Source organism: Ascaphus truei, chromosome 13 (genome assembly GCF_040206685.1).
Source record: "Ascaphus truei isolate aAscTru1 chromosome 13, aAscTru1.hap1, whole genome shotgun sequence".
Classification (NCBI taxonomy): Eukaryota; Metazoa; Chordata; class Amphibia; order Anura; family Ascaphidae; genus Ascaphus; species Ascaphus truei.
Window position 1 is genome coordinate 48368985 of NC_134495.1, and position 72089 is coordinate 48441073.

A 72089-nucleotide genomic window follows, 5' to 3' on the forward strand; every position below is an offset into this window, starting at 1 on the left:
AGTAATTACTAGTATAATTATAATACTCATACAGCAGGGAGTATTGTGAGCAGAGTATTATTCTGTTATTGTGCAGAACCTGATCTGTGGCCAAACAGAATACTTCAAATCCCTTTAACTACAAATATAACAGTGAATACAGAACTTTGTACCACTGTGTCCCCATCACTGGGGTATCTGTAAAGGTGTGTGTTGTTGTGTGAATACTGGAAGTGTCAACAAACTCATCTTTGGAAGAGGAACAAAATTGACAGTTCAGCCAAGTAAGTCATTTAATGTAACAAATACCAGATTAAAATTATATAATTATCAGCAATATTTACTGTATAGTGCTGAGACAATTTACATTTATCTTACTGTATAGATGACACATCCTAGATAAGAAGAAAGGTGGAATCTTGTTTTGAGTTTTAAAATATTAACAACTGAACAAAAGTTATTAAAATACAGTTGATTTTAGCTAAGCTTTTGTATTGTTAACATTGTAGGTAATCCAAGAAAACTGACCCCGAAATCTTCAGAGTTGCCCTGTAACTTGCATTACATCATTGGTTACCAATCTAAGGGGTAGATCCTCAGAAGGCCGTTGATGTTTTATCGTTCTGTTAATGCCAAATTACCGTATCGATATCCGTAGCGCATATTGCCAAAGCGCTCAGCGCAATGATGTCCTGGCATTGTGCTTACAAATAACTGGTCGATAAATTTGAACGGCCGTTAGGATTACTGTGCGCAAATCACATGGCAATGAGCAGTTTACCTCACACGGAGACCCTCAGACCTTCCTTCATGTTAGCGCATAATAATAACGCTATGATAATTAACACCTTCCAAAAGCCCCTTACTCACACCCAGGCCCTGATTATCAGGGCGTTATTTATTGGAATAGCCTCAAAGCAAAGTAATGAGTAGCGCGTAACCCTTTCATTAGAAAAAGTTACATGTATCATGCAGAGATACATATATTAGGATCATATAAATGTCTGAAACACAAAATATATTATGTTTTTTAGTGATTAAAGGGATATGTTTGTGTGAACTAATATGGTATATAATGTAATAATGACTGTATAAGGTGTAGGTGTACAATACTGTATATCCATACATACCTCAATAATATAAATTCATATTTCATTTTTATTAATGTACAATTTAAATATATTTTAATTGTACAGTAATAAAAAAAATGGAGTAATATTGTTGTGGTATGTATGGATGTACATTATTGTACAGCCACACTTTATACAGTCATTATTACATTATACAGTATACCATATATTAAAGTGAAAAAGTTAATAAGTACATTTAGGCGCTGCCTTAATAACGAGCCTTAAAGTTTCACCATGTGCCTGTGTAATGGAGAATGCGTCTGTGAGACATGAAAATCACAGTTATCATTTGTAAGTAATAATTACCAGACTTACAGTGTTATGTAAAACATGAATTCAGATTGTGTGTCAGTGCTTAACTCACTGTGCGAATTCAGGAGGTGACAGGAGGCTGCATTTTGGGAAAGGGACCAAGCTTTTTGTCAAACCTGGTAATTATTCAAATTAAGCATTTATTTAAAATGTAGAAATCAGGGTGATATCTGCCATTATTATTTATTCTAATCTATTCTAAAAATACAAAATGATCCTCAAAAATATTAGAAGGGTTGTTGTCAATGAGGAATTTTATGGGAAGATTTACACTACTTTTTAAATAGATTATAATGTGGCTTAAAATTTAAGATGCAGTTATGATTTATTTAAATATCCATGTACTGTAGATAAATTGTGACATGTATAGTCTAAGACTGACATGACGCTCAGAGGTGGACAGTCACATTTTTGATGCAGGGATGTAGCAGTTTGTGAATATTGGAGTTAGAAATCTCTAATGGGGAGATTAAGACACAATGGGGTTTATTTATCACAATCTCCTGACTGCATATTTTTTATATAACCCCCAATCCTTCATATTGTGCACGTGATTACTGTAATTGGCCTAGAATACATGTGGCACCAAAAGGTATTGGGTGAGAATTCATTGATTTATTCATTTGATTGGTTTACCAAGGAATCCACTTGATATATACATCTGGTTCCCTGTGTGTCCCTGTGAATGTATGTATGGGATGTAGCACCAGGCATGCTGAGCACAACTTCACAAGACTTAATGCAGGGAAGTGAAATATCCAATGTGCATTAGTCCTTATCATGTAAAAGTCAATATTGGGAGAGAGAATTTGGAGCAAGATTGTAAAAATATAAGTATCCTGTATAAATGTTTGAGGCTGTTGTCTTTGATAAATCTTGTGTCCTTAATTGACCAATAAGCAGCCAGGAAACACAAATATAAATGATACCACTTATTGCTTATCTAACCAACATGCTAGGGAATATGTGACAATAATTATTAAGGTATTCAATGTGTGGAGGATATTTGGGAGATAGTGAGGACATTTCTCCTTTACCTAAAACGGATGCAATCCTTTATTTAGGATGATGGGATTAGCAGCTGTTGAATATTTAGAATATAACAGGAACAGTCACTAATTTGTTTCCTATGAGGAGTATTATCAGTCCCCGGGGTGGTGCTGAACACTCAAACAGTTCTACCTTCTTATATCTGGGCCCCTTAGGAAGTTAGAGGAGATCATGTTTTTGTCATCAGACTTATCATTGTGCAAACACTGGGGCTGATAAACTTACATTTGGAAGGGGAACCAGACTAAGTGTTTTACCAAGTAAGTACAAACCAGAAAGTAATATTACTCTGCTGTATCTGTGATTATACATCCAAAATATAAATGTATATTTCCCACGAAATCCAGACAGAAAACGTTGTAATGTATGTTATATGTAAGGTAGAAAAGCAGCAATTAATATTAAATGTTCTACATTAAGGGAGCTTTGGGATAATTATATTTCGATTTGTCGAGTTCAATTTAGCCATGTAATGTGATGAAAGTAAATTTAAATGTAAATGAAAGAATGGTTGGTTGGTTTTGGGGAAGAATAAAACGCAGGTTAAAAAAGAACAAAAGTACAAATAAAGCCAAGCCTGAGATTTATTGGATATTGGATATGATGATGGGATAGGAGTGAGCAGGTGTTGGCTTTTTGTTATGATATATATTACTGTGCCAATAATAACGTCAAACTCACTTTTGGGAGTGGGACAAAGCTGAAGGTTTTACCAAGTAAGTGTTACTATGTCTAAAAGCCCCCAATGTGTATGCACCTGTCCATCACTGTCCCTGTGTATATCCCTGTATATATCCCTGTATATATTCCCAGTAACTGAAAGGATGTGGGACTCACGGTGAGATTATGGGGAGATACATTACAAGCCCTTGTTCCTCTGAGAACTTTTCTGAAATGGTCACTACAGCCTATTAATGAGGTTTTACTTGTTATAAGGACCGCAGGTTCCATCTGTCACCTGTCACCTTTCTGTAATGTGCAGTGTTAATGTGTGACACGGAATAAGCTTCAGTTTGGGCAAGGAACAAAACTCAACATAAAGCCAAGTAGGTGTAATAATAACTAGTGTGTAAAATAATAAAACCCTTAGATATTCTATTAGGGATAATAATGTTCCTTTTAGAAACTGTTTTTCACTTAATTATTTTTGTGTCAAACGGTGTTACATTGAAATTAATTAATTGTGTTTGGTTAATAAGTGGTATCGTGCTCCAATATAAACGTGTTATATAAACTTGTGTAATGTAAAGTCAGGGTGAGACTTCACCCAATATAATGTTAAAGACCAATATCAAAACACCAGCAGGGGAATTGAAGCAATTGGCAGCTAAATATGCTCTGAAAATGTATCTGCAGTGAGTATATTCACTTTCCTGGCTCCTTGTGACCTCAGTACATATGATATTTATTACTCGCCATATAATTATAATATGTAATTATTATAAAAGGTATAACGTGTGTGATGTAAAGTCAGGTGAGACAGGCTGGGTCTGAGCTGCACATTATTTGGGAGCAGCCTGTGTGATCTGCTGCTCTGTGCAGGTTTAGGGAAAGGCTGAGTCTGTGCTAATACTGGCTACAGTAAGATCACTTTTGGAGAAGGGACGAAGCTGAATGTAAAACCCAGTATGTATTTCCCCCTGTGCTCTGTACAGTATGTGTCACTGAATGCCTCAGTGCTATGAAAAGATTGTACTATTTAGAATATCATATGACTGGGGGTTATTAATGTAAGGAGATTCAAATATATTTATATTAGATTTATACTTTTTTAACGAATACCTGATAAGTTATGTTCTCCAACTGAAACCCCCAAACCTGCAAACCCCCAGATTATGAATTCCCAAATGTAACATTATTTCCATTCTCACTAAGGATATTCTCTCAAAAAAAGTATAAGATGTCGTGAGATCCATATGTAATGCCACTTATTTGTTCAGATTGCTAGGAATGACTATTACATTAAAACAAACTTTAGTCATGTTATTTTAAAACCTAAAGGATGTATATATTGTATTTGTAAAGCAGCGAATAACACTGATATATGTATAATTATCAGGTTTCTATGTGTATGGACAGAAAGCAGTTTTTGGGGAGTGGGGGAGTGATGAAACTGTTGCAGTAAATGTAAAGCCCCTTACGAAGTTACTGTTGCCCTGTACTTTCTCAGGGTCGGCAGATACACCCAGGCATGTTGTGTAAGGTTTCTGATACACAATATCCAGAGCAGTTTAACAAAAAGGCTATAGTCTCATTTTGTAACATGGGACAAGTGATTTTCTAGAGATGACACCGAGCAGGGGTTAAATTGGCATTTCTGAGCATTTCTGTCCATCCTCCATAAGTGAATAACTATTGTAGTGTTGTTGATACATTGCTAAAACCAAGTCCTCGTCAAATCTTTGCTTCAAAACAGGCTACACTTGTGTAATCCCAGCATTCCCCATTCTCAGCAATAGTGCAGGTTTGCAAGAGTACCATATTAATACAGTATTGAGACACCCCAACCTTACAAAAGAGGAGTATTAATACATTAACAGCTGCTTGTTTTCTGAAATGAGTTAGGTGTTTCTGGAACATTATACCCATGTAACTGGTGAATATCTGTATAAAGATGCTCAGTTCTTCCTCTTTTTGCTATGGGATTACACACTGTGTGAATACAAATGCCAACAGACTCACCTTTGGCCTGGGGACACAATTAGTAGTGAAACCAAGTAAGTGCTCAGTGTTTAAGGATTGTGTGTTATTGTCTAATATACGTTTTAGAGGCTTTTTACATTATAACCATAACCAAGAAATCTACACTTTGGCCTTAATGCAATACCCATCGGTCAATGTTACGCAGAAGTTGGGATGTCAGTTAAATCTAAAGATATAGAGTGAGGGTTATCCATAAGGTATGTGCTGAAAGGGAACTATATGTAATGAAGAATGACACAGCCTCCCAGAATAGCTAGTGTGACAATGCACTAAAACAACCCCCAAAGTCTTCAGGACAGGGAGGAATAAATAATAAATGTCCACGAAGAAGGAAGATTCATGATTTGAAGACTAAGTATAGAGTAATTATATATAGAGGGTCAGCAACTGTTATTAGTTTCTGTGTCGCCATGAAAATGTCCCTACAATACTGTAGATCTCTCTTGTTAAATAAAAGAAGACGATTAGGTTGTAAATAAATAAACATAACATGTAATTCCTGCTTCTTTCACCAGAGGCTTCAACATATAGAAGTGTGTCTGTATTTCTATGTGAGGAAATGAGGGGAAAGGGGAGAATGCTCAGAAATAGTTCTAGGGGCTGCCACGTATATAATATATTATACATCACCCATCCCCCCCAAACTGAAACTGCCTTCCTTACAGTTTCCTAATAAGGTGAAGGCAAAGTTTTGTGAGTTAGTGTAAAGCTGTGAGTCAGTGTGTGAATTCTGGGACAAAGATGATTTTTGGAGATGGGACAAAGCTAACAGTTAATCCAAGTAAGAAATATACTTTTTCTAAACCCACTGATCTGTTCTGCTTCCTATTAATGTAATGCCCCTGGGATTCTTGGAGATGTCACTTCAGTTCTACAAATATTTTAGTTATAAAAAAATGCACACTTATTTAAAAAAAAATTGCTGAAAAGATGTAGCACACACAACTGACAAACTGTGTCACTAAGACATGTGCACGGGTGTGCAAATAGCAAATGCTAAGGTAACTTTATCCCTAACATTTCAGTTCTGTGTTCGTGAATCAGACAGAATGTGCTAGATACAGTAAGGCAAAATGAAAATGCCCCAAATATCCTCCCTTTGGGGTTTGTGTAAATGCTGTCCCCTTTATAGATGTCTCACTGCATAATAGTAACACTGATAATTGTGTGAGAATGTCCTACATTTTGGATTTGCTGCTCATTATAGTTTCTCTCCTTCAAAGTTTAAATATCCCCCATTATCTCCCCCTGTCTCCATATTATACTATTATGGACATAACTTTGCTAATGGTGTAAATGAGACGTTCCTGAGGCAGCTTTTCTGTGAGAGCCCCGGGTGCTGCCCCTGTGTGCAGGTCCCAGCTTATTGTAGGGACACTGAGCACTGTGCTACTTCTGGCAGCAATAAGCTTATATTTGGGAAAGGGACCAAGCTGAATGTGAAACCGAGTAAGTCTGTATTTCTTTATCCTTATAAACGTTATCTTATGTAATTAGTGAGGGCCAATCTCATTACAAAATACCACATCTCGTGGGTCCTCTTCTCTTGACTGTGGAGCATATCTGTCTATCTATCTATCTGTCTATCTATCTATCTATCTATCTATCTATCTATCTATCTCTCTCTCCCCCTCTCTCATATTGACAAACAGATCGGTGGATAAAAGATGATTGCATTTGAGTTAATGTCTGTATCTGTGCTAACCCACCCAAGCTGCAGGAGTGTTTTACAGTCCCATCCTGCACCAAATCAGTCAAGTGGAATAGGAATTTACCCAAGAAGTTCACTTGGAAATAAAACTTTGCTTTCTTCAAATTCCCCTCCTTAGTTGTTATGATCACCACAGCACAAGTGTAAAGTATTGCTTTCTAAGAAATATTCACATGTCGGGTTTTTATCCTCATCCTCCTTAACATGCTCATGGTTAATTAAGACTAGACTGGTGTTCCCGGCCATGGAAGAATTATAATGGCTCTTTATGGTCATTTTTACTTTCCAAATTCAGATTTAGCTTTTTTTCCTCCAATAAAACGTACAAAAATAATTGGAGAAGTAGTGTTGATAGCGTTTGTGTCTACATGATTTTGTAATGCCAAAACTTTTATATGACTGGGTGTCAGGTCTCTTTTGCACTATTTTGTCCTAGCTCAGCACATTAGTACATGAAGCATGAATTGAAGCCACGCCAGCTTGTTCTTGTAGAGCTGTGTGTTACTGTGCATAATGCTGGATACAAATACACATTCGGTTCTGGGACACAGATAACTGTAATTCCAAGTGAGTATCCCAAACCTGTTCTTCCTCTAATAACTATTTATCCTAATAACACTGAGAGATGGCAGCAGTCCCTCGGATATTGCATAGTGGGGCTGTATGACACTAGGGACACATTGTATTGTACACACATACAACAATATAGCTGGTTTTATTAGTGATCTGTTCAGCCCACATAATAATCTAATCATTAAGAAAACTGCAATGTGCTGCATGCTGGTTACACACTATTCCCAGCCTTTAATCTGCATCAAATGTAACAAACTGTTTATACAGCATGATACATGTAACCTCCAGCAAAGGTTAAACCGAGGTCAGACCCGGCAGATAAATTAAAGCAGCAATAATACTTTCCAAATGTTTCTTTCTTTTTTAAATTAGTTGTATATATAAAACATGTAACAATGTATAATTCTACATTCTTACATAAACTGGCAATCGTTTGGCGCTCCTGTTATAAATCTGTCAAAATTCTGATTGTGTGCCTCACATAATGGCGGATTCAGTTACTGTAACTCAGCAGCTACAATGTATCCCTATGTTACTAAGGTGACATTATCTATTGTTACAGTGTACAGCTCAAACTGCTTGGAACATTTGCAACAAAGTATCCCAAACAGGAAAGTGTTGCAAAGATCTTGCAACTTGGGTGGTTGGTTACAACCTGCTTTAGAAATCAAAGGATGCTTTCAAAATCATTAAAATGGCATTAAGAGTTGAATAAAAAAAAGTCACTATTATCTAATATTACAGAACTGATTTATTAGAAAACAACATGTAAGATGTTACATGTTTTGCTGCTTTAACACTTAAGAACTAGAGACATTTTTAATATAATGCTGTTTTCACACAAAGTATTTATGCCTTATACATCCTTTATAATGTTTGAAACTAAGGAACAATTATACAGGATTGTTATATATTTACATTCACATATTTTAATATATTTTGATTTAACCTGTAACATGAAGAGATACATGCAGGGTTTGTGTATGGCGTTATATTACTGTGTCTATGGAGGAAATGCCAACAAATTAGTCTTCGGCTCTGGTACAAAGCTGGAGGTTAAAGTCAGTAAGTATCACTCTATGAATTATTAAATACATACAAGAACATTGACTCTGACTGAACCTGGTTCAACCCTCAGTGTCAGCTCGTTGTGACCTTGGCAAGAACCTGTTTCTCCCTGTGCCTTAGGCACCAAAAATACATACATTGTAATCTCATCTGGACAAAGACTGTGTCTGTAACAATTCATATGTATAATGCTGCTTACCATGCACTATTCCGGCAGTCCTCGGCTATCCAACTGAAGCGTCCTGGAAGTAGCGTTGGATAGTGAGCCCCATGTTTATCAGTGGCGGTGAGCGTTGGATAGTGAGTCCCATGGATATCAGTGGCGGTGAGAGTTGGATAGTGAGTCCCATGTATATCAGTGGCGGTGAGCGTTGGATAGTGAGTCCCATGTATATCAGTGGCGGTGAGCGTTGGATAGTGAGTCCCATGTATATCAGTGGCGGTGAGCGTTGGATAGTGAGTCCCATGTATATCAGTGGCGGTGAGCGTTGGATAGTGAGTCCCATGTATATCAGTGGCGGTGAGAGTTGGATAGTGAGTCCCATGTATATCAGTGGCGGTGAGCGTTGGATAACGCATTTTGGGGTCCAAAACCGGCCCGTAGGATTGCATTGTAAATAGTTGGATATGCCATTCATTGTAAAGTGAAACGTTGGATAACAATTTAAGTTATTATAACATCACTTTATTCCTACTAGTATTGTGAGACAAGATTTTGAATACAAAACCAACCAGAAAAACACACACACTAAATATAAAAATAGCTGTAAAATGTAGCACACTCAACTAACAAACTGTGTACTAGGGGCCTCGCGTTAATCAGACAGAATGTGCTGGATACAGTAAGGCAAAATGAAAATTCCCCAAATATGCTCCCTTTAGGGTTTGTGTAAATGCTGTCCCCTTTATACATGTCTCACTGCATAATAGTAACACTGATAATTGTGTGAGAATGTCCTACATGTTGGATTTGCTGCTCATTATAGTTTCTCTCCTTCAAAGTTTAAATATCCCCCCATAATCTCCCCCTATCTCCATATTATACTATTATGGACATAACTTTGCTAATGGTGTAAATGAGACGTTCCTGAGGCAGCTTTTCTGTGAGAGCCCCGGGTGCTGCCCCTGTGTGCAGGTCCCAGCTTATTGTAGGGACATTGAACACTGTGCTACTTCTGGCGTCAATAAGCTTATATTTGGGAAAGGGACCAAGCTGAATGTGAAACCGAGTGAGTCTGTATTTCTTTATCCTTACAAACGTTATTTTATGTAATTAGTGAGGGCCAATCTCATTACAAAATACCACATCTCGTGGGTCCTCTTCTCTTGGCCGTGGAGTCTATCTATCTATCTATCTATCTATCTATCTATCAATCTATCTATACATACACACACACACAGGTATATGGTATATTGCACAAATGTGTATTTGGTGTCAGGCATTGTGTATTGCTGGGTGCTGCTGTGTGAGTACTGCAAGTTACAAAGTAACATTTAGGAGAGGGATTAAAGTGACAGTTCTCACAAGTAAGTACTAGTATAATTATAATACTCATACAGCAGGGGGTATTGTGAACAGAGTATTATTCTTTCATTGTCCAGAACCTGCTCTGTGTTAAACCCTCTTTACATAGAAAATATCACACTGTGAATACAGCGTCGTATTGTCCCCATCACTGATATATGTATATCCTTATATATAAAGCACCCAGTGTACTCAGCTATTTCCAAAGAGACAATACAGTACAAGGAATTATACAACAATAAGTGCAACAAACAAGATCAGACAGTAGGACAGGAAATCCCTGCCCAGGGGCTTAGATATTTGTTAAGGTATTTATTGCTGTGTGAATACTGGAGGTGTCAATAAACTCATCTTTGGAAGAGGAACACAATTAACCGTTCAACCAAGTAAGACGTTTAATGTAAGGGAGACATTGATGAAATAATATAATTATCAGCAATGTCTATAACACTGACAGTATTTACATGTATTTTAGGGATGAAACATTGCAGATAGGAAGAAAGGTGGAATCTTTTTATCAGTTTTCACATATTAATGACAACAAGGATTGGTGATAGGGAGTGATCAACTAGAAACCATACTAATAAGTGAAATAATCAGTAAACATCATGATAAGGGGGTGCAACTGTGAACTGAAAGTGAATCAGTAAAGTGGCAGCACACCAGACTGTGCTCTGAGAGAAATTCACTTAAATGCACTTTTTAATATTATTAAAAGTTATATTTTAAATTGCTAGTGGTGTGCATTTAAGTGAATCTATTTCAGAGCACACAGTCTGGTGTGCTCACCACTTTACTGATTCACATATTAACAGCTGAACTAAAGTTATTAAAATACAGTTTATTTGAGCTATTTTGTAATTGCCAAGAATAACGATAACCGAAATCTATAGAATTGCCATTTAACTTGCATTATAGCATTAGTTACCAATCTAGGGGCAGATCTCAGACCAATAACGTTATGTCCCAAAATAGGGAACAGAAGTTATTTTTCTTATTATTAATGGGGATCCTCAAAGCTAACAAGATGCAAAAATAATGTCCGTTCGCTATTAACAGTGATGCAGTTATTCAGCTGCTTGTCAGGGTGTGTAAGTGCTGAGAAAGAAGCAGGAGATCTTGTAACGCATCTTGTTACTGTGTAATAACCTCAACAAGCTCACCTTCGGAAGCGGAACCAAACTCAGCGTGAAACCCAGTGAGTCTATCCCCATTATAATATTACTTACCCTTAAACCCAGTGAGTCTGTTCCCATTATAATATTACTTACCCTTAAACCCAGTGAGTCTGTTCCCATTATAATATTACTTACCCTTAAACCCAGTGAGTCTGTTCCCCATTATAATATTACTTACCCTTAAACCCAGTGAGTATATTCCCATTATAATATTACTTACCCTTAAACCCAGTGAGTCTATTCCCATTATAATATTACTTACCCTTAAACCCAGTGAGTCTATTCCCCATTATAATATTACTTACCCTTAAACCCATTGAGTCTGTTCCCATTATAATATTACTTACCCTTAAACCCAGTGAGTCTATTCCCATTATAATATTACTTACCCTTAAACCCAGTGTGTCTGTTCCCATTATAATATTACTTACCCTTAAACCCAGTGAGTCTATCCCCATTATAATATTACTTACCCTTAAACCCAGTGAGTCTATCCCCATTATAATATTACTTACCCTTAAACCCAGTGAGTCTATCCCCATTATAATATTACTTACCCTTAAACCCAGTGAGTCTTTTCCCATTATAATATTACTTACCCTTAAACCCAGTGAGTCTGTTCCCATTATAATATTACTTACCCTTAAACCCAGTGAGTCTATTCCCATTATAATATTACTTACCCTTAAACCCAGTGAGTCTGTTCCCATTATAATATTACTTACCCTTAGATAATAAAGAGGGGAGACACAGACTTTCCTAAGGATGGTCCTGAAAAATGTGCAAAACTCTACAGATATCGTGATATGAAAGGGGAAACAAGTAAATAACACGGGGTCTATTTATCAAAGTCACCCCAAAAGCAAAACTGGGGCCAACTAATTCTACCAGATTTACCCCAAACCCACAGTTCTGTAAGGAACCCCTTTTTCTTTCTCTAATAGGGGGATTGCTCAATTCAGCAACAATTTTTCTGCAGGGAGAAACAGACATTTGTGTCTAAGTATAAATAATTAGTGCATATTTCATGTATAAATATGATTACAGATTAGGGGAGGGCTTTGTAGATATAAAACATAAATACAGCCCCTCTTCTGTTACTTATTTCATGCTTCTTCTCCATGTTGCCTTTCCCCTCATACACTATTTCCTATATACAGTGACTGTGTTGGTGGATTAGAGTTTTTTGTTGGGGATCCTATTACTGTGGGAATAATAACTATAGATATACTTTTGGAGCAGGGACAGTACTCTCTGTGTTACCCGGTAAGTATTTCTGTACTGGCAATAACATTACAGGGAATTATTTTCATACATAATACTGAGCTTCCACATTACACACATTCATCTAGTTTAACAGTAAATCTCTGATCACATTTGATACAGGACAATGGGGTGTTTAATTTGTACTTTATAGCTTTGTCTTAATTATTGTCATATATTCCTCACCCTTAAATGGGGAAATAAACAGGTCTCCACAATGAATACAAACACAGCTAATTAGTGATGTTACAGTACATGGGAAGTTTTGTATTGTAACTGTATAAAAGCCAGAACAGATTTTGGGAAAACTTTGGATTCTTGAAATTGCAACAAGTTAATAGCACTGAGGATGTGAGTTATTGCAACTGTGTATTATCTCACATAAGACCGTCTCTTTCTATCTAGCGGTAACCTAACCCCTGAGTGCCTCGTTGACTTAGTTATACTGAATAGAGTGAAAGCATGTAGACTTTATTTAAGACTTATTCATTAGTAAATGGTTTCCCTGCTGTGGCTGAAGTTACAGCTGCTGATAGGTCCCAGTGTGTAAGTGTCTGGCACAGGGACAGTTCCTGGTAGCAGAAGTTGAGGTGCTGGGTTCCGGGGTTTGTGTTACTGAGGATGTCACTGTGGGGTTATGGATCTGCAAATAAACTCATCTTCGGGAGAGGAACAGTATTGTCTGTTAAACCCAGTAAGTGTCAGTTTGATTGTCACATTATGGATAATGTCATAAAAACAATAACTAACATTGGGTGCCAGTTACATCTTGATGGTTACAGGTTCTGTATGTAGCACATTGTGTGCAGGGATGTAGCAGTGTGTGAATACTGGCGCTGGCAGAAAGTTAATCTTTGGGGAAGGAACAACATTGTACATAACGCCCAGTAAGTGAGACAATATACTATAACCTATGTACATAACGCCCAGTAAGTGAGACAATATACTGTAACCTATGTACATAACGCCCAGTAAGTGAGAAAATATACTATAACCTATGTACATAACGCCCAGTAAGTGAGACAATATACTATAACCTATGTACATAACGCCCAGTAAGTGAGACAATATACTATAACCTATGTACATAACGCCCAGTAAGTGAGACAATATACTGTAACCTATGTACATAACGCTCAGTAAGTGAGATTGTAATTTACTATTATCTATGTTCATTGTTATACTGTGACCTGAAACAAATTATGTAACAAATCTGGGCATTTAGGAAGTTAGAGGAGACTTTGTTTTTGGCATCAGACTTATATGATAAACTTATATTTGAAAGTGGGACCAGATTTAGAAGTAGATCCTCAGAAGGTCGCTATTTTTTAATGTTCTGCTATCTCAATTTAACGTATCCATATCCATATCCCCAAATTGCTTAACCTATGTACATAACGCCCAGTAAGTGGGACAATATACTATAACCTATGTACATAACGCCCAGTAAGTGAGAAGGTACTATATATAACCTATGTACATAACGCCCAGTAAGTGAGAATGTACTATATATAACCTATGTGCCTTGTTATACTGTGACTTGAAAAAATTATGTGACAAATCTTTAGTAAGTTAGAGGAAATTTGTTTTGGTCATCAGACATATCATTGTGTATATAGTGGGGCTGATAAACTTATATTTGGAAGGGGAACCAGACTACATATTTTACCAAGTAAGTACAAAGCAGAAAGTAATGTTATTCTGCTTTATTTGTGAACATAAAACCAAAATATAAATGTAAATGTCACAAGAAATCCAGACAGAAAACATTGTAATGTTTGTTATACATGAGGTAGAAAAACAGCAATTATTATTAAATGTTCTGCATTAAGGGAGCTTTGGGATAATTATATTTGGTTTGTAGAATGGAATTAAGACATATAATTGGATGAAAGTAAATTTAAGTGAAAGTATAGTTGGTTGTTGGGAAGAATAAAACACAAGTGAAAAATCAGAACAAAAGCAGCAAAGAAACAAATAAAACCAAGCCTGAGATTTATTGGATATTGGATATGATGATGGGATAGGAGTGAGCAGGTGTTGGCTTTTTGTTATGATATATATTACTGTGCCAATAATAACGTCAAACTCACTTTTGGGAGTGGGACAAAGCTGAAGGTTTTACCAAGTAAGTGTTACTATGTCTAAAAGCCCCCAATGTGTATGCACCTGTCCATCACTGTCCCTGTATATATCCCTGTATATATTCACATTAACTGAAAGGATGTGGGACTCACGGTGAGATTATGGAGAGATACATTACATGCCCTTGTTCCGCTGAGAACTTTTCTGAAATGGTCACTACAGCATATTAATGAGGTTTTACTTGTTATAAGGACCGCAGGTTCCACCTGTCACCTGTCACCTTTCTGTAATGTGCAGTGTTAATGTGGGACTCAGGTGTAATAATAACTAACGTGTAAAATAATAAAACCCTTAAACAGTCTACTGCACTTACGTTACCTTTGCTAAAACAGTGTTTCATTGTAAATAATGCAATTCTTTTGGTTAATAGTTGGCGTTTTGCTCCAATATAAACATTGATAACTTCACCCAATATAAAGTTAAAGACCAAGGTCAAAACACCAGGAGGTGAATTGTAGCCATTGGCAGCTAAATGTGCTCTAAAAATGTATCTGCAGTCAGTATATTCACTTCCCTGGCTCCTTGTGACCTCAGTACATATGATATTTAGTACTCACCATATAATTATAATATGTAATTATTATAAAAGGTATAACTTGTGTGATGTAAAGTCAGGGGGAGACAGGCCGGGTCTGAGCTGCACATTATTTGGGAGCAGCCTGTGTGATCTGCTACTCGGTGCAGGTTTAGGGAAAGGCTGAGTCTGTGCTAATACTGGCTGCAATAAGCCTATATTTGGGAAAGGGACCAGGTTGGATGTGAAACCCAGTAAACCTAATCCACCCTCCCCCTCTCTCTGTATAAATACATATTATATACCCTCCCTACAATTTCATTTTATATTAACATGTGTCATCTGATATTCAGGCAGTTGTTGTTGTGTAAATATGTAATTGGTGAGGGAGCTGTTGAAGAGTTGACATGTTTGATTGTTTGCAGTTTGTAATCTCTTTACTGCCCCAACATTTGAATGCTTCCTATAAATGTCCCTATACAAGAGCTTCATATAACAGTCTAATCAAGAACATCTACCAGGATCTTCCACATTGCTCCAATCAGAGATTCACAACCAGCATCCAACTCCAAAGTCCCCCAGCCCAATCCCTACCCCTCACTGCCCTCCCTGTAATAGCCTGAGCAGTTCTGTTAGAGAGTGTGGAGCCTTTTTGAATTGGCAGCTAACACTGTGCTACTAGCAGTTACACCAAGCTGACTTTTGGGAAAGGGACCAGGCTGGATGTAAAACCTAGTAAGTATGTGCCCCTGTTCTCAGTGCCATACTGTGTATGCCCCTGAAATTCTCAGTGTTATGAAAAGATTTTACTATTTGAAATGAAATATCAAGAAGGGTTTATAATGTAAGAAAATGGAATTAGATATTGGTAATATTTTAACCAATACCTTCTGTTCTCCAACAGAAACCCCCAAACTTTCTAACATCCATATTATGAATTCTCAAAATTCCATTCCCACTAAAGATATTCTCTCTGAAACAGTATAAAATGGGCGGGGGAAATTCATGTGTAATGTTTTTTTTAAGTAAGAAATCATATTTCAACCCTTTATTTTATATATATATATAATATTTCATTTGATATACCTAAAGGGTGTATATATTGTATTTGTAAAGCAGAGTATAACAATGATATATGTATAATTATCAGGTTTCTATGTGTATGGACAGAAAGCAGTTGTTGGGGAGTGGGGGATTGATGAAGCTGTTACTACACACAAGTAATGACTTCCTGATAAAGTAACAATCTCACTTTGTAACCCGAGACACAGAAGATAAAGGGATTTCCAGAGGTAATGCAGGTTTGCAAGAATTCCACATGAATACCCGGACATCCTTACAGTAACAATGTCAGAGGAGTATTAATACATTAACAGTAACAATGTCAGAGGAGTATTAATACATTAACAGTAACAATGTCAGAGGGGTATTAATACATTAACAGTAACAATGTCAGAGGGGTATTAATACATTAACAGTAACAATGTCAGAGGGGTATTAATACATTAACAGTACCAATGTCAGAGGGGTATTAATACATTAACAGTAACAATGTCAGAGGGGTATTAATACATTAACAGTACCAATGTCAGAGGGGTATTAATACATTAACAGTAACAATGTCAGAGGGGTATTAATACATTAACAGTAACAATGTCAGAGGGGTATTAATACATTAACAGTAACAATGTCAGAGGGGTATTAATACATTAACAGTAACAATGTCAGAGGGGTATTAATACATTAACAGTAACAATGTCAGAGGGGTATTAATACATTAACAGTAACAATGTCAGAGGGGTATTAATACATTAACAGTAACAATGTCAGAGGGGTATTAATACATTAACAGTAACAATGTCAGAGGGGTATTAATACATTAACAGTAACAATGTCAGAGGGGTATTAATACATTAACAGTAACAATGTCAGAGGGGTATTAATACATTAACAGTAACAATGTCAGAGGGGTATTAATACATTAACAGTAACAATGTAAGAGGGGTATTAATACATTAACAGTAACAATGTCAGAGGGGTATTAATACATTAACAGTAACAATGTCAGAGGGGTATTAATACATTAACTGTAACAATGTCAGAGGGGTATTAATACATTAACAGTAACAATGTCAGAGGAGTTTTAATACATTAACAGTAACAATGTCAGAGGAGTATTAATACATTAACAGTTAGATGAATGAGTTAGGTGTTTCTGGGATGATATAATCCGTGTAACTGGTGAATATCTGTATAAAGATGCTCAGCTCTTCCACTTTGTGCTATAGGATTACACACTGTGTGAATACAAATGCCAACAAACTCACCTTTGGCCTGGGGACACAATTAGTAGTGAAACCAAGTAAGTGCTCAGTGTTTAAGGATTGTGTGATAGCCTAATACTGTGTATGTGTACAGTGTGTAATAGGGGTGTTTTATATTAAAAACAGAAATGCATACTTTTCAATACTCATAGTTAATGCTATTAAGAAGTAGTGTTATTGAGCTCAGTTCCACCTGCACATTATACTGAGATAATAAAGCTCTCCGGTTACCAGATTTATAAGGTTTATGCTGCAAGAACAGAAAGGGAAATGTGTGTAAGATATTAAGGAGATGGGGGGAGGGGGGATATGATGGAGGCTTGCAAATACATCAAGGATATTAGGAGGTGCAGGAGGGGAGCATGTGTACAGTAACAAGAAACCCCAGCATCTTTCTAACGGTGGAAGTGAGAAAGTCCTTTCTCTTAGAGAGTAGCAGGTGCAGGTCACGGCCTCCCAGCAGAGATAGTTCGGCCCATGCAATAAAATAATGAATGTTCATGATTTGTGATTGTAGGTGTAAGTATAGGAAAATAGCAAATAACAGGTGATCAGAATCTGCGATCAGTTTCTATGCCGCCATGAGAATTTTCTTACAATAAATCTCTTGTTAAATAAAAGAAGACGATTAGGTTGTAAATAAATAAACATAACATGTAATTCCTGCTTCTTTCATCAGAGGCTTCAACATATAGAAAGAAGTGTGTCTGTATTTCTATGTGAGGAAATGAGGGGAAAGGGGAAAATGCTCAGAAATAGTTCTAGGGGCTGCCACGTATTATATATATATATATATATATACTGAGTTAAGTTATGGTGAGTAAAAAAAGTGACAAAAACCCTCCACAGGAAAGCAAATATGCATACAGCTATATTTGTGTGTATATATATATATATATATATATATATATATATATATATATACATATACATATACATATACATATACATATACATATACATATACATATACATATACATATATATATATATATATATATATATATATATACATATACACACACACACACACACACACACACCATCCATCCCAAACTGAAACTGCTTAATGTTTCCTAATATGACACAGGAAAGTATTGCTAGTTTGTGTAAAGCTGTGAGTGAGTGTGTGAATACTGGCAGCAACTTGGGAAAGATGATCTTTGGACATGGGACAAAGCTAAATGTTAATCCAAGTAAGACATTAATTATGTTTTCTCACTGAAATTACAACATAACATTAAGAACATCACTTTTTTATATTGAACATTAAAGTAAAAATGACTAAATCTGCTTCATTTTCATGTACCGCATTAATTCAAATGACAATGTTGCTTCATTCCTACTAGTATTGTGACACAAGATTTTGAAAACAAAACCAACCAGAAAAACACACACAATATAAAAATAGCTGGAAAGTGTAACACACTCAACTAACAAACTGTGTACTAGGGGCTGCGCGTGAATCAGACAGAATGTGCTGGATACAGTAAGGCAAAATGAAAATGCCCCAAATATCCTCCCTTTGGGGTTTGTGTAAATGCTGTCCCCTTTATACATGTCTCGCTGCATAATAGTAACACTGCTAATTTAATAGTGTGAGAATGTCCAATATGTTGGATTGGCTAAACATTATAGTTTCTCTCCTTCAAAGTTTAAATATCCCCCATAATCTCCCCCTGTCTCCATATTATACTATTATGGACATAACTTTGCTAATGGTGTAAATGAGACGTTCCTGAGGCAGCTTTTCTGTGAGAGCCCCGGGTGCTGCCCCTGTGTGCAGGTCCCAGCTTATTGTAGGGACACTGAGCACTGTGCTACTTCTGGCAGCAATAAGCTTATATTTGGGAAAGGGACCAAGCTGAATGTGAAACCGAGTAAGTCTGTATTTCTTTATCCTTACAAACGTTATCTTATGTAATTAGTGAGGGCCAATCTCATTACAAAATACCATATATCATGGATCCTCTTCTCTTGGCCGTGGAACATATCTATCTATCTATCTATCTGTCTGTCTGTCTGTCTGTCTGTCTGTCTGTCTGTCTGTCTGTCTGTCTGTCTGTCTCTGCAGTGTAGCTATCATATTGCAGCACCACAGATCGGTGGTAGGTATATATTTCTCCAGAGATAGGGGATAGGTCCAGGTGCCAGTCGGTACCGCAGTAACTCTATGTGACAAGGCTTGTATAACTCACCCAGAGGGATTAATGTTACAATCCAGCCCTGCACCGAGGCGGTGAGGGGAAGGGTTTACCAAAGCAGTGTCCTTACTGCATGTTAGGTGTTATGTGTTAGGTTCAAATGTTTCATTTTATTTATTGTTCTGAAAGTTTCTTTATACATTTGTATATATCTGTACGTGTCTGCGCTGTTTATAAGGATGTACCCTGTCCAGTGCTATATCTTGCATCTGACCATCCAAACCCTAGCTCAGCACATTAGTACATGAAGCATGAATTGAAGCCACACCAGCTTGTTCTTGTAGAGCTGTGTGTTACTGTGCATAATGCTGGATACAAATACACATTCGGTTCTGGGACACAGATAACTGTAATTCCAAGTGAGTATCCCAAACCTGTTCTTCCTCTAATAACTATTTATCCTAATAACACTGAGAGATGGCAGCAGTCCCTCGGATATTGCATTGTGGGGCTGTATGACACTAAGGACACATTGTATTGTGCACACATAATGTACAGCTGCTTTTATTCATGATCTTTTCAGCCCACATAATAATATAATCATTAAGAAAACTGCAATGTGCTGCATGCTGGTTACACACTATTCCCAGCCTTTAATCTGCATCAAATGTAACAAACTGTTTATACAGCATGATACATGTAACCTCCAGCGAAGGTTAAACCAAGGTCAGACCTGGCAGATTAACTGACATAAAAAGTGGAGACAATTAACAGTAAAATACACAAACATTGATACATCCCATTAATTACTATATGTTACCAATGAGGTTAGTTGAACACTGTGCTATACTGAGATAGTAACATTATACAGAAGTGAGGGAAATATTCCCAGAATTGAGGAATCAGCAAACCTCACAAGGACCTAGTGATATACACCTGGCATATCTGGGGCTTGGTGTTGGAGCTGTGAAGCCTCTTTGTGCATCACTGGGGGAAGTAGATTTGTGTAAAGCCAGCAGTGAATGTGTGACTAGTGGCTCTGGCTGGGGAAAGATGATCTTTGGAGCTGGGACACAATTAAAAGTGATTCCAAGTAAGTCACTTACTGTTTCTTCTCCTGTAATAGGAAATGATCACCATTATGTGACTTATTTATCACACAGTGGAACCAACGCAAAAATACTTCTATTTGTGTAACTGGTAGTAGCCACAACTCAGTAATAAGATTGCATTTCTGTGTTATGCATGGAATTGTTTAATGCTCAGGGCTGAACAAATTGCAATGTTACTCCATAAATATGTATGTATGTATGTCTTTATTTATATAGCAATATAACAAGAGAAGCTGCACACCAAATATAACAAAATCAATAATACTTGCAAAGACCGGTGCTCCTGGTTCAGGGATATCTGCCTAAAAAATCAGGTATATGGAGAAAAGATGAATGACCCCGGGGCAAGTTCGCATTTTCTTAAAGAATTTAATCAGCACAAAAAACACAACGTTTCACCCTGGCAGCCAGTCACTTGAAAAAGTCCTCTAGGAAGGATGAAACGTTGTGTTTTTTTGGGCTGATTAAATTCGTTAAGAAAATCCGAAGTTGCCCCGGGGTCATTCATCTTTTCTTTATTTATATAGCACTATTAATGTACATAGCGCTTCACAGCAGTAATACACGTGTATGTATGTATGTATGTATGTATGTATGTATGTATGTATGTATGTATGTCTTTATTTATATAGCACCATTAATGTACATAGCGCTTCACAGCAGTAATACACGTGTATGTATGTATGTATGTATGTATGTATGTCTATATAGCACCATTAATGTACATAGCGCTTCACAGCAGTAATACACGTGTATGTATGTATGTATGTATGTATGTATGTCTATATAGCACCATTAATGTACATAGCGCTTCACAGCAGTAATACACGTGTATGTATGTATGTATGTATGTATGTATGTCTATATAGCACCATTAATGTACATAGCGCTTCACAGCAGTAATACACGTGTATGTATGTATGTATGTATGTATGTCTATATAGCACCATTAATGTACATAGCGCTTCACAGCAGTAATACACGTGTATGTATGTATGTATGTATGTATGTCTTTATTTATATAGCACCATTAATGTACATAGCGCTTCACAGCAGTAATACACGTGTATGTATGTATGTATGTATGTCTTTATTTATATAGCACCATTAATGTACATAGCGCTTCACAGCAGTAATACACGTGTATGTATGTATGTATGTATGTATGTATGTCTATATAGCACCATTAATGTACATAGCGCTTCACAGCAGTAATACACGTGTATGTATGTATGTATGTATGTCTTTATTTATATAGCACCATTAATGTACATAGCGCTTCACAGCAGTAATACACGTGTATGTATGTATGTATGTATGTATGTCTTTATTTATATAGCACCATTAATGTACATAGCGCTTCACAGCCGTAAATATGAACATTTACATTAGTTGTGTATATTTCTTTACATTTGTGTCACCTCTTGGTCGTTTTGAAACGGTCACTTCCTATTAAAGAGCCTTATTAAACCCCAATAAACACAAAGGGTGAAAAGTCTGAAGACGAAGACTGTGGAAAGAGAATTAGGTGCAAGGGACCTGACAAAGGTCTTTAATATCTCACAGAACAAGGATCACAACATGATTCTAAGATTTTAAATGAGTTGTTATTAACTCTGTACCTTGTACAGTTCTGTGTACACTGTCAGAGAAACACAAGATATAGAAGATTAATGCCAAGAGAATGGTCTGCCATATATGTATAAATTATAATTACATGTGCAAAGGAGACAGGTTTGTGAGAAACATGGATAAATACATATTTCAGATGCCCACTAAAGCAGATAAAGTAAATATACTACACGGTGTTCAGGGGAAAAGGGACCCCTTTAGTTTTTCATCATATTTGATATATTTCTCACTTAGTCCCCATGGAAACTGCACAAATGTAGCTCTGTTATTTAGTTTAACACTATAAAAGAAGCACAATCAGGGCAATCAACTGATAACTAAATTCATGTCACTGTATTATGTCAACAAGTGCCAGGTACACTGCGGGAGCTTCATGTTCATTACAGGAGAAATACAAGTTTTTCCTTCGTAGCTCGTAAATGTGTTAAACTGTTGTAATCTGATCTGAAACACTAGGATTGCTATAAAGTTTGCGTTAAATATATGGTTAGGTGTGTGTTCAATATCTCCTCCTTCTGCTGAAACGCCCGAAAATGAGAACGCCGCTGTCTGATTGCATACTGATAATGCTGGTCCAGCTGCTCCCACTCCTGACTCCCACTCCTGACTCCCACTCCTGACTCCCACTCCTGACTCCCACTCCTGACTCCCACTCCTGACTCCCACTCCTGACTCCCACTCCTGAACTATACAGATGTGTTTGTTTTTTCAGTCTCCAGCGACCAACAAATCTACCAGGAAACATTTTGTAGAAGCATTTTGGACCATAGTTATTGCTCTGTCTCAAGCACTTTATAACATGCTACTCTTCTGCGCTAAACACCGTTTTGTAACTATGCAGTTGATGAGGTCATCGCACCGTCACCAATTCCAAAGAATATCAGATTATCAAATCATTCTAATGTGTAATAATCTCCTGTGACAGATCAATAATTTTGCACATTTTCATAAAAATGGAGGGATTTTTCTGCAAGAAATTACGAAAAATAAAAGGGGTCCCGTCGTTTTGCCCAAGTTTCCACCACATGGTTGAAGACGGATTTAATTCCTACACTGTTAAAGAACGATTAACCCATCGTATTAAGTATTATTAAATCAGAGCATCCAGTGATAGAAGTTATTCTCTGAGCAGCAGAACCTGCTTCCCCAGGGAGGTTTGTGTAATCAGACATAGCACTGTGTGCTTCTGGCAACTACAAGGCTGTATTCGGAAGAGGGACAGTGTTAACAGTCAAGCCAAGTGAGAAGTGTGTGTGTGTATATATTCTGTATATACAGTATATACCAATCTCAGAATTATAAGAGGAATAACGTTAGAATAAATTTAGAAGAGAATAGAAGATATTGTGGATTGTAATACGTTATAAGACCAGCAATGCATGTATGTCTCTGTATGTGAGCTTTTCTTAACGCTGTTCTTCAGATAGTGCCCAGCAGGACATAGAATTAGGAGAAAAGCAACAGCTGGTACAGATTGAATGACCATGGTTCATTTAGTGATGTTCACATGAACCTATAAAAAGTGAAGCATTTAAGTGGCAGAATCAATTTCTGATGCAAACGTTTCCACCCAAGGAGCTACCAATATATGAAGAAAATGCAGCGATGGTTTAATGTGAGCGGGGATTTGAACGGTGTCTTTGTTACACTTCTGTGTGGAAAGATAACATCTTACATCTATTAGTAGGTGGGTGGGTGGGTGGGTGAGGTGTGGAAGGTGCTGTACTGTATTTTCCCTTTATGAGATATCATTGGATGATATAACACTGGGGTTTGTGTTTGCTTTCCTCTGGATCAATAATTAAGTATAGATATAGGATAAAGGAGGTTATGCACTAAGCAGTGATAAGTGGGTTTTCTGGGTGCTATGCAGTGATAAGCAGTGATAAGTGCTTTTAAGTGAGATAAATGCCTTTATAGTGTGATACTGCCTGCTGTGAGATTCACAAAGCGGTGATAACAGTGCAGTATCACACTATAATGGCTTTTTATCCCACTTAAAATACTTATCACTGCTTTGTGAATCTCACAGCAGGCAATATCACGCTATAATGGCTTTTTATCTCACTTAAAAGCACTTATCACTGCTTAGTGCATAACCCCCAAAGTATCTGGTGTCTAAATTTAGCATAGGTTGAACTTGATGGATTTATAGTACGTCTTTTTTGAACCTCATCTACTACGTAACTATGTAACTAACTACGTAACTATGTAACTATGTATTTGTCATAAGATAAATCACTGTGTGCAAATAGCGGAGGTTATAAACTGACATTTGGTAAAGGAACTGATTTAACAGTGAGCCCACGTAAGTATGTTTATTTACATTAGTTTGACTATCTCGCTCCTTATCTTTTCGTTGAGTTTCAGTGTAATTTAGTATTAGACAGACATTGTGTTAAAATATGTTTGTGCAAGACATATAGCAAAGAGATATTATTCAATGGTAACCCATCTCCTAAGGCTCAACATTAGAATCTGGTCTGCAACTTATTGTATGAAAGTCCTCCCTAATCTTCAGCATATTACCCAGAGTATCACAGCCCCTATTTCTGAGCATCATGCTTGTAAGAATGAAGCTTCCAGTAAAGGAGGAGAGGGCATTTCTAAAGGATAACAGGACAGCGGCTTCAAATGACACAATGTGCATCTTGTAGCATTCAGGGACCTTAACCCTTATCACAAGTCATTTAACTCTGCCATGAATGAACCTAATAAAATAGAACATATGCTGTGTATTTTATTTTGCTAGTGTGGGATTTTAGTAAAATACCCTTTAATATGGCAAAGGTCTGAAGTCCTGTGAAATCCTGTTAGTTACCCCCCTGTCCTCACATCCCTTCTAGAAATATAACCATATACACTGCGGGTCAGTTTAACATGAAATAGGTTTATGTTACTTGGATATGAATAATGTATATGTTCAAACTAGTGAGGAAGAGAAGACTGAGTGTGTATGGAGGGGCCTGGGTGTGTGTGGAGGAGCCTGGGTGTGTGTGGAGGAGCCTGGGTGTGTGTGGAGGAGCCTGGGTGTGTATGGAGGAGCCTGGGTGTGTATGGAGGAGCCTGGGTGTGTGTGGAGGAGCCTGGGTGTGTGTGGAGGAGCCTGGGTGTGTGTGGAGGAGCCTGGGTGTGTATGGAGGAGCCTGGGTGTGTATGGAGGAGCCTGGGTGTGTGTGGAGGAGCCTGGGTGTGTATGGAGGAGCCTGGGTGTGTGTGGAGGAGCCTGGGTGTGTGTGGAGGAGCCTGGGTGTGTATGGAGGAGCCTGGGTGTGTATGGAGGAGCCTGGGTGTGTATGGAGAAGTCTGGGTGTGGATGGAGGAGCCTGGGTGTGTATGGAGGAGCCTGGGTGTGTATGGAGAAGTCTGGGTGTGGATGGAGGAGCCTAGGTGTGGATGGAGGAGCCTGGGTGTGTATGGAGGAGACTGGGTGTGTATGGAGGAGCCTGGGTGTGGATGGAGGAGCCTGGGTGTGTGTGGAGGAGCCTGGGTGTGGATGGAGGAGCCTGGGTGTGTATGGAGAAGTCTGGGTGTGGATGGAGGAGCCTGGGTGTGTGTGGAGGAGCCTGTGTGTGTGTGGAGGAGCCAGGGGGGGTATGGAGAAGCCTGGGTGTGTATGGAGGAGCCTGGGTGTGTATGGAGGAGCCTGGTTGTGGATGGAGAAGTCTGGGTGTGTATGGAGGAGCCTGGTTGTGGATGGAGAAGTCTGGGTGTGGATGGAGGAGCCTGGGTGTGTGTGGAGGAGCCTGGGTGTGTGTGGAGGAGCCAGGGGGGGTATGGAGAAGCCTGGGTGTGTATGGAGGAGCCTGGGTGTGTATGGAGGAGCCTGGGTGTGTATGGAGGAGCCTGGGTGTGTATGGAGGAGCCTGGGTGTGTGTGGAGGAGCCTGGGTGTGTGTGGAGGGGCCTGGGTGTGTATGGAGAAGCCTGGGTGTGTATGGAGAAGCCTGGGTGTGTATGGAGGGGCCTGGGTGTGTATGGAGGAGCCTGGGTGTGTATGGAGGAGCCTGGGTGTGTATGGAGAAGTCTGGGTGTGTGTGGAGGAGCCTGGGTGTGTATGGAGGAGCCTGGGTGTGTATGGAGGAGCCTGGCTGTGTATGGAGAAGCCTGGGTGTGTATGGAGGAGCCTGGGTGTGTATGGAGAAGCCTGGGTGTGTATGGAGGAGCCTGGGTGTGTGTGGAGGAGCCTGTGTGTGTATGGAGAAGCCTGGCTGTGTATGGAGGAGCCTGGGTGTGTATGGAGAAGCCTGGGTGTGTATAGAGGAGCCTGGGTGTGTATGGAGGAGCCTGGGTGTGTATGGAGGAGCCTGGCTGTGTATGGAGAAGCCTGGGTGTGGATGGAGGAGCCTGGGTGTGTATGGAGAAGCCTGGGTGTGTATGGAGGAGCCTGGGTGTGTATGGAGGAGCCTGGCTGTGTATGGAGAAGCCTGGGTGTGTATGGAGGAGCCTGGGTGTGTGTGGAGGAGCCTGGGTGTGTATGGAGGAGCCTGGGTGTGTATGGAGTCTGGATGTGTATGGAGGAGTCTGGTTGTTTATGGAGAAGCCTGGCTGTGTATGGAGCCTGGGTGTGTATGGAGGAGCCTGGCTGTGTATGGAGTCTGGATGTGTATGGAGGAGTCTGGTTGTTTATGGAGAAGCCTGGCTGTGTATGGAGCCTGGGTGTGTATGGAGGAGTCTGGGTGTGTATGGAGGAGTCTGGGTGTGTATGGAGGAGTCTGGGTGTGTATGGAGGAGTCTTGGTGTGTATGGAGGAGCCTGGGGGGGGTGTGGGTGAGGACGCAGGTTTATGTATCAGTGTGTGTGACTTTGCTAATGCTAACAACTGGAAGCTGATCTTCGGCACAGGGACATGGCTCGCTGTCCACCCCAGTAAGTAAGGAATATTATTCCATTATACCAGAATTATAGAGGCGGTTTCTCATGCTTAATATCAATACTGTTCAGTGAAAACACAGACATAACAAGGTCCATTTATTGTAACATCCCCAATGCATTTCATGGGTAAATCCCAATTTGTCAGAGGGACAGAATTTACCTGTGAAAGCAGTAATTAATCAAATTTCCTCAAAGAAAGTAACTCATTAAATCAACCTTTTCCCCTCAAAGCCATGAAAGGGATTGTGTATTAAAGTCTCCCAGATGCAAAACCGGAGCTGAAAAGGTATCAGATATTTGTAAGCAACAGGTTAGCAATGGGAGGTTATTATCTCACACAAAGCAATGGGAGGTTATTATCTCACACAAAGCAATGGGAGGTTATTATCTCACACAAAGCAATGGGGGGTTATTATCTCACACAAAGCAATGGGAGGTTATTATCTCACACAAAGCAATGGGAGGTTATTATCTCACACAAAGCAATGGGATGTTATTATCTCACACAAAGCAATGGGAGGTTATTATCTCACACAAAGCAATGGGAGGTTATTATCTCACACAAAGCAATGGGAGGTTATTATCTCACACAAAGCAATGGGAGGTTATTATCTCACACAAAGCAATGGGAGGTTATTATCTCACACAAAGCAATGGGAGGTTATTATCTCACACAAAGCAATGGGATGTTATTATCTCACACAAAGCAATGGGAGGTTATTTGATACATAGTTACATAGTTACATAGTAGATGAGGTTGAAAAAAGACGTACGTCCATCAATTTCAACCTATGCTAAATTCAGACAACAGATACTTTATTCTATATCTATACTTACTTATTGATCCAGAGGAAGGCAAACAAAAAACCCCATTAAGGGGAAAAATTAATTCCTTCCTGACTCCAAGAATTGGCAATCAGATTAATCCCTGGATTAACATCCTTCCCATGTATACTTATTTGGTATATCCCTGTATACCTTTCCCATCTAAAAAGATGTCCAACCTTTTTTTGAACAAATCTATTGTATCTGCCATCACAGTCTCCATGGGTAATGAATTCCACATTTTAACTGCCCTTACTGTAAAGAACCCTTTCCTTTGTTGCTGGTGAAATTTCCTTTCCTCCAACCTTAAGGGATGGCACCGAGTCCTTTGTACTGCCCGTGGGATGAATAGTTCTTTTGAAAGCTCCTTGTATTGTCCCTGAATATATTTGTATATAGTTATCATATCCCCTCTTAGACGCCTCTTTTCTAATGTAAATAAATCCAATATAGCTAGCCTCTCCTCATAAGTTAGAATGTCCATCGCCTTTATTAATTTGGTGGCTCTTCTCTGCACTCTCTCTAGTTCCATAATGTCTTTTTTTAGGATTGGTGCCCAAAATTGTACTCCATATTCAAGGTGTGGTCTTACTAATGCTTTGTAAAGGGGCATAATTATGTCTACTTCCCTTCCATCCATTGCCCGTTTGATGCAAGATAAGATCTTGTTTGCCTTTGCAGCTACTGCATGACATTGGGCACTATTGCTAAGCCTGCTGTCTACAAACACTCCTAAATCCTTCTCCATCAAGGATTCCCCCAATATATCTCCATTTAATTTGTAAGTCGCCTTTTTATTCTTGCATCCCAAATGCATAACCTTACATTTATCTGTATTAAACCTCATTTGCCATTTACCTGCCCACGTTTCCAGTCTCTCCAAGTCCTTCTGAAGAGAAATTTCACACTTGGTGCAGTTATTTTGCTGAAATTACCCCCATGGTTTTGCAGGTGGGAGACTTGGATATACTGTAAAGCCATTATAATCTTCCAGCCTCAGAATAACAGTGGTACATACAGTCTATAGAGTTTTAGTAGACAATGATAGGGAGAAAGAGAGACAAGAAGGAGAGTTGTGTGCAGAGAAGTCTGGTTACTGCAGGTAATATGAAAGCGGTTTATGTAATGGTGTTTGTGACTGTGCTAATACTGGCAACTTCAAGCTGATTTTTGGCAAAGGGACTCAGCTGCTTGTTCATCCCAGTAAGTAACGACCATTATATAACAATGCAGCCAAACTGGGTGTTTTATAAATTAGTAAGTGTTCGATAAGAAAGGGGGTTACTGATCTATTGTATTTATTCCCAATTTGTTACATACTGAGACATATGATAGGAAGGTCCAGGTAAACCCCCCTGTTTGTATTGAGGGAGTGTGACATCTTACAGCAGACGTTAGTTTGTGCATTTCTATCTTACAAACTCATTAGCTCATTAGATTAATGTCATTAGTACAATATGTAATACAAATTACACACAGATGAGAGTTATGTACATAGTCAGTGAGGAAGTAGGTTTATGTGTTAGTATTTGTGGCTGTGCTAATACTGGGAGCAGCTGGAAGCAGAGCTTTGGCAGAGTAACACAGTTGCTTGTCCAACCCAGTAAGTAATTAACATAATTAAGTTCTAATTAAGCACTATAATTATACAGGGGTTGCTCATGGCCAATATCAGCCCATGAATGTATACATAATCCCGTTAGGGTAACATCCCCTGAAGCATTTTGTGAGTAAATCCAATTTCTTTAGAAGTCCCACAGAAATTACCTGTAATTTTATTATAGTTTCAAACCAATTTAGGGCTCTGTGTGTAAAGGATAAAAAAAAGTATCTATTAACGTCCAATAGATGTTGTTTCGCGGATAAATCTGGTGCTGTTGTTTTCCCCCAAATTGCACCCAGGATAAGCTGATCCTTTTCCCCTAAGTGTGTGTTTAATCGCTGCACCATGCACCCTGCACCAGGCACCCTGCACCTTGCACCCTGCACCAGGCACCCTGCACCCTGCACCATGCACCATGCAGACCAGTCTGGCTGCTGAGGAAGTAGGTTTGTGTATTGGTATTTGTGGCTGTGCTAATACTGGGGGGAACTGGAAGCAGATCTTTGGAAGAGGGACACAGCTGCTTGTCCAACCCAGTAAGTAATTAATATGGCTGAAGTCCTCTAAGATTGCAGCCAAACTGAATGTTGGGACAGAAACCCCACTGAAAACATCAGGATACAGGACATTAATTCTTGGAGGATGGTGATTCTATAGATAATATTTGGGGGACATTTGGGGACAGCATTAGGGGCAGTGAATGGAGAGGTGTGAATGGTTAGGGGATTGAATGTGAGTTTTCTGGCTATCACTGTGTGATTAGCCATTCCAGGCTATAAAGAATACGATTATTAGAGTTGGGGTATTCCCCAGTTTTATTTTCATGCCAAACAGAGCATTGAACTTATCACAGGATCTGCATCCCCCCCTGACTGTAATAACTGGCGTATGTCGTACATGGAAATAATGGGACAAAATCTCCATATATTTCTATCTGTTGATTGTTGAGGTTGTTGGTGCCATTTGCTGTTATTAATTTGTTATTTAACCATCTCTTTGGAAGCTAGTGACTGCTCAGTAACCCCATGCTCTGAGGGATTGCCTGTAATAGCATGTACTAGAGTGGATGCAGCCACAGACTCTCCCTGTACTGGGAACTATTGGGGTGTGATACTTTGCTGCACCTCCTGATTTCTGACTGTCACAGAGAGAACAGGGAAATGCTTTTATTTCAGCAAATGAAACTAAATTAAATTGCCTCAAAGTAATCAGAAAACAATATGAGCTAGTCCTCTGATTAACTCATGCTTGCTGCCTACTGATGCTTAGAGATGTTAGAGATACAATCTTTGGGACTCCTGAAGTCCATTTTTTAATTAAGCGAATAAACATCTAAAAACTGCAATAGTGCCAATCTGGACACTATCGCATAAACGTCCAATCATGTGGATAACCCTTTAGAACACGCAGAACTTCATGTATCATGTTTCTAGATTGTGGGGAGAGCAACCTCAGTGATCTGCACAAGGTGCTTACGTTAATATTTTACATATTCAACATAATATGTCATTCTGTGGTAATGCAGCAACTGGCAGGTTCACATCAGAGGAAAGGATCCAAAATGAATATTCGTATAGAAGCTCATGTAGTGCTTCACACATTACTCAGACTGAGAGGCAGAATGTTTCATTAACAAAAATGACTAACGCATATTTACAGTTGATGCTGCTCAGGATAAACTTTACAACGTAACATGAAATTGGGCTGAATGTTTTGATGTTAGTTTACTTATCTTGCTGCTTTGAAGTGGGAAGTGCTGCTTGGTTATTTGTTAGGCGATACTTCGGGGTGTGAATGCTGCTGGTAACAAACAAATCTTTGGCACAGGGACAGTGCTGACTGTGAATCCCAGTGAGTATAAAATATAATTTAGGGCAATTATTATTTCAGTGTGTAAGCTGCTTCCAGAAACTTACAGGTTAAAATATATACTTCTTTGTTAATTGAATTACAACAGTAGAGATACCGATGGGCATTGAAACACAAGGTAATACCTCCTAGGTATAGATGGGTCAATGGTCATGAATTAGTGGTAATTTACCAGTGGGAAGATGATTGCAAAAACCATTTGGATTCAGAACCTCATAAACTTGCATTAACTTCTTTACCGAACCTTCAACTTCTTCTCTGGAATGGGGGGACCTGAAATATACTTCAGCTCCTACTTTGTATCATTAAGAATCCCTCGGTGCAGTAACATGCAGAGCACATACATGTTGCAAAACATGACGCCTTTAACAAACTGAGTTTCACAAATTTAAGTCCCACATCAAGCACATTTCCTTAATTTAGCTACTTGCTCCTCTTTGCTTCCTTAATACTAAACTCCCAAATCTGAGTGGATAAGCACTGTGTGTTTTAGTAATTGTGTTCTTTCTAAAATCTAAACCATATATTTCCCAGCGTCTGCCAAAGTGTCCCAGAGAATCCAGACGTTGAGGACTGTTTTCAATGTTCTGTTAGTGCTACTAACTCTAATCCCTGAGTAGCACTGACGTTTTTTGGTAGAGTTTGTGTAATGGGGCTTCTCATTGTGTGAATACTGGTAGCTTTAAGACTACTTTTGGATCCGGCACCAAACTACATGTCCAACCCAGTAAGTTTATACATTTCACTTAGGTTTGTCATTTGAAGTTATGTGGCCAATATGTTTCCCACCTAAAGTGAAATATATATATATATATATATATATATATATATATATATATATATATATATATATATATACTGTATATATATATATATTATACTACTGGATATATTATACTACTGGATATGTGGTAAGATATCAGAAGTGATGCAAACACAATTTTTGTGTCTATTTCTAAAGCAAAATTGCTTAACCTTTTGTCCTATTTGTAAATCAAAACATTTGTATTCCACAATATGACATAGCCGCTGTAGGATGCTGTTTATGGTATATGTGTGTATCACTGTGTATATACTGGTGCAGGGTATGGAAAACTCACTTTTGGCTCAGGGACCAAACTGGTAGTTAAACCTGGTAAGTGTTAACTTTTAATTACCTTTAGAAAATTAAACCAATTGTCCACATGTGGAACATTGGTTTAATTCTGTATATTGTTGGAGGAATTAGGGATCCCTCATGTACACCTCCACCTATTCTCATCTTTAAGATTCTTTACTATTTGCCAAGAAGGTAGTGCTGTGTGTGTTTGTGTGTGAAAAAAAATAAAAATAATTGTGTGTGTGTGTGTGTGTGTGTGTGTGTGTGTGTGTGTGTGTGTGTGTGTGTGTGTGTGTGTGTGTGTGTGTGTGTGTGTGTGTGTGTGTGTTACAACAAGACAAACTGCCTGCAACACACTAAGCAAATAATGAGTACTTAAATTAGTAATATAATAACCACTAACGGTGCTAGGGACTAGAAGTAATTTAACGAAAAGAAAAAGAAAAGTGTCCCAACTCAGCACTCAAGTATACTCAGAACAAATATCAAAGAAAATTATGATTTATTAAACAGCACAAATAATCACACATAAAATACAAAAAATATTAAAACAAACTCTGACATCCTCCTGTGATAGAATATGAATCAGACAGGGGGAATCCCCTATGAAGATACTGATGGACCCCTAATACCCAAGGCAAGGGAAAAAAAGCCTAAAAGCACAAAATATATGTAGAACAAGGGGTTAACAACAACCCCTTGCACCTACAAGGCCGGCCTCACCCCTAGTAAATATAAAACCACACAGCAAGCATAGATAACACATGCACCAAATTGCCTAATACATGCTGATGTCAAATACATATGTTATATACATACACTGTAAATGCAGTTGGTATAATCAAGGCAAACCAGGCACAGTACCAAAAAGAGACTGTTAGTATGGGATCAACAATGGTTAACAGTTCACATCAGTTACCATAGTCCATGAGACCATCCATGCCACACTGTGATAGTAGAATGTCCAAAGTGTAAAGATCTTCCAATTGAGGGGTCCATCCGCAGGGGAGTCAGGGAAAAACAGGCGCCCCAACACGTGTTTCACCCTCGCTTGTTTGATTATTTGTGCTGTTTAATAAATCATAATTTTCTTTGATATTTGCTCTGAGTATACTTGAGTGCTGAGTTGGGATGCTTTTCTTTTTCTTTTCGTTGTTATATATATATATATATATATATATATATATATATATGTGTATGTATGTATGTATGTATGTATGTATGTATGTATGTATGTATGTGTGTATGTGTGTGTTCTTCAGTATTAGGTGATACCTTTTTTTATTTGGACTAATAATTTATGTCATAGGATAAACTATCAAGAGTTTTCCTCTTCCTCAGGTCAGCAATACTGGTATACAAAGGTTTCTATAACTTAGACAGGGATTGGAAAAGAAAACAAAAGAAAGGAAGAATGTAGAACAGAGAGATGTATATGAGGTGGGCTGGGGAAGGCAGTGGAAGGGTGTTAAAACAGAGATAAGGAAGGTGAGAATTGAGGATGGTGGGCTGTACATCCACAGCAGCAGAGGGGGAAGAGGATACTGGGGGGGTGAATATATATCTATATATTCTTTAGATTTCACTATGTGAACACTGGATCAGCCTTGGCTCATGAAATGTATCTATTACATACAGAATTTCCATGGTATTAGAGGATTAAACATTCCAGGCACCCTCAAACCAGAGTCTATTTAGGGGTCTATTTACTACATTCTCTGCCAGCAAAACTGGGGGAAACTTATGTTCTATATATAACTTGTGATAAACCGCTCACCAATATAAAAAATAAATAAGGTAAATAATCAAAACAACCAGTGCAAAGGAATGGAAATGACAAACACAGACAAACAAGGAGATAAATGTTGTCTCCCAGAGATCCCTATTAACTGCACATCAAGGCTGCTATATTAAATAGGGGTTCAATACTCCCTGACAGTAACAAGCTGTATGGGGTACAAATAAGTAACCGCTCCCAGCACTGTGGGAGGACAGTTACCAGTAAAAGCCTAATGCAGGCCAAAATAGTAAAGTTTTATTAGTACAAGAAACAACGACGCATACTCTAATTATCATAAAAGCAATTAAAACAACAGGGTGATGGGTAACACCAAAAGGGAATAGGGTGGACAATCCAAACGCAGGTAATCAAATGTTCCCTAATGGTGGTAGCTATATCTAGGTGTGGGGTTGAGTAGAGAGGTATCTATCTGTGTCTGGATGGGCAAGTGTATAAAGTATATCAGATACCCGTATGCCTAAAAAAGCTCTGGGACACCAGTATAGTGTATACCCTGACAATGTATCTCTAGATAGAACCTCCTCTCAATATTTGTGGCACGGGTGCCTGGCTAGGGTAGGTATCGGCACAGTCTCGGTGACTCAGTAATAATAAAATACAGATAACACACGAGTAGGTAATCTAACGGCCAACCTCAAAATGTAGCCTATGTGTCAAAATAACCTGTATTAACCGTGGTACAGATGATAACAATCTAATCAGCTGTTAAGGCTCAAGGTCTACTCACAGTTGTAATCGCACATGCTGCATACCGCCTACAATGCCCGCCGCTTACCGTAGCATACCCGCCCCCCCAAATTAAGATTTGGGGTTTGTGTTGAGGCAAAGAATGCACCAGAAAATCTTATAGGTTCCATGCACAATTTCCCCCCATTACTGCCCTAGTTTTCTCTTTATACAATGACCCCATAATATGTATAAGTACATATACAAGGGATTGGGCGCTATCACATGCACATTGGCCAACCGAGGAGGTCCTGACAATGAACTGAGTGAAAACCAAAGAAAATAATCTGCAATAAAACAACAATAGGAATGTTTTTTTCTTTGATAAATCTGATGCATGGTCCCTAGTTTTGCACCAGGATGCTTGGATAAATAACCCAGCTGGTCTGCAGTAGAGTTTGTGTGATGGAGAATCTCACAGTGTGAATGATGTTGGCAACAAGATAATTTTCGGATCTGGCACCAAAGTTATCGTCCAAACCAGTAAGTTTATATTTTTCTCTCAACTTTGTCCTTACAAATACATTTCACAAATATAATTAAATGGACAATGTCTCATATGGACTGAGTGGTGCCATGCCATAAACCTATGTCCAGTGCTGAAGGACACCCTCCAGCCTTTCTCGTGTAGTAGCCAGAATGTGTCTCCCAGCAGAAGAAGGTAAATATGGGCCAACATATTCAACATCTGATATTCTGCTATATTACATGGACAATATGATAAATCAAATCAGTCTAGTGCAGACCATACAAAAGTAGTTTTATTAATATACACTAAAGAAATAAATGGTATTGCTCCCAATGAGAAAGCACCAATATACATAAATCCCATTATATTATAGAGAACAGATGAATGTTATTAGAGGGCTCCATACCTTACCTACTCCCCTCTCTTGGGAGGTACAGGGTTTATTTTCCCCTTTTGCCCACTATATTACACCATGTTTCTCACAAAACTCCAGACATAAGGGACCATTTATGAATGTCCTGTAAGTGCCACCAGCCGTCAGTCCTCAGCAGCTCTGAGAATGTCAGGTAGAGTTTGTGTAATGGGGCTTCTCATTGTGTGAATACTGGGGGCTGGAAGATCACTTTTGGATCCGGCACCAAACTAGATGTCCAACCCAGTAAGTTAATACATATTTTCACTTCCGTTTGATGTTTGTGGCCAATACTTAGAGCATATATATTATATATATGCTATATGTAGTAATACACTATTTACCAAGATGTCAAGAGTGATCAAAACATTTTTTGTGTCCATCTCTAGAGGAAAATTGTTTCTTTTTTTTAGGCCCATTTGTAAAAGAAAATAATGTGATATAATAGTATAGTTTTAGTGCCTCAAATCTGACACAAATTTGAATTAATGTAAGTTGACCTCCTGTAAAGGTCATCATTTTACGGTAGCATCCGCTGTTAATACACATGAATAGATAACCCTCTCTGACACCTTGATATAAAGTTTGCTCTCTGGTTATAATGTTCCAGACCGTGTGATATCTTTGGGCTGAAGAAATTCAGTGTTGTCTGTGATAAAATGTAGGAACTCCAGCAGGGCTGAGTGTGTATGTTCTTGCTGAGATGGGTAGCACAGTGTGACTCTAATCTCGGAAAACTTACATTTGGACAAGGAACTCGGTTATTGGTGAAACCCGGTGAGTTCGTTTCTTGTTCACAATGAACATGAGTTTCAAGAAGTGAGTTTGTGGTGTATGGTGGGATTCTGGGAATGGTTAGCCAAATGAAAACATCCTTTAACCTGTTTAATACTGAAGTGGAAGGTATTGTGCTCACAAGACATCGCAGTTCCACTTATCCAGTCTCATTTTTTGTATATATTCATTTCCCCTGTGAAGTTCTCCACTCATTTCTCACACTGGATAAATATTTGTTACAAAAATATTGAGGGGGAAAAATATGTTAACCATTATTATTTATTAAAATCTGCTTTGTACCCCAGTCTGCTTCGTTCGAAAGCAACTAGATTACAATAGGAATTATTCTTTTCCCTATGTGGTGTTATGTCTTACCCCAGTTTTGTTCCAAGAAGATGTTGATAAATTCCCCCCTAAAAAACAATTGCTGGGCTTGACCATGTTTGTAGCTTAATCGCACTATACAATATTGTGTGTGTGTGTGTGTGTGTGTGTGTGTATCACTGTGTATGTGTGTGTGTGTGTGTGTGTGTCATTGTGTATGTATCACTGTGTGTGTGTGTGTGTGTGTGTGTGTGTGTGTGTGTGTGTGTGTGTGTGTGTGTGTGTGTGTGTGTGTGTGTGTGTGTGTGTGTGTGTGTGTGTGTGTGTGTGTGTCATTGTGTATGTGCGTGTATGTGTGTGTGTGTGTGTCATTGTGTATGTGTGTGTATCACTGTGTGTATGGGGGAGCAGGATACGGCAAAATCATTTTTGGCTTTGGAACCAAACTGGTCGTCAGACCTGGTAAGTATCTTCAAGGACACCCACCCATCCGTCAGCTATATTTAGATTTATTTATGTATAAAATAGATCAGCACGTATGTTTTACACCGAAAGTGACTGTAACCTGCAGAAAACAGATTCCATGAGAATTGTTTTGTTTTCCATCTATTTGTGCAACAAATGTGATTGCATCATGTTTTTACAAAAGAACCAGAAAACAATCATAATATTTTTGTCAAAAGTCCACAAATCTGACAATAACTTGTTACATTCATCGATGCGACTCAAACCTTCTGAGGACGGTGTTATTAGAAAAGAAACACATGGGCTCCATGAGCCACAGAGCTTACATAGTTACATAGTTACATAGTTACATAGTAGATGAGGTTGAAAAAAGACGTACGTCCATCAAGTTCAACCTATGCTAAATATGGACAACAGATAATTTATCCTATAACCATACTTACAGTATATTTATCCAGAGGAAGGCAAACACAAACTCCAGTGACATATCATCCAATGATATCTCATAAGGGAATAAATAAATCCCTTCCTGACTCCAAGAAAGATTATTCCCTGTATCAACATCCTTTCAATATTTACTTATTTGGTATATCCCCGTATACAGTACCTTTACTTTCTAAACAGATAACCAACCTTTTTTGGAACAAATCTATTGTATCTGCCATCACAGTCTCCATGGGTAATGAATTCCACATTGTAATTGCCCTTACTGTAAAGAACCCTTTCCTTTGTTGCTGGTGAAATCTAATTTCCTCCGACTTCAAGGGATTACCCTGTGTCCTTTGTATTGCCCGTAGGATGAATAGTTATTATGAAAGCTCCTTGTACTGTCCCGAATATACTTCATATCTAAATGTAATTATATCATAAAGATATACACTCTGTGCCCCCCAATAACACATGTACAGTCCATGCATAAAAATAAATAAGGATGCTAACTAATCCTTACCGAGGCCAGGGAAGAAAGCAGCCTCAATGCACGAAGAGGTCGCTGCACTGTGAGACAATAAGGGATCGAAATGTATCTGTCACATGTGGTGGTCTTGGTTTCAAGGATCAGAATTGATTTCCTGAAAAGCACATATTGATTAGCATAATAAATCTTTAGATACCCCCCTGTACATGGTTCTTATTAGAATACTGGATTCCAGAACATACAGAACCCAAACATTTAAAAATATATACATTTTTAATAAAAATCTTAAACATCGTAAGTTTAGTTTGATTATCTCCCCCAAACAATAAACATATATATGACCTTTTTGTAAACTAAAATGAAGAGAGTCTCTTAAAGACGCTAACACTAAAAGAGAGAAGCCTGGGAGTCTGTTCTTGTAATGGTGTTTAATACTGTGTCAATTGGGGAGCAGCTAACAAGTTGATATTTGGAATTGGAACACGGTTAATAGTGAGACCAAGTAAGTTGGGATTTTATTCTGTAACTGCCGGTATTTTAAGAAAAAATACCTTTAAAATGTAACTAAATATGTACGGTGTGTGTATGGCCCAAGTCACTGATTAAATATATATATATATTTTATGGACATTTGACCTATACAACAAAATGACTTTGACATGTGGGAAATAAATAGAAAACTAAAATAGGATTTTAGTGCTGATCATTATGTTAAATGTGGAGCTGTTGGTTCAGGTCAGTAACATGCATCTTGTTATGGGTAGTAAAGGTTTTGGATATAAGAACATAGAACACGGAGTATTAGAACAATCGGTTATTCCGCGTAATATTGACAAAGACGACGGTGTCGCAGAGATAGATGTGTCAGGCGCTGTCTTTTTGCCCCAGTTTTACAGCTGAGACATTTCAATGCGTTTCTCAGTATAAACGGACTGGGTTATAGGAGCAGTTTGTGTATTGTATCTATGCAGGAAAATAGTGTGTTTTCTTGTATGAGACAATCGTAACATTGTTTTCCCTCGTCACATGTGACACCATGTTACATACACTGTGCAAAGAGGAATACAGCCAAGGTGTAGAGTTTGTGTGGTGGGGAATCTCACGGTGTGACTGGCGTTGGCTACAAGATCATTTTTGGATCTGGCACCAAAGTAATCGTCCCGCCCAGTAAGTTACATTCTCCTGCCGGCTTTGTCCTTACAAAGAAACTTCACACATACAATGAAATGGTCAAGGGGGCATATTTACTAAGTGGTGCTATGCTATAAGGTGTCCTCCAGTGCTGAGTGACACCATAAATCCCAATGACTTGTCTGGGCCATAAAGTGTCTTCCAGCACCAGAAGGTGAATATGGCCCAATATGCTCAGTATCTGATTCTCTGCTATATGACATGCACAGTATTGTAATGAGAACCAGCCCAGTGCAGACCATGCAGAAGTAGCTTTATTAAAGTGGACTAAGAGAGTTAATGTTACTTAATGGTCAGAAAAAAACAAATCAGATAAATAGTGTGTATTGGTGTTTGTATGGAAGTCAATCTGGAACACATTTGTTTAAGGAACTGAATTGATTGCCTGAATAGGACCCATCAAAGCTGCAGTTCAGGCGATATCCTGCATGTGTGTTTTTTTTAATAAATCCGTTCTGTAGTAAAAAAAAAATAATTTTAGCATTTTCTGTTTTAAAAAAACACAACTTTGAAAGACCAATTTTCTTGTATTCTATTTTAACAAGCATGCTTGTTCCTACTATAGCAACGATTTACATTCCCCATATTTAAAAATGTCGCCAAACTTTGCCGATCAATAGACGGAGAACGAATTGACCGGCAGCTATGCAGTGCTTTAGGTAATTAGAGATTGCCCAAATGAAGCTATTGAAGTAAAAAAAATAATTAAAAAAAAAAAAAGAATGAACTGCAGCTTTAAAAAGCCATGTCACTTTCATTTAGTGAATGACCTCTGCAGCCAAATGACATTGAAATATGTGTCAATAAATAGCAAATACACATTGGATCTTAGTGCTGAAGGGGAAGCTGTTAAGTCTGCTCAGTAAAATGCATCTTATTATGGGTTTGGAAAGGTTTGGGATATAAGGACACTAACAGTAAATTCAAATGATCCTTTATGTGACATAATATTGGTAAAGACGACGGTTTCACAGAGATAGATGACTGGGGCTGTCTTTTTGCCCCAGTAATACATCTAAGAATTTCTCAGTATAAACTGGCTGGGTTTTAATATAATTTTGTGTATTGTATATATATGCAGGGAAATAGTTTCAGTTTTCTAATGTGAAACAATTGTAACATTTTTGACTAAAGATAATTAAATCGGACTATTTTATTACATCCACTGATGCAACTCAGACCTGTTACTAACTGCATCATTGTAGTATGTTTCTTTGTCTGGCACATTGATAATGACCTTCCCTGGCCCTTGATACTGTAGGTGACGTTCTGTGTTGCTGGTACATTTCAATACCGTGCTACACGTGTGAGTTGAAAGAATAGAATGTTTGTCTGCAGCACAATGTAGTGATGGTCAGGAGCCTCTGTACATACTGAGCCTTGGGATAGGGGAGTTCTTGCTAAGATATGTACCACGGTGCTGATTATAATGCTGGGAAACTTACATTCGGGCGAGGGACAACATTGTTGGTGAAACCAGGTGAGTTTGCTGCTGAATTAGAATTAAGACGCACATCAATTTGTGGTATCTCAACTTATTCTTGAAAAAGTCAGCCACAACTAACCCTTATTTAACATCTTCAATGCTAAATTGGAAGGGCACTTCTCATTATGATACAGTTACACTTTACTAGTACGTATGTATACTGTATATATATTTATAAATATATGTACATGTGTATATTGTTATTATAAAATTGACTTTACTTCCCCATGATCATTATAATAACACATCTGCTAGGGAAATACTCCACTATTTTTCCATATTGGAGAAATGTTGATTTTAAAATAATTATTGTTGAAAGCAAAGGAATTCCATTAAAATCAATGGAATATTTGTTCTCTGTATTGCAAGACTTTGCATTAGGTAAATGTTGAGCCTCAGTGGAAGACGTGGAGACATTGTATATTGGTGGTGGAACGTCATTTTATGTATATGTGTGTATCACTGTGTGTATACTGGTGGAGGATACGGAAAACTCACTTTTGGCTCAGGGACCAAACTGGTAGTTACACCTGGTAAGTGTTGACCATTAATTACCTTTAGATTTCAGTAGGTATACACTGGACCAGCCTCGGTTCATGAAACGTTCTTATTAAATACAGAATGTCCATGGTACTAGAAGTTTCCAGGCACCCACAGAACAGAGATTAACATCTCCGGGGTCTATTTACTAAAGTCTCTGCCAGCAAAAATGGGGAAATAATCTGGTGAATTTAACTAGGAAAAAAATGTTGATTACAAGGGAATTATTTTCCTTAATACATTTTGTGCAGTTTTTTGCACCAGTTGTGCAACCAACGGACTTTTATCCCAGAAATAAATACATTAACAACTTGGTGTACTCCAATGTGGGATTTATGTGTGAGGCAAAGAATGCACCAGGAATAAGACACATCGTACAGTTTCAATGGACCGTTTCCACCCCCCCCCCCCCCATTATTGCCCATGTGTTTATAAAAAGACCCCCAAACATGTACAAGTACAGGCACAAGGGATTGGGCGCTATATCACACACACATTCACACAGCGAGGAGGGCGTGACAATTAATTAGGTAAAAAAATACCGCTAGTTATCGGCAGTAACATTAGCAGAGAAAATAACCCCCAAAAAACACAGTAGGAAGTTTTTGTTCCTCTGATAAATCTGGTGTTGTTTATTCCTCTACTTTTGCACGTGGGAGGCTCTGGGGAATAACCCCGCTGGTCAGCGCTAGTTTGTGGGATGGGGAATCTCAGTGGGAATGATGTTGGCTACAAAATAATTTTTGGATCCAAAGTAATTGTCCCACCCAGTAAGTTTATATCTTCCTCTCCGCTTTGTCCTTGCAAATAAACTTCACACAAACAATTCAATGGACACGGGACCATATGTGCAAAGTGGTGCTATGCTATAAGGTGTGCTCCAGTGCTGGGTGACACCATAGCTCCCATTTACTTGTCTGGGCCATAAAGTGTCTTCCAGCACCAGAAGGTAAATATGGCCCAATATGCTCAACACACAAACTCCCAGCAAGCTCAAGAAACCCCAATATGCTCAGCACCTTATTCTCTGCAATATCACATGCACGGTATTGTCATGAGAATCAGTCCAGCGCAGACCATACAACAGTAGTTTTATTAATATACACTAAAGAAATAAATGGTATTGCTCCCAATGAGAAAACACCAATATATAAGCCCCACTATATTATAGAGAACAGAACAATGTTATTAGGGGGCTCCATACCTTATCTACTCCCCTCTCTTGGGCGGTACAGGGTTTATTTTCCCCTTTTGCCCACTATATTATACCATATACCTTACAAATACATTTCACAAATATAATTAAATGGACAATGTCTCATATGGACTGAGTGGTGCCATGCCATAAACCTATGTCCAGTGCTGAAGGACACCCTCCAGCCTTTCTACTTGTATGGGCCAGAACGTGTCTTCCAGCAGAAGAAGGTAAATATGGGCCAATATATTCAACATCTGATATTCTGCTATATTACATGCACAATATGATAAATCAAATCAGTCCAGTGCAGACCATACAAAAGTAGTTTTATTAATATACACTAAAGAAATAAATGGTATTTCTCCCAATGAGAAAGCACCAATATACATAAACCCCACTATATTATACCATGTTTTTCCAAAAACTCCAGACGTTGGGACCATTTATGAATGTCCTGGAAGTGCCACCAACCCTCAGTCCTCAGCAGCTCTGAGAATGTCAGGTAGAGTTTGTGTAATGGGGCTTCTCATTGTGTGAATACTGGGGGCTGGAAGATCACTTTTGGATCCGGCACCAAACTAGATGTCCAACCCAGTAAGTTAATACATTTTTTCATTTACGTTTGATGTTTGTGGCCAATACTTTGTTTCACACTAATGTGTATATATTTTATACATATTACATGCAGTAATACACTATTTACCAAGATGTCAAGAGGGATCAAAACAAACTTTTTAACATAAATTGTTTAATATTTTGGGAATATGTATCAAGGCAAAAGTGGGGAAATTGTGAGCGAAAAGACCTGCTCCAAATGGATCAAAGAACAAATTCCCATTAAAATCCACAAGATTTCATTGATACATGAGGTGCAGTTTGTTTTCCTCCAGAATTGCACTTATTTCATATATTTGTCCCCAATGTTCCTTTCCTGACAGCAAACAATGACATTCATTGGACGAAATTGGCAAAAATAAAATGTAGGGAGCAATGAAGGGGAGAATAACGGGGGGTTGTAACAGTATCTAATACTGTGTGGATTATAGTGCAACGAGCAAACTCATATTTGGGGCAGGAACATGGCTCAAAGTCAGACCGAGAAAGTTGGAATTTATTTCTATAAGCGACTACTGTATATTTCAGGGGAAATAGTTTTTTAATGCTGACACATTTGGAAATTGTAGCTCAAGTCGTTGCAAAAATGTCAGTTCCCACTGAAGTTTCATGATGACCTGAGCAAGCAAACTGCATATAAATATGAAGCAATATACTGTGTGTTACTAATACAATGTATTCATACATAGGAATTAAGAGTTATGCTGAATATTTGCTTAAAGGTTGTGGAGCTGTTATATTGTTCAGTAAAAATAGGTAAAAGTGTACAGAAAATGTCTATCTAGAGACTTAATGGAAGATTTAGGACATGGGATGATAGTGGCTACAAAGAATATAAAGCTTTGACAGGGGCAGTTTGGGATTCATAATGCCATGGTCCAGATTCATCAACCTGTGATGCCATGGTCCAGATTCATCAACCTGTGATGCCATAATCAGGATTCATCAACCCGTGATGCCATGGTCCAGATTCATCAACCCGTGATGCCATGGTCCAGATTCATCAACCCGTGATGCCATGGTCCAGATTCATCAACCCGTGATGCCATGGTCCAGATTCATCAACCCGTGATGCCATGGTCCAGATTCATCAACCCGTGATGCCATAATCAGGATTCATCAACCCGTGATGCCATGGTCCAGATTCATCAACCCGTGATGCCATGGTCCAGATTCATCAACCCGTGATGCCATAATCAGGATTCATCAACCCGTGATGCCATGGTCCAGATTCATCAACCCGTGATGCCGGGTATCCCTCCCTTATCTGGCAGTAACGGCACAGACTTGATTGGTAGTTAATGCTGGATTGGGGAACAGGACCGCACATCATGGCTTGATGAATCCCTTCCTAAAAGAGGGGTTACTTGGAGGTCAGCTAACTCCTGCTGGGTTTCCAATAACATAAACCTGTGACACTTCTAAACAGGGAACAAATTAATTACATTCCATAATTAAAATGACGGAAGTGAGTATTAAGAGCTCCTCTTGATAACATCACTGGCCTGACGTATCCTGCGTTAGTGCAACTACTGTAACACTTTACCGATTAAAATGTTAGTATCTTTATAACCAATATATATTAATTTCCGTTGTACGTATCATAAAGGTTTGCCTCCTTGTGCTATCCTCTGATATAACACAGTACCACTGGTTATCTTAGATTTTATTTAGTGATAAAATAAATGTGATCAGTTACCATGAGCCCTGGTTTGATAAGGTTTTCTCGGCTTGGGTTTGGTGATTTGTACATGAAGGTGCAGCGTTGTTATGTAAGAGAGGAGCAGTTAGGAGAAGGGGAAGGTCTGGTTTTGTAATGGACACTAACACTGTGAATTATGGAGGAGATCTTAAACTAATATTTGGGGAAGGAGCATTGCTCAAAGTGAAGCCACGTAAGTTGTTTTATTATATAAAAAAATATGCATCCAAATAATATTAGAGCCATAAATAGTGTCACGTGCCAGTGACACCCCATGTGTTGGCTATAAATGGAGGGAAATAGTTATGTGAAGAATGTGTTTTTTAGTGTCCATAAGTCACAGTATTTTGTCTTTAGCAACTTCTATATCCGCAAATTCTAGATAATACCCGAGAGTATCTCCTCACCCCCAATTAGGGGCTGATTATATAGCCACCACAATGGCCAACCAGGAACCAGGTAGTTTCCAGACAAATTCTCATTATCTCCTATGGGAAATATCGACTTGAAAAGGCCTGATTGGCTTTTTGGGTACATATTAATATACAGTATATATAATAAGTCCCTTGGGTTTGTGATTACAGAACCTCTAAAACCAAATTTGTGTTTACTGTATGTAAAAAAAAAAAAACCTACCAAGTCCAGAACCAGTCCATATGTGCCATGGTATAAAGACTGGAACATAAATTAGCAGCTTATAGGTAAATAGGAATTTATAGGAAGTCAACAGTGTGGGAGTGAGTCTTAGGCTGCGCTTATAGTACCGGCGACAGAGACGTCAAAACAAATGCATTGCTGTCGTCATGTGAATTTATAGTAAGCGCAGCGCGACGGCTTTGTCGGGATCGCTGGAAGTCATCTCAATTTGATTTTTCCAGCGACCGCCGCCTGACGTCGCCAGCACTATAAGCGATGCCTTAGTGTAAGGATGTGTAACATTGTGTGTATGAAGGTGTAAGAAAAGTTATATTTGGAAGAGGTGCCATTGTGGCTGTGAGGGGAACCAGCAGCATTATTCCCATTTCCTTGCAAATATTTCTTCAAATGTTACTGAGTTTTCCAAATTACTATTCAACAACTTCTGCATCTCAATGATCTCGTCTGGAGCCGCTAACAAGAAACTCATTTAAAATAATCAGCTCTTCCAGTGAATTGGAAAATAGTAACCTTCTGTAATTCCTGATTTTACATGTTTTCTCAGGATTTTGGTAGATTTGGCCCAAACGGTGCCCGGCTGTTGAGAAAGAGAGGAGCCTTTAGGGGAAGGACTGTTTTTGTAACAGCCTCTAATACTGTGTGAATTATGGAGCAGGTCTTAAACTAATATTTGGGACAGGAACATTCCTCAAAGTGACACCACGTAAGTTGTGTTTAAAAAAATCTAAAATGTAATCTTATTATTCGTTTTTGAATAATATGAAACAATATAAATATAATAATTAAACATACATAGTAGAATGATGTATGTATCAATATATAACATATTTGAATACTGTCAAATCATCCATATAATATAAATCTAGCATGAAAAAAATTATAATATCTACTATATCTTTACCCTCCCATAACCCCCACCCCCCTACACACACACACTATCTAATAATTTTGTTAGAACACTAGAAATTGCCACAACATAAGACACCATTTTGATATGAGACATCTTAATTTCAGAACAAATAAATCTATGCATTTATATGAAAAAACAAAAAAAAATTATAATCTATATACTATAACTCCCAGAATCCTCTGGTCTTGTTTGTAAGTTGTGTTTTTATTATATAGAAATAAAATTATGGCCAATTACCTTCCAAACAATAACACATTTGGAAATAATCAGTAAGGACTTCAAAAACAGCAATTATCTTACATAGAATGTGACAGCAGCTAAGAACCCATTGGCCGCCGTCTGCCCATTTTCCCACCTGCTGTAAAATCTCACACAGTATTTGATCATTGGCTTTATTCCATATTTAGGAGCATTGTGTCTATCCAAAGCATTGTAAGTGTATTAGACTCTACCATCTCTGGCTTCCATGAGGAATTTTGGCCCAATTGGTGGCTTTGTCGGATATAGAATCGGCTCCTTTATGTGTGTGTGTCAAAATAAGGACCAGGTCCCAGGCCAGTCTTCCAGATATATGCCATTTGTATAAAGACTTGAACATAATGGAGCAGGTTATGGAATACATTGATAGGAAGGCAGCAGTGTGGGAGTGAGTCCAAGTGTAAGGATGTGTAACATCGTGTGTATGATGCTGTAAGAAAGCTCATATTTAGGACACACCATTGATGTGTAATACAACAGATTCAGGCAAAATACTTGAACATGTCATTTTACATAGCAGGTGAGGTTGAAAAAAGACATACAGCCATCAAGTTCAACCTATGCTAAATTTATACGACAGATAAACTTTATCCTATATCCATACGTACAGTATATTGTTCCAGAGGAAGGCAAACAAAAAACCCCAGTGAAATATCATCCAATGATATCTCCTAAAGGGGAAAATAAATTCCTTCCTGAATCCAAAAATTGGCAATCAGATGACTCCCTGGATCAACATCCTTCCCATGTTTACTAACGTGGTATATCCCTGTATGCCTTTCCTTTCTAAAAGATGTCCAAGCTTTTTTTGAACAAATGTATTGTATCTGCCATCACAGTCTCCATGGGTAATGAATCCCACACTGTAACTGCCCTTACTGTAAAGAACCTTTTCCTTTGTTGCAGGTGAAATCTTCTTTCTTCATAGTCTGTGTTACAGTTAATTAAAACCATGTATGTTTCAACCTTCGGCTTTTGAAAAGTTAATTCTGATGATTATTACTTGTATCTCATAGTCTTTATTACAATTAATTAGTCATTTAAACCATAGAGAGTCGTGGGTAAGGCACCTTACAACCCAGGCAATGGGGCCTGTACTCTTTTTGTAAAGTGGCTGTGTGATGTGTGACTTATGGATCTGGGGGATACAAAATGGTGCTTGGAGGTGGAACAATGCTCAGAGTAGATCCTGGTAAGTCCTCAATGATGATTTGATGCCCCCAGTACCAGTGCAATCTCCTCTCCTCCGTATTTGTAAATATCCCTTGTGTAGTGTCCATTATGGTGGCAACTACAAAACTGTTTTTGGACGGGGAACCAAATTGATTGACACCCAGTGAGTACGGCTTTGTGTTCAACTCTCCAGTTATTATAGGGGACCTGACGAAGGGCAGATTCTATCATAAATGTATTTATGGTTCCATAGTAGAGATGGGTGAATTTTTTAGGCAGATTTGGATCGGCCGGTTCCTTTAGTCCACAGTTTTCAGCTGATCAGTCTCAAAAATGGCGATGGTGTTTTAACACGGACAATCTATCCACTAATTCCATAATCTGCTGCAGATTGCGGAGTCCACGGATGGATTGTTAAAATCCACTAGTGGACTGTGTCTAATGGCGGTTTTAGATCCGTCTGGATTGGAACGGTAACAATCCGTTGGTGGATTTTACACCGTGGAATGTATTTTGAATGTCAAATTCAGAAAAGTCCAGGCTGGTTCCCCCATCTCTATTCCTCAGACTTCTGCATCTTATGTGGAATATGTATCTGAAATGAATGACAAGTTGCTTGAAGACTCGTGCACTTCTCTAAATATTGGCAAACCGATTACTCCCTGGATCAACATCCTTCCCATGTTTACTTATTTGGTATATCCCTGTTTACCTTTCCTTTCTAAAAAGATGTCCAACCTTTTTTTTGAAGATATCTATTGTTTCTGCAATCACAGTCTCCATGGGTAATTAATTAATTGCATCAACATACAGTATCTGCTTTAATGTTGTATCCACTCTCATACCCACATATATAATATTCAGTGAGGGACCCTCAATAGTTACATAGTTCATGTGTCAACTTCCAATCCCTTGCTGTGGACACGTTGTTAACTGTTACCAGCGTCTCACTTTATTAAATAGCTCCATAACTGTACTTAGAAATCCCACATATTACATGCACTTGGGGTCCAGTCATTGGGTATTTATGTAAAAACTCATGAAGCATCAGAAGAGTGGAGAAAAGAAGTGGAAACGTTATATTGTATTATATATATATATATATATATATATATATATATATATATATATATATATATATATATATATATATATTATTGTATCATACGATCTGCTTTTTAAAATGTAATTGATATGGAACATGGTGGCGCAGTCACAACAAAGTGATAAGCTTCAAAAGGAGGCGTAATGCAGATTTTGTAAAACTAGATGCAACCGTAACTTTGCATTTTATTAAATGAATTAACCCCTTCTCCTCCTGCTCTTTTCCCCCCGCAGAAATCACAGACATCACAGAACCCTCCGTGTACCTCCTCAAATCTCAGGAAGCAACAGAAGGGCTGCCCCGGTCAGCGTGTCTGACCACGGATTTCCAGTCATCTGACAATGACATGAAGATGGAAGTTAATGGCGAAGCCGTGAATCTGACCGAGAAAATAATGCTGGACCAGTCTGATAATAAATGGAGATATGGCGTAGTCACGTGGGATTATAATAACCCGTCTGAAAACCTCAACTGCATCGCCAAGTACAAAGACAAGCAATATAATTCACAGAATCCTACAGGTATATACTCGTTAGAATAAGTCTATATTGTGGCATGTAGAATATACAAAACTGTATGGTGCACTATCTATATGGTCAAATAGCTTAGTTAAGCAAGGAAAGTCCTTTGAGACTGAGGATAAAGTCCATTGTGAAACCCTTGGGTATCAAATATGCATGACCTCCAAATAATAATAACACCACTAGTTCACTTTGCTTCGACTAGCTGGTCAGAATCCCACCATCACTGCAGTAAATATCCTTACACGCTTGTGTCCAGACAGATGTATATCAAAGTGGAACGACAACATAAGCAAAGTGGTGTAATAGAGTAAAAACTCACATTTGTTAGTTCTTCAATGATTATCCTCCGATCGGGTGTGCATCCTTTTGTCCACCGCATGTACAAATTGTGTTTCCGGAAAAATAGAGCAGCACATGGACCAGGATCAGGAAAAAAATCAATTGCCAGAGAGTGTGTCCCATAAAATGAAAAATATTTAATGAATCAACAGAAACCAGCTACATAATGGGGCAACAGAGGCCCCCACCAACGCGTTTCGAGCGTGGAGCTCTATGTCAATGTGCATTTATGCACTATATACACTAAAGAAATAAATGGTATTACTCCCAATGAGAAAACACCAATACACATAAGCCCCACTATATTATAGAGAACAGAACAATGTTATTAGGGGGCTCCATACCTTACATACAGCTGCATTTATGCACCTTGACAAAGAGCTCCATGCTCGAAACGCGTTGGTGGGGGCCCCTGTTGCCCCATTATGTAGCTGGTTGCTGTTGATTCATTAAATATTTTTTATTTTATGGGACACACTCTCTGGTAATTGATTTTTTCCTGATCCTGGTCCATGTGATGTTCTATTTTTCCGGAAACACAATTTATTGTGCCATGTAACCATGGATACAAATCCAATACATTATTTAACATAAAAATGTAACGTTACATTGTTCCTCTCTAGAGTACATATTTATTCTTACAAATGTTATTTACCTACAATGCAATACACTGCATTGTTGTTAGTTGGCTATAACAACAACATTTTACTACAAAGTTCTTTGTTATTAACTAACCAACACACTGCAGAGTTTGTCATGTGAACTCGGTAATCTGAGGAATTATTCATTAATTATAGGACGTGTTTTTTTCCCCAGATGAAGGTTCCCAGATGTGCTCATCTTTGTCAATTGATGATAATTTCAAAACAGGTGAGCAGAGTTTCTTCAATAGATTCGCACCAAACCCCAACTCTTAGGTGAAGTGGGAATGGGCCCCCCTGTATCACAGCTGGTATCAGATTACGGGGGATGTAATAATTGGTCTCCCAGTTGACCTGACTAATAGGATGGAGATTATTACTCTGCAATTTTACTTGAGAAGATAATAAGCACGGCTCCACATGACGTCTGTTCAGCAATAAGTGGGTTTCCCACTATTCCCTTTGCATTTACTACCTTAGTTATGGTAACTGAGAAAACACTACAATGTTCCCTTGCTGAGTAGCACAGACTCGGCAGGTACATCTGACCTTTATCCTGTCTTTCATGCTGTATATTGATACATACAGTAGGCAGATGGTACATTGGCCTATACAATATGGCTCTGATGAAAGCACCGACTATCACAGCATTAGCAATAATCCTCACTAACTGCTAATGCTTTTGGAGATAATTCTGTAGTTTCTGAGCTCTCTATTTCCCAATCCCCCAAGGACGCAGAACTTGTTCTATTTCAGATCGGATGTTAATGTAAGAGCGCAGTCTGAGTTCGCTATCACTAAAACTGGAATCCTCTTTCTTTTGTTTCAGATGAGAGATTGAACTCCTTGTCCCTCACAGTGCTTGGGATGAGGGTCTTGGTTATCAAAGGGATATTATTTAATCTGATTTTGACCCTAAAACTCTGGTCATTTTAAGGTATGTTGCATTACATCATACAACGTGCCATGTCTTATCCAGATGTTGCTCCGTCTTCAGCCAATTCTCCCAGATAGGAAGTCTCAGCCAGGTGTTTAAAGAGCTTTTAGGTGTAACCAGTAGGGGGGATGAGGCAATCTGTCCCACAAGTGGTGTACAATTTGGGTTCCATTAAAAATTATGCAAAGCGGTTATATTCAGGAGATCTTGGCTGCAAAACAAGGTAGAACAAGTTTCTTCAGAATTAGTAGCAGTCTTCAAATTAGTTTGCTTCCCCATTAAAATGAAGGTGAAATATCCCACCGCTGCCTCCAATCCCAGTCATTACATTAAATCCACCTTCATGTCTATAGCAAAGAAACTGTACATGATATAGACAATAACACCGTGGTTAGTATTTCATAGTCATATACAAAATATTGTTTCATGCTGTGCCCACCACTGACACCATGCTCAGCATTGCTAACCTCTAACCGATACTGCCCACACTCCCTTCCCGTATCACAGAGACATTTCCCATGACTAATTGTTCCTTTCTCTCAACAGAATCAGATCTTCTGGGCCTCAGACCCAACAATCATATCATAACAGGAGAAGTTTTCCCCGCGCTCTCTCACTCTCCAGCATATCTGTTATTACCATTAAGATTGATCTGTAAATGTGCTTCTCAGTTTGAGTATTTGTATATACAGTATTTCTCCTTTGTCCCTTCTCCTCACACACAAGGAGCGTTTTGTATGGTGTCATTTTATTATGATGTATTGTGTGATTGTCGCATGAGCTGTGATTGTAGCTCTGCTGAAGGATGAGAACTGTGTGATGGAGCTGGGTGCAATAAGGCCGCGCATATAGTGCCGTCGATGGCGACACGACGGTTTATGTCGCCACAGGTGAAAGTTATATTTCGCTGGGCGATGGCGGCTCGGGTTTCCTGGCATTTGATTGGTTCAAGGGCTGTCACATGAGGCGACAGCCCTTGAAAAATCAAATTTTGCGGATAACCAGTATTCGCTCCGTCGCATTGTCGCCATCGCGCTTACTATAAGCGCACACGGCGGCGGCGGCGGCAATGCATTTGTTTTCGGGCGACGTCGCATCGCCGGCACTATAAGCGCGGCCTAAGGCACCATAAGTCAGGCTCATATAATATAATGCTCATGATCATTTTACCGTTTTATTTAGGAATGCAGTTATTCATTTCAATTAATTTACATTTCTGACCAGTGTCCCATTAATTGCCTTTACTTTTCCCCTTTGGCTATTAACCAAATAGAGTGCAAGCTCTTCAAAACAGGAACCTTTCCCTTAATGTTTGTATCATTGAGTAAATTAGGGAAAACGTATTGTAACTCCCATTTTGCACTTTAGCAGAAGAATATATCACCATTGTGGATGTAATTAACTGTCCCTTATCAGCTGCTGTTAAATACCTTTGTTTGTTTTTATATTTGTCATTCGGTTGGAACTGTGTATTGTATCTCGTCCCCTTATTTTCCCCACTGTGTATAAGAATTATAAATGTATCAGAACTGTAATGTGCACCGTGCTTTGGTTTTGTACAATGTAGATCAACTTTCTTAATGTTATATTAAAATGAATATAAATGACCAGTAATGGCTCGGCGTCATAAATAAATACACAATGTGCTGCGATGGAAACTTCTGGGCACTGTTATACGCTCAGTTCTCCGCACGTTTATTCCCTGCGCTGGAATAAAAGACCAATCAGTGCAAAGAAAAGTTTAATTTGACAAGATGCAAATTGTAAAATGTTCTTCTTGTAACTGGGTCAGAAGTCAGATCTTCTTTCCATACGTTTATTATCTTTTTTTTTTTTTTTTTATAACTTTCGTTTTATTAGGTGAAGCAATACAGACATGTTAACACAATCCATTAGCTTACAAAGCGTCACCTTTTTTCCGTACATCTCCTCCACTCAACATACAAAACATGACATGACATGACATACCGGACGAACAAAGGAACCAGGGATAGGGGAGGGGGGGAAGGAAGGAGGTGGGGGGTGTGGGGGGTGGTGAGCGACACTGGCGGTATGTGGTTTGTGCTAGTTTAGGTTTACCTAATTAGGTCCTGGACCGCAGCTTTTTATGTAGCTATATGCTGACTTTCCTCTTTTAGTTCGTAATATCCTTTAGCCCTTTCTCCCTATTGACGTCACCTATCCAAGAGCCTAATGTCCAGGATCCCTTTCGCCACTGGAGAACGCCTTTGCTAATTATCATTGCAATATGTTGGTATGATCAACCCCAGGGATGTCTGTCTGAGACAGCCAAGGAGACCAAACTTTTAGAAAATTTGTGCCGGTGTCGTTGACCAGACTTGTCAACTGTTCCATCCGGCATACGAACCAAATTCGATTTCTGATTTTGGGGATAATTGGAATTTGTGGTTGTTTCCACAGTGCTGCGATCTCGCATCTGGTGGCAGTGGCAAAGTGCGCCACGAGTCTGTGTGTTGCGTTCGAGAACCCCTGAGCCCGCCGGCCTAACAGGAACATCCACGGGTCCAAGGGGACCTCGATCTCTAGTAGCCGCTGCAGCCACCTCTGTACTTCCTCCCAAATTGGGGCCACTTTTGCGCACGACCACAGCATGTGTAGCAAGTCTGCTCTCTCCCCGCACTGTTTGGGGCAGAGCGGGGAGTAGCCTCTGACAAATTTCGAGAGTTTTGTTGGGGTGTAGTACCAACGCATGAGGACTTTATAGGCGTTCTCCTTTAGCGTGGTACAGATAGAGCTCTTCGCTGCTGCCTGTAGGATCCTATCCCAGTCTTCGTCCTCTAGTGTGTCCCCTAAGTCAGCTTCCCATTGCCTCATATAATTAAGTCTGGGTGTGTCCGCTGTTTCCGGACAAATCACTTCCCTGTACATTCGAGAGGTTAGTCCCCGTGTGTCCGTTTGCCTGGCACACAGCTGTTCAAAATTTGTTCTCCGTGGCCGAACTGGGGTCCTGTTATAGAAGGCCCTGATCTGTAAGTATCTAAATAATTCAGTATTCGGAATGTTTTTTTCCTCTTTTACATGAGCGAAGGATTTAATTACACCCTTGCTGCCAAGATCATAGAATCGGAGATAGCCTGCTAAGATCCACTTTGTGAACTGAGCGCTGTCTAGGCCAGGAGCGAAATCTGGGTTGCCCCATATGGGGGTCATCAATGACCGCTGTGATGTAAGAGAACATCTAAATTTAGTGGCCCCCCATACTTTCAGGGAATTTGTCATGGCCTGCAGTGGTGTGGACATCCGTACATGACTACTCTTGGGTAACCATATCAAGTTCCTCAGATCCACCGGGGCGCAGCACTCCCTCTCCAGTGCCACCCATCTCCTAAGGGTCGGGTCTGTGTGCCACTGCAGAATCTGCGTTAATTGAGCTGCTTCGTAGTAAGCCAACAAGCACGGCACGCCCAGCCCCCCTCTTGAGGTTGGCCTCCACGTTTATTATCTTTAATGGCAAATCCCACGTGTGAGCACCTTCCCATGTCTCACACAGGTCTGCAACCCTGCCGCTCCCCATTATCTCTTAGCAAACAATGCTTCCACTGCCGCCATGGATTCTGGATAATGACATGCAAATGAGCGATCGGGGAGTCACCTTTTTGCTTCTGATCCATTTTAACATAGACCCCTATAAGCTTATTCCTGCTGTAATACCCAGCTTTGCCCGCACAGCCTGGGTTACAGAAGTGCACAGAAAGTAACCCTGCTCACAGACAGCGTTTCAACCTTCTGGGTCTCATCGGTGCGGGGGGGGTTCACTGGCTTTGCAATGTGAAGATGAATGTTACTTTCCACGCAGAACGTTACTCGTACGCACCTCTAACCCAGCAGAGTGTGCAAGAGGAAGAGGCTCTGCCTAAATCTAACCCAGCAGAGTGTGCAAGAGGAAGAGGATCTGCCTAAATCTAACCCAGCAGAGTGTGCAAGAGGAAGAGGCTCTGCCTAAATCTAACCCAGCAGAGTGTGCAAGAGGAAGAGGCTCTGCCTAAATCTGCTGGAAGTGGCTGATTGGGCCATTGTCCTCTGAAATTCACCATATTACGAGCTGACAAACGGGCAGTAACAGTCTATGGTGCACCTCCAGCATCACATTAACTGCAGGATTTCCATTATACAGAGATATCGGAAGCCTTTTAGTAGAGCCGATATTAGCAAACTCTTCTATTTTACTGGGGTTATGTTTTTTAGCAATGGGCTTCCTGTGCTGAGCTGAGCAGGAGGAGCAGCCAGCATTACTTCCCCTGCAGCTCCTATAACAAACCTGCGGTGGGTAGCAGGTGGGCAGGGCACAGCTTTCTGATCACTTGATGCCCAGAGCACGGCTTAGCACCCGGCGCACGGCTTAGCACCCGGCACACGGCTTAGCACCCGGAGCACGGGTTAGCACACGGCGCACGGGTTAGCACCCGGCACACGGGTTAGCACCCGGCCCACGGGTTAGCACCCGGCACACGGCTTAGCACCCGGCACACGGGTTAGCGTTGTACTTAACAGCTCTCAGCGTGCCTCCGTCTGCCCCACACAGCTCTCAGGGTGCCTCCGTCACACAGCTCTCAGGGTGCCTCAGTCTGCACACACAGCTCTCAGGGTGCCTCCGTCTGCACACACATCTCTCAGGGTGCCTCAGTCTGCCCCACACAGCTCTCAGGGTGCCTCCGTCACACAGCTCTCAGGGTGCCTCAGTCTGCCACACACAGCTCTCAGGGTGCCTCCGTCACACAGCTCTCAGGGTGCCTCCATCTGCACACACAGCTCTCAGGGTGCCTCCGTCTGCCCCACACAGCTCTCAGGGTGCCTCAGTCTTCCCCACACAGCTCTCAGGGTGCCTCCGTCTGCCCCACACAGCTCTCAGGGTGCCTCCGTCTGCCCCACACAGCTCTCAGGGTGCCTCCGTCTGCCCCACACACAGCTCTCAGGGTGCCTCCATCACACAGCTCTCAGGGTGCCTCCGTCTGCCCCACACAGCTCTCAGGGTGCCTCCGTCTGCCCCACACAGCTCTCAGGGTGCCTCCATCTGCCCCACACAGCTCTCAGGGTGCCTCCGTCTGCCCCACACAGCTCTCAGGGTGCCTCCGTCTGCACACACAGCTCTCAGGGTGCCTCCGTCTGCCCCACACAACTCTCAGGGTGCCTCCGTCTGCCCCACACAGCTCTCAGGGTGCCTCCGTCTGCCCCACACAGCTCTCAGGGTGCCTCCGCCTGCCCCACACAGATCTCAGGGTGCCTCCGTCTGCCCCACACAGCTCTTAGGGTGCCTCAGTCTGCCCCACACAGCTCTCAGGGTGCCTCTGTCTGCACCACACAGCTCTCAGGGTGCCTCCATCACACAGCTCTCAGGGTGCCTCCATCACACAGCTCTCAGGGTGCCTCCGTCACACAGCTCTCAGGGTGCCTCAGTCTGCCCCACACAGCTCTCAGGGTGCCTCCGTCTGCCCCACACAGCTCTCAGGGTGCCTCTGTCTGCACCACACAGCTCTCAGGGTGCCTCCGTCACACAGCTCTCAGGGTGCCTCCGTCTGCCCCACACAGCTCTCAGGGTGCCTCCGTCTGCCCCACACAGCTCTCAGGGTGCCTCCATCACACAGCTCTCAGGGTGCCTCCGTCTGCCCCACACAGCTCTCAGGGTGCCTCCGTCTGCCCCACACAGCTCTCAGGGTGCCTCCGTCACACAGCTCTCAGGGTGCCTCCGCCACACAGCTCTCAGGGTGCCTCCGTCTGCCCCACACAGCTCTCAGGGTGCCTCCGTCTGCCCCACACAGCTCTCAGGGTGCCTCCGTCACACAGCTCTCAGGGTGCCTCCGTCTGCCCCACACAGCTCTCAGGGTGCCTCCGTCTGCCCCACACAGCTCTCAGGGTGCCTCTGCCACACAGCTCTCTGGGTGCCTCCGTCACACAGCTCTCAGGGTGCCTCCGTCTGCCCCACACAGCTCTCAGGGTGCCTCCGACACACAGCTCTCAGGGTGCCTCTGTCACACAGCTCTCAGGGTGCCTCTGTCTGCCCCACACAGCTCTCAGGGTGCCTCCACCACACAGCTCTCAGGGTGCCTCCGCCACACAGCTCTCAGGGTGCCTCCGTCTGCACCCACACAGCTCTCAGGGTGCCTCCGTCTGCTCCACACAGCTCTCAGGGTGCCTCCGCCACACAGCTCTCAGGGTGCCTCAGTCTGCACACACAGCTCTCAGGGTGCCTCCGTCTGCACCCACACAGCTCTCAGGGTGCCTCCGTCACACAGCTCTCAGGGTGCCTCAGTCTGCACACACAGCTCTCAGGGTGCCTCCGTCTGCACACACATCTCTCAGGGTGCCTCAGTCTGCCCCACACAGCTCTCAGGGTGCCTCCGTCACACAGCTCTCAGGGTGCCTCCGTCTGCACACACATCTCTCAGGGTGCCTCAGTCTGCCCCACACAGCTCTCAGGGTGCCTCCGTCACACAGCTCTCAGGGTGCCTCAGTCTGCCACACACAGCTCTCAGGGTGCCTCCGTCACACAGCTCTCAGGGTGCCTCCATCTGCACACACAGCTCTCAGGGTGCCTCCGTCTGCCCCACACAGCTCTCAGGGTGCCTCCGTCTGCCCCACACAGCTCTCAGGGTGCCTCCGTCTGCCCCACACAGCTCTCAGGGTGCCTCCGTCTGCACACACAGCTCTCAGGGTGCCTCCGTCACACAGCTCTCAGGGTGCCTCCGTCTGCACACACAGCTCTCAGGGTGCCTCAGTCTGCCACACACAGCTCTCAGGGTGCCTCCGTCACACAGCTCTCAGGGTGCCTCAGTCTGCCACACACAGCTCTCAGGGTGCCTCCGTCACACAGCTCTCAGGGTGCCTCCGTCTGCACACACAGCTCTCAGGGTGCCTCCGTCTGCACACACAGCTCTCAGGGTGCCTCTGTCTGCCCCACAAAGCTCTCAGGGTGCCTCCGTCTGCACACACAGCTCTCAGGGTGCCTCAGTCTGCCACACACAGCTCTCAGGGTGCCTCAGTCTGCCACACACAGCTCTCAGGGTGCCTCAGTCTGCCACACACAGCTCTCAGGGTGCCTCAGTCTGCGGCACACAGCTCTCAGGGTGCCTCCGTCTGCACCCACACAGCTCTCAGGGTGCCTCCATCTGCACACACAGCTCTCAGGGTGCCCCCGTCTGCCCCACACAGCTCTCAGGGTGCCTCCGTCTGCCCCACATAGCTCTCAGGGTGCCTCCGTCTGCCCCACACAGCTCTCAGGGTGCCTCCGTCTGCACCCACACAGCTCTCAGGGTGCCTCCGTCTGCACACATAGCTCTCAGGGTGCCTCTGTCTGCACACACAGCTCTCAGGGTGCCTCAGTCTGCCCCACACAGCTCTCAGGGTGCCTCCGTCTGCACACACAGCTCTCAGGGTGCCTCAGTCTGCCCCACACAGCTCTCAGGGTGCCTTCGTCACACAGCTCTCAGGGTGCCTCAGTCTGCCACACACAGCACTCAGGGTGCCTCCGTCTGCACCCACACAGCTCTCAGGGTGCCTCCGTCTGCACACACAGCTCTCAGGGTGCCTCAGTCTGCCACACACAGCTCTCAGGGTGCCTCAGTCTGCCACACACAGCTCTCAGGGTGCCTCAGTCTGCCACACACAGCTCTCAGGGTGCCTCAGTCTGCGGCACACAGCTCTCAGGGTGCCTCCGTCTGCACCCACACAGCTCTCAGGGTGCCTCCATCTGCACACACAGCTCTCAGGGTGCCCCCGTCTGCCCCACACAGCTCTCAGGGTGCCTCCGTCTGCCCCACATAGCTCTCAGGGTGCCTCCGTCTGCCCCACACAGCTCTCAGGGTGCCTCCGTCTGCACCCACACAGCTCTCAGGGTGCCTCCGTCTGCACACACAGCTCTCAGGGTGCCTCAGTCTGCCCCACACAGCTCTCAGGGTGCCTCCGTCTGCACACACAGCTCTCAGGGTGCCTCAGTCTGCCCCACACAGCTCTCAGGGTGCCTTCGTCACACAGCTCTCAGGGTGCCTCAGTCTGCCACACACAGCACTCAGGGTGCCTCCGTCTGCACCCACACAGCTCTCAGGGTGCCTCCGTCTGCACACACAGCTCTCAGGGTGCCTCAGTCTGCCACACACAGCTCTCAGGGTGCCTCAGTCTGCCACACACAGCTCTCAGGGTGCCTCAGTCTGCCACACACAGCTCTCAGGGTGCCTCAGTCTGCGGCACACAGCTCTCAGGGTGCCTCCGTCTGCACCCACACAGCTCTCAGGGTGCCTCCATCTGCACACACAGCTCTCAGGGTGCCCCCGTCTGCCCCACACAGCTCTCAGGGTGCCTCCGTCTGCCCCACATAGCTCTCAGGGTGCCTCCGTCTGCCCCACACAGCTCTCAGGGTGCCTCCGTCTGCACCCACACAGCTCTCAGGGTGCCTCCGTCTGCACACACAGCTCTCAGGGTGCCTCAGTCTGCCCCACACAGCTCTCAGGGTGCCTCCGTCTGCACACACAGCTCTCAGGGTGCCTCAGTCTGCCCCACACAGCTCTCAGGGTGCCTTCGTCACACAGCTCTCAGGGTGCCTCAGTCTGCCACACACAGCACTCAGGGTGCCTCCGTCTGCACCCACACAGCTCTCAGGGTGCCTCCGTCTGCACCACACAGCTCTCAGGGTGCCTCCGTCTGCCCCACACAGCTCTCAGGGTGCCTCCGTCTGCCCCACACAGCTCTCAGGGTGCCTCAGTCTGCACCACACAGCTCTCAGGGTGCCTCCGTCTGCACCCACACAGCTCTCAGGGTGCCTCCGTCTGCACACACAGCTCTCAGGGTGCCTCCGTCTGCCCCACACAGCTCTCAGGGTGCCTCCGTCTGCACCCACACAGCTCTCAGGGTGCCTCCGTCTGCACACACAGCTCTCAGGGTGCCTCGGTCTGCCACACACAGCTCTCAGGGTGCCTCCGTCTGCACACACAGCTCTCAGGGTGCCTCCGTCTGCCCCACACAGCTCTCAGGGTGCCTCTGTCTGCCCCACACAGCTCTCAGGGTGCCTCCGTCTGCCACACACAGCTCTCAGGGTGCCTCCGTCTGCACACACAGCTCTCAGGGTGCCTCCGTCTGCACACACAGCTCTCAGGGTGCCTCCGTCTGCCCCACACAGCTCTCAGGGTGCCTCTGTCTGCCCCACACAGCTCTCAGGGTGCCTCCGTCTGCCACACACAGCTCTCAGGGTGCCTCCGTCTGCACACACAGCTCTCAGGGTGCCTCCGTCTGCACACACAGCTCTCAGGGTGCCTCCGTCTGCACACACAGCTCTCAGGGTGCCTCCGTCTGCCACACACAGCTCTCAGGGTGCCTCCGTCTGCACACACAGCTCTCAGGGTGCCTCCGTCTGCACACACAGCTCTCAGGGTGCCTCCGTCTGCACACACACCTCTCAGGGTGCCTCCGTCTGCCACACAGCTCTCAGGGTGCCTCCGTCTACACACACAGCTCTCAGGGTGCCTCCGTCTGCACACACAGCTCTCAGGGTGCCTCAGTCACACAGCTCTCAGGGTGCCTCAGTCACACAGCTCTCAGGGTGCCTCCGCCACACAGCTCTCAGGGTGCCTCCGTCACACAGCTCTCAGGGTGCATCCGTCACACAGCTCTCAGGGTGCCTCCGTCACACAGCTCTCAGGGTGCCTCCGTCACACAGCTCTCAGGGTGCCTCCGTCACACAGCTCTCAGGGTGCCTCCGTCACACAGCTCTCAGGGTGCCTCCGTCACACAGCTCTCAGGGTGCCTCCGTCACACAGCTCTCAGGGTGCCTCCGTCACACAGCTCTCAGGGTGCCTCCGTCACACAGCTCTCAGGGTGCCTCAGTCACACAGCTCTCAGGGTGCCTCCGTCACACAGCTCTCAGGGTGCCTCCGTCTGCCCCACACTTCTCCCTCTAACTAAGGTACCGCAGCTGTATCAGGTTTATAGCAATATTGCTCAGAACGGGTCACCGAGCGCACAGGATTGTGACAAACAAAACGGTCTGCTCATCAAACTACTAATACCCCCGCTGTGAGGCTGCGGCCCCAGCCTTACCTGCAGCACGTGCGTCTGGCCACCTGGCGGCACATGCACGGTATAAAGACGCGATCGGCGGTCTGTAGGGGAGCGCAGGGGCGGGCCTGACAGGGGGTGCGGCCATGACGGGCATATCTGCCCTTCCATTGGTGCACATCAACCACTTGATCGCGTCGTGGGAAGACAAAATTCTTGTCTTCCTGGCCAGCGCACACATCACAGCGCTTTGCGCACCCACACACACACGGCTACTGGGGCCTGCCACATAGAAGGCTGTGGTGTGTGGCGCGCACGCCATAGCGCGCGCCGCAGCGGCCACTGGGGACCCGGCCTTAATGATCACTCTTTAATAAATAGACCCCACTGGGTTAGAATCTTTCTTTGTTCGTCGCAGACACTGACGTGGGAAGGTCCTGCGGTTATAACATGTATTTATCTATAACCACCACCTGCTTATAAGAAACACCGGGGTGATAGGTCTTACTCTGCCTAAAACAGGCATAGAGTTATACAGGAGACATTGCTAATAAGTGACACTGGCCCATGTTAACTAAATGGTGATAGGAATTAGCATACTTTAAGTCCAATACAAATCAATTCGTGTATTGGGTTTAACATGTGTAACGGTTTTTGTGAACCGGCCTGACCCCCCCAATCTCACATTGGCCCCTGTGGTCTAACCAGTCCCCATTACGATGTAGTTTCTGGTGGTGCACCTGTTGGCAACAGGACTCCTGAGTCTCCCGCATGATGTTGTGTGGGGATTGCCAACCCAGACAGGCAGCTGAGGTAGTGTGCTTGAGTCCTACCTAGATCCAGTGCAGCGCCTCCACCTCATCAGGGTCCCAGCGTCCGCTTGAGGATGAGTCTGATGAGGAACTCCTCTGTGGTGCTCCTCTCTGTGCAATAATTCTACACATGCACACGAGAGTGTTGTTAATCAGGACCATTCTTTATTATACGGTGGGCCAGCTGCCCTCCACAACGGGGTGTAATCAGCCCTCCATTGTTTCCGTACTTCCCTTGGAAAGGTGTGTCCTCCTAATGTAGGGATTCCCTCTCCCCGCAGGGATATCTATTCTGTGCCAGGTCCCTGGTCACAGTCTCCTCCTTCAGCTAATATAACATAACCCCTCTCATCTACTTAGCAACTCCTCCAGAACTCAGACTAGAACTAACTTTTTGGCTCAGTGCTGTGCCTTATGTATCCTCTGGTGGCTGACACAACTCTGACATCACCAACCAGGGAGTCAGAGCCTGTGACCACTCCTATCCATACATAGGGCACCTCACCAGGGTGTGAGGGCAAACCTCCATAATTACTACTGGCATGCCCATAACTTACCAGGCCTTACTGCCAGCAGGAGAGATGACTGCAACCATTTTACAGCATGGTTACATTCTCCCCCTGGTGAATCCCACCGATCCCGGCTGGGACCTAAATTTGAACACCTTCTGCCAGGAAGCACTGTAAAATGGAACATTGTTAGACATCACACATGTTCATAACAACATAATGAAAACAGTCACATCCCGCCAAGCAAGCCCCGACCAGCAGCCACGAGCCCGCGTAATGCCCTAGTACCGCCTAATAATAGTGTCTCGGGTCCGGCTTCTTAACCTCTCAACCCCCCATGTCCAGGACGGTCACGTGGTAGCTACGCTGCGATCCCCTCTCGGGCCTGTAGACTACCCTGTGCTTATACACGCTCCTCCCAATGCTCCAAACCCTTATAAGGTGCTCTATTCTCTCTTCCGCCTTGCTACCAGTAATGGCACCCCCTTTGTTAACCATATACTCCTCAATAGTTTCCCTTAGCCACTTGTCCCTATTCTCCTCTATCTCCTCCATGAGGGGTTCCGGAACATAGGGGTACTCCAACCCATGAGAGTATTTGTACTTCGCAATGATCGCCCTTTCCGCCCTACTGCTCCTAGTTAGGTTGGCGCTCCCTGCTTTCCCTGGTAACACCCATGACAGGGGCTCATCCGGATCTACGAGGTCGTTTAATATACCGGGGCCCATGGGTTCAATTTCGTTTTGGTCGATCATGAGCCACCGATATTGCATTTCTTTCTTCCGCTCTGTGGGCGTGAACTCTCCCCTAGCCCACCAGTAATCTACCACGTCATCTTTGCGTAGCAGAAACCGCGTGCGGTCCATCCAACCCACGTACCCCTCGAATAAGGGTGCCCACCATGGGGTCTCCTTGGGTTTTTCGTTCCACTCCTGAGAGTCTCCCTCCTCCGTACCTCCCCAGGAGCACACCCCGGAAGTCCCTGCAGAGCGGGGCCTGGACCACCTCTCGTGTTTCGGGGCCTCACCAGAGGGTATATCCTCCTCCTCCGGCACCCACCGGGACTTAGATACCCGTCCCAATTGTCCTCCTCCCCGGGATCCCTCCCCGGAATCAAAGCTACTTGTTCTATCCCCAGTACGGTTCTCTCCAACCCCCAAAGACCCTTCCGACACCCCCAAGCTGGAAGATGATCCCCGGGAACAGGTGACTGGGACAGGGGCCTTAGCTAGGGCATGGGGTCGGGCATAGGGGTAGGCAGTCGGAAGCCGCGGGGTTCCGACCCGTTCGCCTTCCTGGGATTGTCCTGTACCACTGGACAGTGGTATCGCCGGTGGCGTCTCACCCCTCTCCGGCTTCCGCGTACTTCGGTCCTTCTTGGTCGATCGGGAATCACCACCCGATCGCTGAGATGCATGCCTCCTGCTTTCGCTGGTTCCGCCGCCTCTACCGGAAACGCCGTCGTCACTGGAACCGGAAGCGTCGCCATCTTGGGATGGACCCCCATGCGGGATCTCTTCTACCACGATCAGATCCGGAAGTTCCTCTGCATCCACGTGCGCCGTCCGGGCCTGGCACGGTCTCTCCTCCTCGGGCGACGGCATCGGAGCCTGGCAAGGACAAGGGCTATCCTTACCAGTCCGCAGATTGGGCGTGGATCGCCCATGGCCACTGGACCCGCCGGTCCCGATAACTGCTGGGCTCCACCTCTCCGGTTTCGGCTCCACCGGGGACACCCGACTCCGCCCACTGTCGCTGCCGGTAAGTGGCCGTTTGGTCCCGCTTCCCCCACCGGGAACTGCCACCGGCCAGACCAGGGTACTCACTGGCTCTTTGGGTCCCTCGTCCGAAGGATCCGCACTTAGCGTACCTGGGGTCGCCAAGTGGGGCGACCACCTTCTCTTCTCACGGTCGGTTGTCAAACCGACCACGTCACACTCCTCAGGGTCTATATTTTTAGTCCATAGCGCCCCGGGGGACTCGCGGGACAACATAGCAGTATTCCCCCCAGGATCGTTGTTCTGTATGGTCACGAAGGTGGGCATCGGCCACAGATATTGTGTGCCACACTGGGGACAGCGTACGGCCGTGCTCATGGCGCCGCCGGGCAGCCGGCACTGTAGGCAGAGGCCTACGACTGTCTCCGCGCCCCCCACGCGTATCACTAACACCCCGCCGGGTATCGCGTAGGGTTGGGTTGAAACCATCCGGTTTGCATCCGGGGAGCAGGCCATATTCTTGGTAGGAGCTACTCGCAATATTGGTCTGTCCTGAGCGCTGGTTCCGCACGAGTGACCAACAGGGGTTGAATGGCCAGCCACTCCTTAGTTTAGCTCCTCCCTCCTCTGACACAATTGGAATCCGCCCCCAGTGGAAGCAATTATGGGCGGGTCTCACAAGGGAATAGGATGTCCTTTGATTAAGGCCGCGCCTCTCTCAGTCCTAGAGGGCGCGACCACAGCTTCCGCGCATTTTTCCCCAACAGGGTGGGGCTCTGCTTTTGCCGCCAACTCCAACCGCTTCCTTGCAGCTGCCTTGCGTGCAAAGTATCCTTCTTTTTTGCACCCGATTTCCGCGGCCGGAACTTCTTTTGGTAGTGGTATCGGCAGCGCGCCAGCTCCTGGGCCCACAGGGCATAGTTGGAAACCACTCCCCCTGGTAGATATTAGGGGAGGGTCCCACAGGCTAAGTGGTTGACTCAGCACTGGGGCTGAGCGAGTCTCTGTCCATGAAGGCGCTGCCGCAGCTTTCGCGCCATACCCCCCACGCGGGCGGGGCTCTCCAGTTGGTGCCACTTCTGGCCAATTCTTAATACTTTGTGCATCCGCAGAATAGTCTGCCATCGGCCCACGCGGTCTCCGAGAGAAGCGGGAGCCGCCATTTTGCAAGTCCCTTCCATCCCCCACAATTTCAATGTCCACTACACAGTCCTCCAGGGCAGCCCCCCGTTGTCCTAGGCAGGACCAGAACGGTGCGGCCACAGCTTTCGCTCCACTCCAGAGCAGACTTGAAAATGACAGTTCAGCAACAGCTTGCTCTTCAGTAGGGCGCACGCCACGTGTGCTTTCCCTATTAACCTCCGGTCGCCATTTTGGACTATCCGCACCGCGCGGATCCTCCATTCTTGCGGTCGCCATTCTCTCGTAACAGTTATCGTACATGGGGCTCCTCTCTGCGGGGCAGCCACCACACCGGTACAATAAAGATGTCTCTGATGCACCACCACATGTGTACCTAATGTAGGCTGGGCTCGTGTATGCACTACCTCAGGCTAGGCTCACTCTCTCAGTGTCTGCTGTATCTCCTTCCTCCCAGTCTGTGCTCCCTACGGTAAGAGGTCTGGAATGGGCTAGAGTACTCTGGGGCTCCCATGCAGTACTTGGTGCTTCTACCTGTCTTGGTTAGCCTACTGCAGACCCTCTCCAGGATTCCTGACCACGTTAACAGGCTATCCCTTCTGGCATCCTACCAACTAGCGCTACCTCACGGTGACTAGGACAGCTATAGCCCGGCTCCAAACCCCAACTCTTTTCAGGCCCCTAGGTCGTCCCTGTGAACCGACAATACCCCGTCAGCCCCCTTGACCGCCCCTAGGTCCGTCCCAACTCAGCACAAAGTGGCAGCAGACACTCTCCCTGTTCCCAAGTGACCTAGCTAAAGCCTGTCCTGTTGACAGGTCTCTCAGCAGCGCCTCCAAATGTAACGGTTTTTGTGAACTGGCCTGACCCCCCCAATCTCACATTGGCCCCTGTGGTCTAACCAGTCCCCATTACGATGTAGTTTCTGGTGGTGCACCTGTTGGCAACAGGACTCCTGAGTCTCCCGCATGATGTTGTGTGGGGATTGCCAACCCAGACAGGCAGCTGAGGTAGTGTGCTTGAGTCCTACCTAGATCCAGTGCAGCGCCTCCACCTCATCAGGGTCCCAGCGTCCGCTTGAGGATGAGTCTGATGAGGAACTCCTCTGTGGTGCTCCTCTCTGTGCAATAATTCTACACATGCACACGAGAGTGTTGTTAATCAGGACCATTCTTTATTGTACGGTGGGCCAGCTGCCCTCCACAACGGGGTGTAATCAGCCCTCCATTGTTTCCGTACTTCCCTTGGAAAGGTGTGTCCTCCTAATGTAGGGATTCCCTCTCCCCGCAGGGATATCTATTCTGTGCCAGGTCCCTGGTCACAGTCTCCTCCTTCAGCTAATATAACATAACCCCTCTCATCTACTTAGCAACTCCTCCAGAACTCAGACTAGAACTAACTTTTTGGCTCAGTGCTGTGCCTTATGTATCCTCTGGGGGCTGACACAACTCTGACATCACCAACCAGGGAGTCAGAGCCTGTGACCACTCCTATCCATACATAGGGCACCTCACCAGGGTGTGAGGGCAAACCTCCATAATTACTACTGGCATGCCCATAACTTACCAGGCCTTACTGCCAGCAGGAGAGATGACTGCAACCATTTTACAGCATGGTTACACATGCATTAAAGGTTTAGCACCATTTAGTGAATATGAGCGGCTCTGTTTATAGCAGAATATAAGATGCAAATCTCACCACTTTATACAGCGGATTTCTCTTCTGTGCATTGTCCAGTTCTCCAAACCTGATACGCCCGTCCTTGGTAATGAAATCGCACGAAGGAAAGGCCGTGACCAGCACAAATGATGCAGCATCCCACAATATTACAGCCCCATTGTACCTCAGGAGCAGCACGTAGAGATGAAATGGTTAAAGGATATGAAAAGATAGAAGCACAGATTTTGAATTTGATGGCAGATAAGAACCACGTAACTCACCCAGTCTGCCCATCTCCTACCTGCTGTAACCCCCCAGTCTGCCCACCTCCTACCTGCTGTAGCCCCCCAGTCTGCCCACCTCCTACCTGCTGTAGCCCCCCAGTCTGCCCACCTCCTACCTGCTGTAGCCCCCCAGTCTGCCCACCTCCTACCTGCTGTAGCCCCCCAGTCTGCCCACCTCCTACCTGCTGTAGCCCCCCAGTCTGCCCACCTCCTACCTGCTGTAACCCCCAGACCTGATTTAATCCTGGTCTTTCATTCGTATATAGGATAGTTTCATGTCAATCACAAGCAGCTTTGGATTCCCTCACTGTATTATTAGTCCGTGCCACCTCTGCTGGGAGACTTATCCATGAATCCATCACCCTTCCCATGAAGGAGCACTTCCTTACATTTCCCTTTAGCCTCCCACGCTCCCGCTTCAGCGCAGGACCTCTTGTTCAACCACGTCTCGATCTCTGAAATATGCTTCCCTCTTGTACTTTGTTGAAAATTCTTTATGTATTTAAAAGTTTTAATCACACCCCCATCTCCTTTCTAGCCTCTAAGCTGTACCTTTTTGGGTCCTTTAGTCTTTCCTGATAAGTCCTCCGCTCTAGATCATGCACCATTTCAGTCGCCGTCTTTGCACAATCTCCAATGTATTAATGTCTCTCCAGAGATCTGGTTTCCAGTATTGAACACAGAACTCTAGGTGCGGTCTCACCAATGATCTATAAAGTGACATAATACCCCCCCCCCCCCCCCCCGCATCACTTTCTGCCACTAATACCTCTCCGGGCTCTCCCTATACACCCTAACATCCTGCTGCTAATACCTCTCCCTGTACACCCCAAAATCCTGCTGATGTTCCCCATTGCTTTGTTGCATTGCTCCCCTACGTTTAAGTCATCTCAAATTATAAACTCCCAGATCCCTTTCCTCTGTAGCAATTTACATTATAGGGCCATTTATCCTGTATTCTGCCTTTTGGATTTCTGTGACCCAAGTCCATTATTCTGCACTTTTAAGCGTTAAATTGTTGTTAAACAAACTATAAAGGAGTTCAATCAAAAGGCTAAAAAAATAAATACAAAAGGCTCAAAAGGTATTACTATATTTATATTAGATAGACAAATTATATCTCAATAGTCTTGCAGCATAGACAGGCATACAGTATAAAGAATATTATAAGTACACAAATATTACAAAAACAACAAATAGGAGCATAGAAAAAAAAATATCTTATTACCCAATAAAGAAAAAAATCTGCAGGCTGTCACCTCAGAGTAAATGTCTGGGCAGGGCCGGTGCAGGGGTATTAAGCACCCAGGGCCAGGGGTGTGCAAACTTTCCCCCCAGCACCCCCTGCCTGCTCTCCCCCCCTGCTCGCGCCCCTCTCCCCTTACCTTGTTTCAAGCCACACGTGGACCTGCAAACAGACACCTGACTCTGTGCACTCTATCAGATCACCTTACCTTACCTGTAACGGCCGCTAACTCAGGCAATGATTTGCACAAATGCTGATTATTCTCTTTATTGCTGTAAGTGAGATATTGTCTTAGCTGTGTGATTAAATGTTTTACACTATGGAGCCTGCGCTTTCTTTCCTTTGTTTTCTAGTTATTGAAGCTGCCATTAACTCCATATTTCCGATCTTCTGGACAACAACCTTTAGACATTATCCCTGCTGGGATCACCCAAAAGTTTTTGTTACTCTTTTTATATCCTTTACATATTACTGTGTGAACACATCACCATGGTTTCAACACAGGAATAGTTATCCTTAAGTTTCACAGACAACCAATCAGCTTTTTAAGGAAGAAGCCGATTGGTAGTCAGCAAAACGTGCATTGAGTCATAGGGTCAGAGCGTGACTCGTCACTTGACGTCACACGCCAAGGAACTCTGCCGCGAGGCAGTTGGAGAGCTAGCCCGAGTTCATTTTAGGGGATCTGAAGGTATATTATTTCAATATCAGAATTTACTCGATCATACAGATACTATTGATACTACTGTCACTGATACTATCCTCAATCCCTACAATACAAATCCCCATACTGTATATTATTGGGAATGTGAAGCTTATCTGGTTATTAACTCCACATTGTGGCCAGATGTCTCTCCCTCGCCAATAACCCAACAGTCCATACACAGCCCAAATTCTGTGACCTATAGGATGACACTTATGTCCTATAGTGTGATAGGTTATAGGATTTAGACATGTTAAGAGAGGTAGACACCATCTACTATACCACTCTCCCACCGTTCTCCTAATTTATTTCCACTTATTATAATGAAAGGACATATTAATAGCTCACTGAGGGCTTTTCACTGGCCACAGTCTCTGACTCTGGAAGGCGTCACATGCAAGATCTATGCAGTGTGTAGTTAATCCAATGGGTACACTGAATCTCTTTAAGTTTAAGCAGCATTGGGTTTTTATTATAGGTTTCCCTTAGGTATCGGGTTGCTTTGTACTGTCACTGCTTTACACTGTCTGCACCATTAGAGTTATTTAATGAGATACTACAGTAGCAAGCTGTCTAGAATTGTCTCTTTATTCTAACTATGTTACCAATAAAGGTTACTTTTTATATCCATAACATTTATCATTTGAGAGGCGTGCTAGCACAGACCACTGTATATCTGTTATACTTATCCTAGGCAGCACTGCCACGGTGAAGGGGTACCCAGGCCAGTAAATAAAGGTATTATGCCCGGCTGGGTGCCCCGGAGTCATATTGGGTAAATGTAGAGTGTCAGATCGTCCGCCCAATCATGGCTGCGAACCTATAATTTTATTATAATTGTCTGTGTGGGTCCCGCTAGGCATAAGGGGACTCCATCCATCTCAGGAGTTCCACTGTACAAGTAATGTATCAGTTATGTATCATGTGTGAGCATTGCAACAGTGTTTCGCTGCCAACCGCAAAAAGGAAAAAAGTTTGTAAAACACAGCAGCTTGCTGCATAGCGTGTACGCGGTGAGCTAACTTTGCCTAGGAACGTCCTAGCGCTGTGAAGCTTGCTGCATAGCGTGTACGCGGTGAGCTAACTTTGCCTAGGAACGTCCTAGCGCTGTGAAGCTTGCTGCATAGCGTGTACGCGGTGAGCTAACTTTGCCTAGGAACGTCCTAGCGCTGTGAAGCTTGCTGCATAGCGTGTACGCGGTGAGCTAACGTTGCCTAGGAACGTCCTAGCGCTGTGAAGCTTGCTGCATAGCGTGTACGCGGTGAGCTAACTTTGCCTAGGAACGTCCTAGCGCTGTGAAGCTTGCTGCATAGCGTGTACGCGGTGAGCTAACTTTGCCTAGGAACGTCCTAGCGCTGTGAAGCTTGCTGCATAGCGTGTACGCGGTGAGCTAACTTTGCCTAGGAACGTCCTAGCGCTGTGAAGCTTGCTGCATAGCGTGTAAGCGGTGAAGCTAACTTTGCCTAGGAACGTCCTAGCGCTGTGAAGCTTGCTGCATAGCGTGTACGCGGTGAGCTAACTTTGCCTAGGAACGTCCTAGCGCTGTGAAGCTTGCTGCATAGCGTGTACGCGGTGAGCTAACTTTGCCTAGGAACGTCCTAGCGCTGTGAAGCTTGCTGCATAGCGTGTACGCGGTGAGCTAACTTTGCCTAGGAACGTCCTAGCGCTGTGAAGCTTGCTGCATAGCGTGTAAGCGGTGAAGCTAACTTTGCCTAGGAACGTCCTAGCGCTGTGAAGCTTGCTGCATAGCGTGTACGCGGTGAGCTAACTTTGCCTAGGAACGTCCTAGCGCTGTGAAGCTTGCTGCATAGCGTGTATGCGGTGAGCTAACTTTGCCTAGGAACGTCCTAGCGCTGTGAAGCTTGCTGCATAGCGTGTAAGCGGTGAAGCTAACGTTGCCTGGAACGTCCTAGCGCTGTGAAGCTTGCTGCATAGCGTGTACGCGGTGAAGCTAACTTTGCCTAGGAACATCCTAGCGCTGTGAAGCTTGCTGCATAGCGTGTACACGGTGAGCTAACTTTGCCTAGGAACGTCCTAGCGCTGTGAAGCTTGCTGCATAGCGTGTAAGCGGTGAGCTAACTTTGCCTAGGAACGTCCTAGCGCTGTGAAGCTTGCTGCATAGCGTGTACGCGGTGAGCTAACTTTGCCTAGGAACGTCCTAGCGCTGTGAAGCTTGCTGCATAGCGTGTACGCGGTGAGCTAACTTTGCCTAGGAA

General features: G+C 42.8%; 1 gene segment (V, D, J or C); it reads left to right on the forward strand.

Moving 5' to 3' along the window:
- Positions 1 to 20538: 20538 nt before the first annotated feature.
- LOC142465165 (T-cell receptor alpha chain constant-like) lies at positions 20539 to 53396 on the forward strand. The segment is given in 5 exon segments: positions 20539 to 20712; positions 49592 to 49879; positions 51038 to 51091; positions 51692 to 51799; positions 52346 to 53396. Coding segments are annotated over 4 exon segments (489 nt in total).
- Positions 53397 to 72089: the final 18693 nt, after the last annotated feature.